The 70354-nt window shown below is 48.7% G+C and overlaps 2 protein-coding genes across 2 annotated transcripts; both read right to left on the bottom strand.

Moving 5' to 3' along the window:
- Positions 1–20362: 20362 nt before the first annotated feature.
- Positions 20363–45741, bottom strand: LOC148222320 (axonemal central pair apparatus protein HYDIN-like). Its single transcript, XM_088172235.1, has 16 exons — positions 45653–45741; positions 42617–42809; positions 41423–41522; positions 40081–40199; positions 38702–38925; positions 35077–35150; positions 30107–30339; positions 29199–29299; positions 27823–27958; positions 27215–27379; positions 26195–26347; positions 23520–23758; positions 22733–23031; positions 22275–22333; positions 21377–21586; positions 20363–20512 (listed from the first exon to the last, which is right to left on the bottom strand). The coding sequence occupies exons 1-16, from the start codon at positions 45739–45741 to the stop codon at positions 20363–20365; spliced, it is 2544 nt and encodes an 847-aa protein (XP_088028361.1).
- Positions 45742–46139: 398 nt separating this feature from the next.
- Positions 46140–54034, bottom strand: LOC148222319 (axonemal central pair apparatus protein HYDIN-like). Its single transcript, XM_088172234.1, has 6 exons — positions 53960–54034; positions 53698–53817; positions 51725–51859; positions 49719–49918; positions 47197–47321; positions 46140–46291 (listed from the first exon to the last, which is right to left on the bottom strand). The coding sequence occupies exons 1-6, from the start codon at positions 54032–54034 to the stop codon at positions 46140–46142; spliced, it is 807 nt and encodes a 268-aa protein (XP_088028360.1).
- Between the last annotated feature and the right edge of the window lie 16320 nt (positions 54035–70354).

Below are 70354 nucleotides of genomic sequence, written 5' to 3'. Positions count from 1 at the left end.
CGCTGAAACTTGAACAGAACTCATTCATCTTTAAGCAGGTAAGTAATCACTAGAGGGAAAAACGTATAGACGAATATATTTAGGAAATGTTGCTTTTCTTCAGTGAAAAAAAAGCCCCATCAGTAGACCATCTATTGTACATCCACTCAGCTGTACATGCCACTGAACTGCTGTACCCGAAGACTGGCATTATTCACATCCTGTATTTCCCTCTGGCATTCTCTTCAGAGCACAGATGTGACAAAACCAAAAAGTACAACGTTAGTCAACCTTTACCTTCAAACCTAATTCGGGATTCGCTTGCAGAGACCAATGCTCTGCGAGATCAGGACCCGCTCACAGAGCCCAATACTCTGCGAGCTCAGGACAAGCCCGCAGAGCCCAATACTCTGCGAGCTCAGGACAAGCCCGCAGAGACCAATACTCTGCGAGCTCAGGACTCACAGAGACCAATGCTCTGAGAACAATTCGCTTGGCGACTGGCGCAGTGTAGCCGTCCGCACACGCTCAGGCTGCCAACAGCGGGCCAGGAGCGCGTTCTGCGGGAGCTGAGGCCGCAAAGCCGTCACAGACGGTGGGGCCGCGTTCGCGGTTACCGGGCAACCACGGCACCCGACAGGCGGGCCGGGGCCGGGCCGGGGCCCGAGGGCGGTGGAGCTGGGCGGGCCTTGGTCTCTCCTTCGGTCCCGCCTCCGTCCGCTCCCGATCCCGCCTCGTTCCCCCCTCGCTCTCGTCTTGTTCTCCCTTCGATCCTGCCTCGTTTCCGCCTCCGTCCGCCCTCGATCCCTCCTCCTTCCCCCTTCAGTGCCCCCTCGATCGTGAAAGTGGGAATCAGCGAACTGCAGATCCTGGACTCCCTTCAAGACCCAATAAACTTTCCCTCAGATTTCCGTACAAAGACGGGTCCTTTGTCTCTTTCGTCAGACAGTTTTTGTTTTTAGCAAGCGTGCTCCGGGCTCCGAAAGCACAGGTCGCTCCCAGAGAGACCCATTGAAGTGCACCGCTTCAAGGGGTGCCCAGACAAGTACAGGAAGAGTCTCTGTGAGCGACTCCTGGGACAAATTGGCTGCACCATTGTCCCAGGAAAGAAGACGCCTTTGGCTCAGCCACAACCCTAAAGCGAGACCGGACTTATATCAGGGCTCGCTGAAGGGAGAGTTGGCACCCTCCAAGCGGCATGAGGACCAGTTTTGGCTGACGACGCCCACGGGACATTTTTCGAGACCTGTACCCGGACCCGCCGGAGAGGGAGTTGGTGGGCAGGCGCCTGGGGTTCAGGATTGTTGGGATTGTTTTGTCCTGTGAGTGGGAATCCCTTTTGATCAGGGACAGTCATGGGAGGTGCTCTTACTAGGGCTGACAAGGATGTATACGTTCGGGTTAGGCAAGTTCTGAGGGGAAATACGTTCGTAAGGGGAGCTTAAAATGTTTTGTTCATTGGTTGTTTAAAGAGCAAAGAGGAAGGGGAAATACAGGTTGTATAAGCTCTGCTGTTGCCTGATACTGCTGCTTAAATTTAGGGATATTGAGCCTTTACGATTTTTATCCTCCCCTCTTTAGTCTTTCCTTTTCTTATATACCACAAGACACTAGGCTGTGTTATGAATGATGTTCTATTTTTCCAATTTATCAAGCAACAAGATTAAATTTAATAGTAAGTTTTTAATAGTAACAAAATGAATGCAATCAAAGTATTGGAGATGACAAAGTACTGGAGATTAAACAATCAAAATGCACATATTTAAGATTATACAAAATTTGGCAGTAAGTAATTTAGTATAATTGAGGTTCGTATAAAGCATAAGCAAAACCGACCGGGGAGGAGCCCCCCTCCGACCGGGGGTACGGGGAGTGGCTCACCATTCCTCACGTACCAAAGCATCCAGGCTAACAATCCCACTTATATACTGTAGGCTACAGAAGTTTCTAGAAAACTCCTCCTAGTTTCTATTCCTAAAATCTACACCACTATGTTGTATGGTGCATGCTCTACTAATAGGTTAGGGGGTCTCTTATCCTTTTGAGGGTCTTATTTCCGATGAAGGCTCATCGTCTTCATCAGTGACCGAGGTGTGACTATGCGCACTATGTGACTGAGCAGATGTTTTCCATAACAAGACTTTAATTGAGTCCCATGCTTGGAATCATCCCATTTTGGCCCATTTCAAGGTCAAAACTTTCTAGATGCTGCTTGTCAGACCTACGTCCTTCTACTATTCTTGTTTGACTTTCTTCCAACATCCTTCTTTGACTTCCGACACTGGAAGATGTCCTTTGCCCTGTCTCACCCATCTCCCCCCTCACTCTGTAATAATTGTCTTCTATTGATCTAAATACAATTTTGCTAATATAGTTACAACTTAATTAGCACGAATCACATTTATCACAATTCCCCCATTTCTCTTTTTGATCATATTGATTCGTGCTCTAAAAAGTTTCTACTTGGTATTGTCTATGTTTCTTCATTCTAGCCTCCAATTTTTCTAACATTTCTTATGTGGCATCCAGCTTTTCATACTCCTTCTCAAATTTGGTTAACATTCCTCATGCCATGGTATTCTCTTTGCATTGTCTTTCTATTGGTCTAAATACAATTTTGTTAATATAGTTACAACTTAATTAGCACGAATCACATTTATCACAGCTGTATAGTTTCCATCCTACATGCATACTATGCTTGTCTTACAGGCTTGCAAACCCCACTGCTATGTTATTGAAGCCAGAGAAGGAGTGATCCCCACTAGGGATGAGGTTCCTGTGACAAGCACAGCAACCCTGGATGACACTGGGCTTCTTGCTGACACTATCCAGCTGTTCACTGGGAATAGCCTTTGGACTACATTTGTGTCGGTGGCTGTTGGGACTGGCACCACAATTGTCATAGACAAACCATTCGTCCCAGAGCTCAGCTTGGGATACCAGTTCAGGCAGGAGATCTCCCCAGCTCTCCTCCTGTCTCAACAAGGAGCAGTTTTGCTGTAGTTCTTCAAGAAAAAAATCTTCTTCAGTGTTCAAAGCCCTGACTCCTTCCCTGAAGGCAGAGATTCCTTTAGAAACCTGTGATGGCCACTTGAGAGTTGTTAGATACCCTCAAAAGCCACTGAAAGGGAAACCAGTTGCTAAATGGCCACTGAATTGTCTTGATTCCTAACACATTTATGTCCTGACTTGATCAAGGAATGCTCTCGCAGGCTTCCTCAGAACATGAGGTTCCCAAAATGGCGCCCGGATGAGGCGGTCCCTCGGTGTGGCTGAGGGACCGAGGGAAGATGGCATCACACCCTTCCCTTCCAAAATGGTGCCTCCCAGGCAAGCAGGGGCCCCGGGAGCAAAGAGACAGGAGGGTGACAACCCCCACCAGGAAGGCAGGAGCCCACAGAGCACTTCCAGAGGCAGATGGAAACTTGCTGGTTTGTGTGGGCTCAGCAGCGCCGCTGCCGCCACTTGCTCCTGCTGTTCGTGGGCTCTGCTGCTGCCCTGCTCTGCCCAGCACCTCGCTCGGCACAGTTTGCAAAGTTCACTTTGAAACAGTTTCTAATTGCAAATGGCTACAAGTGCAAAAGTTTCTACAAATGGCTACAAGTGCAAAAGTTTCTACAAATGGCTACCAGTCAAAACCAAAGGTGCTGCGAACAGGAGAGGCCCTGCTCCCCTGCTTTCCTGTCCTGGAGCTGGCAGACGATTTTTACCAGCTTGCTGGGATCATCCAGAAAGTGCCTCCGAGCTGGCTTTTAGAAATGCCTGCAATCATACCCCCACACACAAGGTCCCAAAGTGCAGGATCTCAAAGATTGAGCAAAACTTTTGGGCACAGATAGATACAAAATACTGGAACAGTATGAATCACCCCAGAACAAACAGTTTGCAGGAAAACACCAAGTCCCGTTAGCCTGGGCTGGAAAATGCTGCATTACCATTATAAGCATGTTTCTCTTTGCAATAATGACATCAGAAGGGCAGCTTATCAAACGCTGTTTCTGATCCACATTAAAAGTTGGAAATGAAGACAGTGTCCAAACTATTACCACCTCAGATTGCTCATGGGGAGCAAGCTGATGTGATAATTGATAAAAGATTCGTATTAGTCACAAAATCATTGGGTTTTGCATAAACCAGAATACTGAGTTCTGAAGTGAAGCATGGACACTAGATAAAGGAAATTATATGATAAAATAATTCTTTTAAAAATCACCTTGTTATGTTATATTGTGTTGTATTATGTTACATTATATTATGTTATATTATATTTTCCAAATAAGTTATATCAGCTACCAGGTTGCAAAATCAGACTTCCCAATAGCCCTTCCTGCCTTTGTCTGATCAATACAGCCTATCCCAAAAACCAGACTCCCAGAATTTCTGTAGTAATTATCTCAAGGACCAGATGGCTATCTGTGACTGATTATCAGCCAAAAGCTTTGTGAATTTGTGTATGGATATTTATTCAACAACCACTGCTTATGACAACAAAAACCCAAAAATTATTGATTACAACAAGAAACCACAGTATAAGAAGAGGCTGCAAACCAAGGTTTGGTGGAGTGTGGAGTGGGAGGTTACCCAGCGCTGCTTGCTCTTTCTATATCAAATAAAACAATCTAAATTTTGCTGAATATCGAGACTTTTGTCTCTCATTTATAACACTGATGACCAGGGAAATAGCTACTCCCATACTATTCTCCATCGTCTATTCTAGGCTCCTTCCCTGTATTCGTTGGTTCAAAGTAACAAACAGGGGCCACCATTTCCAATGGCTCTCCTGGAATGTGGAACGTCACAGCCCATCTGAGGAAGAGGGCCAGAGAGTCTCAGCCCTCAGTAGCCCCAAGGCCGAAGATGATTGCCAGAGCCCCAAAAGTACCAACACCGTGTTTGGGCTGGAGCCACCGTCGATGGAGCTGCAGCCAGGCGAGTCTGTGGACATGGTGCTGCGAGGCTTCTCCCGCATCACACAGGTGAGGTTCCCACCTGGGCCTGGGGAACCATCAGATCCCCTCCCCTGCGCTTGTTCCACAGTGCCTTGATATTTGCCTGGGAAAATGACATGGGGCCTTCCAGAAACTGGTTTAAGGTCACACGTTTCTGTGGCAGCACCAATTGCTTTCCTCGCTGGCCACCATCAGACCAGCTAAGGCTTTATTGTGATTCCACAGCTACCAAAACCCAGTGCAGTTCCCAAAGTAGGGGCGGAAGGAAATACTGCTCTTTAGGGGCAAACAGTGTTCCATGCTTAGGCAGCAAAGAAGGGCAGAGAAATGAGTTACACTTAGACTAGGAGCCCAAAAAGAAAGTGAATCAAACAAGTGCCAAGTGATTTATCTGGGGTAAGCACGGAGTAAAACACAAGCCATGTGAAGGGAGGGAGTTTCTCACAAGTGCCTTTTGTGGTTATTGGGGTGCTGTGTTACAGACAACTGAGTGTAGAATAAATAAGCTGCATCACAGGAAGAAAAGGGGGCAGTGACTGTAACTCTGAGGCAAGAATAGGGCTTGTGGTGGGAGGTGGGTGCTGAGCCAATGCAGGGCATTTGCTGGATGCCCTGCCACCACCCACCGGTGACAAGTGGCTCTTGCATGCAGGAGATGCAGGATTATGTGATGTGTGCAGCTGCCATTGGATCAGCCAGCAGGAGAGAGAAGATAATAGAAACAACCATTGCCTGCAAGTTTGTTGATCCTTCTATAGAATTATCAGCCAGACAATTCTGTTTCCGGGTGGAGAAGGTAAGTCTCTGGATTTCATCCTGATATTTCACAGCATGGCTGAGGGTGGTGTGTGCTTGTGTTAAAGCCCCTCTTTAGCCTTCCTGAGGCACTTTGTGAAGTGAGTGAAGGTGCTTGTAGAGATGAGACTGGTATTTAACATTCCCAACATAAAATTGCAGTTACAGCTGCACTGCCAAGGGGAGAGAGAGAAAGGCCAGTTTCTCTGCTCACTGTAAAGGGAGGTTTATGAGGGTCCTCCAGGGCACGATGATGTCTGTACACCGATGCTGTAGGGAAGCTGGAAAAAATGGAGATTCCTGTGAATTCCTCAGGCTGACAAGGAAAAAAAACCATCATCTCCTGTGTCTCTTTGCCTTTCTTTGCTGTTGGCATAGGTGCTTTATGATATAGCTATATGGTATAGATCTGTGCATTTCCTGAAGCCTCACCTGCTTCAAAGGACCCCCAGACATCCTGCAGCTGCAGTGATGATAACACTGAGGCAGAGCAGGTGCCCTTTGGCTGCCTCCTCTCAGGGGCCTGTTCCCTCATGTGTACATGGGAGTGTTTCTCTGTCCCCCTGAGCATCCTGTGGGTTTCTAAACATGAAAAGCATCTGGTATAAAGAAAAATATCCTGGAAGGGTAGAAACAAATAGAAAGGGTAAATAGTGATGTATGCACTTCTGGGGCTGAAAAATGTGAGATTCAGCAGAAGCAGAAGGAGGTCTGTGGCTAGTTGAGGTTGTTTTTCCTTGTCTCCTGTTCCCATAGAAACCCAGTGATGTCCTGGCTCTGCAGTACAAGCCTTTGGCTTTAAAAAACACCTGCTCCCTGCCACTTGACCTTACACTGGACTTGAAGCAGCCCTTTCTGGTCTGTGATGTGGACCAGCAGCCCCTCCCAGATGGCCAGGTGAGCAGCCCTGGACTCCTCCAGTGGGGTCTGAAGAGGAGCAATGTGGTGGAGCCTTTCTGTGGGAAGGTTCTTGAGTCAAGAAATTTATTCTGTAGCATCAGTAGTGGCCTGGCCTGAGCTGCAGCAGCAAAGCTGCTGAAGGAATCAAAATCTTATCTGAATTGAGAAGATCCATCCTGGCTTTAAGGCACAAGGAAAAGGAGCAGGCAACTAGGTCTGGGCCAGCCGTGCAGTAAAGGTGTCTCCCGGAAAGCATCCCAGCTCTCCAGCAGCCACCCCCTTGTATTGCTGCTGAGCACAGGAACAAGGGCCTGAGGGAATCCTGGACTAGACTGTGGTGCCTGCAGTCAGACCCTTGCTGTGGAGAAATGATTGATGAACCGAGGAGCCCATGCTGGGGTCACACTTCAAGCATTTACTGTTTCAAGCTGTCAGACCTTGGGACATCATCCCACAGGTGATTAATTACTGTTCATCTCCTTGCAGCCTGTGACACTCGATGTAGGGCAGACCTGTCATCTCTACATCACATTTGACCCAGCTAATGAACTGGATTTTAATAGCTGGAGGGACAAGAAGGTTCTGAAGATAAACATGGCCAACGGCCATCCTTATGTGGAGCATATCAGCCTTCAGGGAGAAGTCCACTTCCCCAATCTCCAAATCCATCCCAGCAGCCTGGAGTTTGGCTGCATCCTGGCTGGCACTGAAGAAGTGCGTTCTCTGCAGATGACCAACTGCAGCTCACTGCCTGTCCAGTACCACTGGTCATTCCCTTTGCACAGCCAGGTGAACAGGTTGAGGTATGTGCACCTTTGCCCTCTCCTTGAAACTCTCCTTCCTGTTGTCCTGTTTGTACTTTGCAAAGAACAAAGCTGATTGTGCACTGTACTGTAACAGTGGATAACAACTGGACATAGCCAGTAGGATAACTGGCTTTTCAAACTTATTCTTAGTATTCATTGAATTCTCATCCTTCTCTACAATGCAGCTCTGCTATAAACTTCTGATACATGTTTTCACAAGCTTCTAACAAGTTAGTCTGAATCTATAATTACTGAGACCAGATTGAGTCAAAATGCCAAGTGGGATGACTCTTTCTCAAAGCCTGCAGTCACACAGAATTGAGCAGTACATAAATCATCATGTGCATCCCCATACACATAACAGTCCAGTTACTGACAATACTACTTACAAAGGGAGATTCAACATGTGCAATAATTTTTTTTACTTTTGCTACAATTTGCCTAAAAATAAGCTTCAAATAACATCTTGAACGTTTTTAAATTTAGGGATGGCATTACTACACCCTAAAAACTTCTAAGGGTACCCGGTTGTTTTAGTTTGAAAGACAGGTGTCTGCCAAGAAAGGTAGGAGCCTCTTTCTAAAATGGAGAATGTAAATCCCCTCCCTCCAAATCATTATAATTTTGAAATTGAGGGGCTATCAGGCAAAGATATGGGAATAACAGTTCTGTACTAGGAAACTTAAAATAGAAATACAGTATTACAAAGAACAAACCCAAAACCACTGACACAGGCAGAATACAACCTGACACCCCATCAGTCAGGTGTTGGTAGCAGTGCCATTAAATGGTGGCTGCAGTCCTCCTGCAGTGACAGATGTGGTTCAGTTGAAGCAGTGCTCCTGTAGAAGGGTGCAGTTTTCCTCCAAAGGTCCAGTGATGATGTGGAAAGGTCCGATTTTCCTCTGGAATCCAGTGGAAAAAGGCTGCCTTGGTGTTTCAGATCTCAGTTTTTATCTAGGTAGGAAAGGCTTGGCTCCTCCCCCTGGCTGGAGCATCTCCCAATGAGATGATGTAATTTTATCAGTCATTAAGTGGGAGTCAATAGGATGATGTAATTTTATCAGTCATTCAGTGGGACTCAATGGCCCATTAACAGACGATATCGTCCTGGAGGAAGGATGGGTTGTGGAGAAGATAAGGATGACTGCCCCACCTGGTTTTAACAGATGGCCCATTAGCAGAGAATATCTCCCACAGAGCTAAGAATCACTGCCCCACCTGCTTTCAACAGATGGTGATAGAATACATACTTTTGGTCACTTCCTGTATTGCAACCCTAGACACTGGTGCTGGTGCAGTAGTACAAGAGAGCTGTAAGTGTGTATTACTAGTTGGTATTCATATTAGGTAAAAATGGCTCAACTCAGCTCTACAAAGCAGGAAACAAGTCCTGGAGAGTTGAAATGAAGGAGTTGGGACATTGTAACCAGTCTGCTTTTTTGTGAGAGATGCTCTTAAGTAGTAGTGGTAGTAATGTACTCATATCATGTAACTTTGCTCCTTGTGATCTATTATCCACCTCTGACCTTTTCTTTTCTTCATTTCTTCAGTTGAGTGCCAAAAGGATACACAGAAGTTCAATGCTACTACCAAAATAATATGTATTTTTTTCAAAGTAAAAAATACTCAGAGCTTTTATAAAACACAACAGAAGTGTTGGAATGGTGAAACAATAGAAGATATTGACCAATATTTTTACATTATACTACATCAGCCAAACAAATGGATAGTAGGGCTTGAGGAAAAAGGATGTAAATGACCTTTTGTTAAAAAGGCTTGTTTTGGTCTCTAAGTGATAACTGTCGTCATCATGATGTAAATACTTCACAATCCATTTCAATTTTCCTAAGTTGTAGTATTTCGTGACCAGCTACGATTTATTTCATTTCTGTTGTACCCATCACTGAATTATCTGAGCACAATCTCCGGACAAGACAAGTGGTAAAGTAGCAAAGGGTTGTATAACTGAGCAGCCAACAGGATAAGTCATATTGGCATATATTGGTTTTGCAAAATCCTCTGTGAGCGCTTTCGTTTCTTCTCCTCTTTGGTGTAAAATGCAACACATTTTCATTTCTTCTGATGACTCACCTCTGGAAGAAAAAGGCAGTAGCTGTTTTCGGCAGGGTAAGTTGCATTTACAAGTTGGCTGACGTCGTTGGCAGCAGAACTGCATTTTTTCTTATAAAAGCTGCTCATCAGCTTGAGTGGGGAGAAGGTGCAAAAAGGTGAGAGAGGCTGATGGAGCTCTGATGGTCTGAGGATCCAATGGTGCAAAGAGCTGGAAGGTGAAATACCATCTCTTGAGTTCAGGGTCATTAGGGAAAAGGAATGTGTGCCTGAGAGCTGGGGTCTGTCAGCCACATTCACCTAGTAAAAGGGTTTTCTCCTGCACCCGTGTGTGTGGCCAATGCCACGGGATGGCAGCTCTTCCTGCTGTGGGGACATTGCAGCCTCCAGCTGCAGAGTATGCAATCTGAGCTGTGTTGAAATGTGTTCCCCAGGGCTCCGTTTTGGGGCTGCTCCTGGTTAACGCCTTAATCGATGATGTGGATGTGGAGTTTGAGAGCAGCCTCAGTAAATTTGCAGACTCTCCAGTTGGGGGGAGTGTGGATCTGCTGGAGGACGGGAAGGTTCTGCAGTGGGACTTGGACAGACTCGATCCATGGGCCAAGGACAGCGGTGTGAGGTTCCACAAGGCCAAGTGCCACAGCCTGCAGGTGAGCAGTCACCTCAGCGTGAGCCCAGGTGTGCCCAGGTGGGCAAGAGGCCAATGGCACCTGGGCTGTATCAGCAGCAGTGTGGGCAGCAGGAGCAGGGCAGTGCCTGCCCCTCTGTGCTGGGCACTGCTGAGGCCACACCTCGAGTGCTGTGTCCAGCTCTGGGCCCCTCATTTGAAAAAGGACATGGAGGGGCTGGAGTGTGTCCAGAGAAGGGCAACAAGGCTCATGAGGGTTGGGAAAATGTCCCGTGAGGAGTAGCTGAGGGAGCTGGGTTTGTTCATTCTGGAGCAGAGGCTCAGGAGGGGCCTCAGGGCTCTCTCCAGCTCCCTGACAGGAGTGTGCAGTGAGGTGGGGTCGGTCTCTTCTGCTGGGCCTGCCGTGAGAACCAGAGGAACTGGCCTCACGCTGAGAGAGGAAAGTCAGGTTAGATTTTAGAAAAAAATTGTCCCAGTTCAGGCCTAGGAACAGGTTGGCCAGGGAGGTGGTGGAGTTGCCATCCCTGGAAGTGTTAAAGAGGCCTCTGGATCTGACACTGGGAAATGGTTTCTTGGTTTAGGGTTTGCAGTGGCAGTGCTGGGCTGACGTTGAACTGGATGGTTAAAGATCGTTTCCAGCCCTGATGGTTCTACAGTTGCAAGCGCTTCCCGTCGGGCTGAGGGGAAGGCTCAGCGCTGTCCCGAGTCCGAGGGCGGCCGCGCCCTGAGGGGCCGGGCCGGGCGCCGCCCTCAGCTCCGCGGGGCCGCCGCTGCCCCTCATCGCGGCGTTCCCGTCCCTGTCAGCCCGGCCATCCCATGGCTGTTGTGATAAATGTGATTCGTGCTAATTAAGTTGTAACTATATTAACAAAATTGTATTTAGATCAATAGAAGACAATTGTTACAGAGTGAGGGGGGGGAGATAGGTGAGACAGGACAAAAGACATCTTCCAGATGTTGGGAGTCGAAGAAGAAGGTTGGAAGAAAGTCAGATAAGAATAGTAGAAGGACGTAGGTCTGATAAGCAGCATCTAGAAATACAGCTTCAACCTTGAAATGGGCAAAAATGGAATGATTCCAAGCATGGGACTTAATTAAAGTCTTGTTATGGGAAACATCTGCTCAGTCACACAGGACGCCTGCGCTACCTGCGGGTCACACCTCGGTCACTGATGAAGACGATGAGCCTTCATCGGAAATAAGACCCTCAAAAGGATGAGAGACCCCCTAACCTATTAGTAGAGCATGCGCCATGCAGTATAGTTACGTAAATTTTAGGAATAGAAACTAGGAGGAGTTTTCTAGAAACTTCTGTAGCCTACAGTATATAAGTGGGATTGTTAGCCTGGATGCTTTGATACGTGAGGAATGGCGAGCCACTCCCCGTACCCCCGGTCGGAGGGGGGCTCCTCCCCGGTCGGTTTTGCTTATGCTTTATATGAACCTCAATTATACTAAATTACTTACTGCCAAATTTTGTATATTCTTAAATATATGCACTTTGATTGTTTCATCTCCAATACTTTAATTGTCATCTCCAATACTTTGATTGTATTCATTTTGTTACTATTAAAAACTTACTATTAAATTTAATCTTGTTGCTTGATAAATTGGAAAAAATAGAACATCATTCATAACACTGTCAAACCGGCCATCCCGTCCCTCAGCGGTGCGGACCCACCTCGCTTCGGGGTCTGCCCGGAGCCACCCGCACCGCCGGGTCAGCGGTACCTGAGCCGTGACCCATTTTCTCCCTCGGGAGTCGCCAGCCCTCCCACCGAAGAACGCAGCTGCTGTTTCATCTTTAGACGGTTGCCTTCCTCACATCCCTCCACCCCACCTTTGCATTTTAAAATTTTGATATGTTCTTTCCTTTTTATATTTGGACTGATGTGGAGTGCTTGCTAAGGCTTCAAAGCGGAGCTCTGATAATGAGCTGTAAATCACACACGGCTGATCTGAGGGAGGAGGGTGGGGAGGAGCTGAAATAGGCCAGGACACCCCCAAGTCCTCACGGCCTCAGCTGCTGCTGTGGGCTTTGGTTTCCACAGGACACCAACAATCCGCACTTGTCCCCTGTGGCCTTTGGTCCCTGCGTTCCAAAGGATAAGTGCCGCCGAGGCTGCCTGGTCTACTGACCGTGCCAGCCATGTGCTCCGGTGCTGCTGAACACACACATTGACAGTCTGCACTTCTCCGGGAGTGGCTTTTGAGGTTTGAGGGCATGTGACTGGGTTCTTTTCCATAGCTGATGGAGAAGAAGTAATCTGTTTTATGCGCAACCTTTGCCAGGTGCTTGTTGAAGCAAATCTAGTTGCTTGTCTTTCCACCTTACCTTGTGATGCAACAACAGAGGTGAGCTATTTGCATCTAAGAAATGTAGGCTGGCTTATAAATACTATTTCATGTGCCTTCTGTAGGTTGCAAAAGTAAAAGACCCAGGTAAGGTCAAGATGTATCCTTGTATACATACAGTTTTAAACCCCTTGTGCTTCCTATATTGTATAATTGTCTAAAGATGTATTAAATGAAACTCTTCTGAAATGCAATTAGGTCCAGAGTGAAGCCATTTTTACAGCCTTCCTTTTTTGGGGGTGGTTTTTGTTGTTCCTTAGGCTGGTGGGGTGGTAGCAGTAGGACAAAGGGCTGAGGAAGGCTCGCAAGCTTCTGCCTGTTGTGGCAGGGTTGGATTGCAGGAAAATGAAATGCATGTCTGTTATCACTTCTGAAAGGCTAAAGGGAGATGAACTCTCTAAATTCTCCCTGTCTGATGGAAGCAGCAAAGGAAAGGGGACGATCAGTAACACTAAACAGAAAGTAGGGCTGGCTGTGTTTATTAAGATGACAATGATACTGCTTTGAGCCTTTGCTCCACTTTGAGAAGGAAAACGAATCCATTATTAAGCTGGATTCACCACCGACTCAAAGTTTCTACCTGGAGCCAAGTAATTTTTTGAGAAAATGTAATAGGTTGCTGTGATGCAGGACTCAGCACTTGGACTTGTTAAACTTTGTTGTTGGACTCAGTCTCTCCATCCAGCCTGTCCAGGTCCTCTGCAGAGCCCTCCTACCCTGCAACAGATTGATACATGCTCCCAGTTTGATGTCATCTGCAAATTTACAGTCCCCTCCCCTCTCATCCCACTTCTTTTTTAGTTACTTCTTCAACCCCACCCCTCTCCCAGCTCACGGCAACACTCAACAAACCAACCAGAACAAATCCAACCCATCTCAACAACACCACATAGAATCCACAATTTTCATTCTTTAACCTAATAGCCTTTTGGCTTCAGCAAAATACCACCTCATCTCTCACAATCCTTTCCAGTCACAGCCGGGCAGGGAAGGGAGGCAAATAATGAATAAAGGCAAATAATGAGTTGGAGGAGGACTATGGACAGCAACGTGAGCTGACAAATCAGGAACTTTTAAATAGAATGAATTTAACACTGACCAGACAGGATAATTAAATCAAGGGCTTCAGCAAAAAAGGAGAATAAAAGGAACTACACCCAAGGGAAAGTGCCTGCAGCCGAGAGAAGGCTGTGGTTAGGTAGCCGGTTCTGTTTGTTGTTGCTGCTGTTGTTGTATGTTTGCCTTGTTATACATACTAGTAAAGAACTGTTCCTCCTTTTCCCCTCTCTTTGCCTGAAAGCCCCTTAATTTCAAAGTTATAATAATTTGGAGGGAAGGGGGTCATATTCTCCATTCCAGAGAGGTCCCGCAGGCACCTGCCTTTCCAAACAAGACAAGCTGACAATTAACGATTTCTTGCCAATGGTTTAATTAACAATTAGTTAATTAACGTAGGTAATTAAGAGCAAGGTGTTCAGCGGAGCTTGCAAGGGTAGCTGCAGGGGTCATCAAAATCCAGTGAGTAAAGCTCAGCAGGGAAATTGCGTGGGTTCTTCATCGCCACTGTGGCGTCCACCCCATCTTCAGTGCTGGGGGGCTGAACTCCAACCGTGCCTCCAGACCTTGCCCTGAGCGGTGCAGCGACAGTTCCAACACAGTGGCACGGAGGCGGATGTTATACGTGGGGCCTTTTGCCACCTGCAGAAGGACAGAGAAGTCAGTGGAGGGTGCAGGTGACATCTGCTGCTGTGCCCAGCCTGCTGCCTGCCCCAAGAGCTGTGGTACCTCTATGGGCAGCAGCACATCCACATCACCCCGTGGCCGGTGGGCACTTTCAAAGCACACTTCAAACATTATGGTGTGTCTGTGAGGCAGGCTCTGTATCTGGTCCAGATTCACTCTGAAACCTTGAACAGATGAAAACAAAGCAGCTGAGATACACAAGAAACATGAAATGCATCATAAGCACGTTAAGGCCTTACAGGTGTACCGGCTGAAAGGAAAAACCCTATGCCATGCTGTGACCTGGACAAAAACTTAAAGAGTGCACCTGAACACGCCTCAAACACAGTGAGCCACTGTGTGATGGAAGCACAGCCTTGCCTCAAGGCCTCTTTTGGAAACCTCTTTTGATCCACCAGAGGATGTCACAGGCTGTTTCCTCAATAAGGGCTGACTACAAGTGCTGTGACAGTGTCAACTCCAACCAAAGCACTTCCAAAACACAGCAGACCCCGCTGCTTTGCAAAACAAGCCCACAGAGCGCCCAGAGAGACTTGATGCTCGTGGGAGCCAAGGGCAGAAGATGCTGAGAGGTGACATGGGTGATGAGCCCATCTGGCCCCTGCACTGAAGCGTTAGGGCAGTCACAGACAGCCCAGGTGCCCTGGGCATGGCTGCCCAGGAGAATTCTGCCTCGAAAGCTCCCAGCAGGGGCGCTGAGAAGAAAAAGCTCAAAAACCTCCCCAAGTTCAGTGGCTTAAGCTAATCTGTCTGAGACACTTCTCTCAAGCCCACAGCAAGTGTCTCCAGCACTGCTTACCTGTGCCCCGCAGGGCAGATACATCGACCTGGAAGGACACCGGCATCCGCCCAGGGTTGGTGATCATCAGAGTGCGCCTCTCAGTGTAACCCTTTCTTACAGTGCCCATGTCCAGGACGTACTCGGGCAGCTCAACTCTGCAAGGAGGAGTAAGGACAGTCCTTAAACCACAGCCTGGCTACATGTCCAGGTGGATGGAGGATACAAATCAAGTGGCTAGTTCTTGATTCGCTGCTGTAAAAACTCAGCTCAAGCCCATGAAAACCATGGCCTGACCACCTGGCAATGACTTTGGGAAGTCAGGAGTATAGGTCCTAGGTTTTATCAGCTACTAATGGTACCTGAAAATGAAATTAGTTTTAAATGGACACTGGCCACAGCTCCTCTGCCGTGAAAAGCCAGTATAGGTGAGGACACTGGACCTCCACTGGTCTCAATGAAACTGCTTAGCCTGGTGTATGGCCTGAGCCTGAAATTGCTTTGGGGCCTAGGAATAAGATTTGCCTGCACAGGAAATCTTCATTGCTCTGCAACCCAGATCACACGATCTGTTCTGCAGAGCATCTTCTTCCTGAATTGAAGCACCCTGTACTTGTGTTGCATCACGATGGTGTAAAGGGACAGACCAAATGACCTAGATAAGCCCTGCCAACCCACCAGGATTCACGCCATCTGATTTTGGGTTTTAAAGGGTTTGCTGGCATGTGCAGTTCCCTTCTCCTTTTATTTAGCGTGCTCTGTTAGTTGGAACCAGGACATCAGCTGGGAATTGTCTCTTTCAGAGCTAGCCAGCAGGGACAGAATTTATGCTGTCTGGAAGGACTTGAAGGTCTGCACTGTCCTCAGCTCTAGGAACAGAACCCCACACCTCTGGGGAGCTGAGCAGCCCAAAGCTCAGCGTGGTGCTGGGGAAGGGAGGACACTCCACTGCTCACATGAGTGTCACAGCCACCAGGACCACACCCTTTCTGAAGTCCAGGTTATTCCCAGCTCAGCAGACACAAGGAGCTCTCAGGGTGTACCCCACGGGGCACCTGGAGATGGGGATGGGAGTTCCTACTCACTTGACAAGACTCTGGCACAGCTCTTTGTCAGGGAAACTGTTTGGGAGATGGGATATGAGCATTTCCTGCAGCTCCAGAGCAGCCTCCTCTATTAGCATTGTCACCATCTTTATCTGCAGCTGAGTGTTTGGCTGAAGAAAGGGAAGAGAGTGCCTGGTTAGCAAAGGTCTTTCCCAAGGTTTGCATGTGAGAAAGGATCCCACTCTGCTCTTGTTGAGAGGGGATGTGGGGTCCTCCTGTCTGCCTGCTCAGTGTCTGTGACACCTCCTGCTTTCTCAGCCAGGACCTCATCTCCATGCAAGTAACTCCAGCATCTTTGCCTGCCCAGCCACTGTTAGCCAAGTCTGCCTGATCTGGCCAGGCAGACAGACAAGCCAGGAACCTTCCAGAGCTCCTGATACTTGCCTGCCCCCAGCCACTACCAAGGCACCTTGGACAAAAGCTGTCTTGAAAGGGAACTGGGACCAAGCTGGTGCCTCTTGGAGATGAGCACCACCAGCACAGTCCCAGGGCACAATCAAGCAGCTGCTGCTCAGCTCTGCAAATCTAGCAGGGCTTGGACTGGGACCAACCAACTCCCCAGCAATGACCTGAATCTCCTTCAACGCACCATCAGCTCCATCCCTTGAGCATGGCCTTCAGAATCTCTCCCTGGGGTAGCCAGGAAGCTGGTGCAACCCCAGAGGAGAGCATGACCAGAGTGGAAGTCCTAGGAGCAATGCTGAGGTGACACATGGTTGCAAGTGGGCAGGGAGATCCCCGATGCCATCAGGGCACCAGGACGCTGCTGTGGGCTGCAAGGGGCTCAGGTGCCATAGAGAGGGTGGCATGTGCCAAACGGGGCTGCAGCTGCTCTTACTACAATGCCAGAGTCAGGCACGCGGGGCTTCACGTTCTCCATCTTCAAGATCTGCTTCCTTGGGGTCTGAGTCTTCTTTTGCTCAACTGATTTATTCCCCTGACTGTACTGTTGCAGGTGTTTTATGAGCTGCTCATATTTTTCATTTCCTGAAGGAAGAAAACGTCCACAAAGAGAAGTGTGAGGAAAGTGCCAATCTCATTGAAGCTGGGAAGTCCCTGCCTCCCAACACTGGATTCTTCCAGAAAGAAATCCCTCAAGACATCGATGCAAAGTGGATGCTGCTGCTCCTCTCTGAATCCTCACTGCTTTTGCTCCCACCCATCACGTTTGTCCCTCCCCACAGAGGAGCATCTCATTGCCTGCAATGTCACACAAATCCAACCCTGTCAGAAGCCCTGCCAGCCTCTCTTACAGCTTTCCCAAGCCTTTCAGTCTAGCCATCATCCTTCAGGAGCCTGCCAAATGTGCTGGCAAGCTCTGCAGGACAGTTCCTGGGGCAAAGCCCACATGGGATCCTCTGCTCAAGACCCATGAAGCAACCAGAGGGCTTGAGTTGGTCTGGGAGTCCTGCAAACCTCAGGCTTGGTGGAGGTGGGCATAAGCTACCCTATGGCATATGGCAGGGAACAAAACCAGAGGGGCCCTTCCTAGGGGCAGACAGGCAGTGCCCACCTTCGATGTTCCAGGGCAGACTGACACTGATCATGGGAAAGAATGTTTCTCCTTTCAGGCAGATATTTTCCGGGTCCAGGTCACCCACTTTAAGCTGGAAAGTCCTGCTGAAGGCTCCTGGTACTCCTGGCATGTAAAAGAATTTCAGCACTTGCTTCCCACCAGGTGCAATGGAACCCTGCAGGGATGGGAGAAGAGGGAGGGAATGCGTCAGAGAGTCTGATGGGGGATGGCTCAGGGGACAGACAGGCTGAAAGGACAGGTTCTCATCTAGAAGAAACCATCAGACCACATCACTTTGTGATAAATCTATTACAGTGTTGGCTTTGGCAATTATTAGAGTAAATACTATGTGTTTTATAAATGTTGGCTTTCGTAAAAGAAGCTTTGCTAAAGTTTAGAGTTCTTCTAATGCAAAGGTTGCGTTGGGATAGCAATGTTGGTGTAGAGTTAATGCAATATTAACATTTAACCAATGAAGGAATGGAAACGTGTTGAATGTGCTGAAAAGTGACAAATGACCAGGACTAGGACAACTGCACATGCTCCAAAAAGGCGGGATGGAGGAAGAACTCCGTTAAAATATTTCAATACTAATAACCATTTGTAAATACCTATGAGGCTGATGCAATACCCAGGGTTTATCAGGGGTGTTGATGTGTTGACTGGTGTGCCTCTGGCTGCAGCTAAGCACCCAAGCCAAGCACCCAGTGCTGTTAATTTTGCTTTATTGACTCTGTCCTCTGCTGTCTCTTACTAAATTTTCTTTAAATTTGAACTGAGGAGTGGGCTTTGCTTCTCACATCTTCTACATTCCTTGTGCCCAAAAGGTCGAGACTCTGACCCCAGGGTGCAGTGCTGAGCCCCTCCAAGGGCTCCTAAGGCTGCAGCCCCAGCACAGCCTGATGTGAGCACAGCTGTGCTGCTAACGGGGTTTGTCCTCTGCCAGCAAGAGCCTCAACAAAAAATTTTCTTTTGCTACTGGCGTGGAAGAGAAGTCCCTGCACTCAGCAGGGCCAGCAGCTCCTCGCATCCCTTATAGGAGACAGGCATGAAGAAATGGGAAAGCCAATCGGCTTCCTCTTCCCACTGCAAGGAGGGACAAAGGCAGGATTGCTGCTTTGGCTCAAAGACATCCAGGCAGGACTGAGCAGCTTGGTCAGTGGTGGGATGCTGTTAATTTTTCTCCTTGCTCTCCCAGGCCTGCTGCTCCCTGGCCCCCTCACTGCCCCACAAAGCTGCAGTACAGCATGAAAGCTGGAGGAGGCAGGGAGCAGCAAGCCTAGTAAGGGATATGGAAGTGGTGCTTAGCACTGGCAGGGAGGAGGCAGGGCCAAGGACTATGTCCTGTGTGATCACACAGCCTGGCTAAGGTGACCCTCAGAAACACTCCGGTGCCAGCACAACCTGAGATCCAAGCTGTCAGGGTCCCCAGAGGAACTGTGAGGAACCAAGTAAATTTTTATTTATGCCACAACATATGTTATAGATCCACTTCCTGATATGGGGTGAAAAATTACTACAGGGGCTGTACACATGCTGGGACCCTTAACACACCCCATGCGTAAAGGAGGTTGTGAGGAGAAAATGCAGGCAGGCTCCGTCTCTGGGGGGCTGCAAGAGACTTCCCCCTTGGAGGTGGGCAGATCTCAAAGCCCAGGAAAATGTTACCCATCTGACCAATAGTCTTCCTAAAAGGGCTGGGTTATGGGAGGAATCTTAGCATACAAAAGCAGTCAAGCACTGCCAATTTTTCCCTGCCGTTTTTGGTTTGATTGGGACCACCCCCTTTCTTTCTTTCTTAAGAAAGACTTTTCAGATACAATACTTGCTCTGTTTGCAATTTACTTTCATCTGAGAAATCTAGCAATTAGAATTCTCCTCTGTTCCCCTTACAGCAGCACAAGACACTAACTGTGAAGGACAACCACTCTGCTACTGGGACTGTAACACTTCAGACCAGGAGAAGCAGAAGCAGGCAAGGAGAAACGCCCCTCAAGGTTGGGCTGGAAAGTGCCTCCCTCCCATTGGCCTTTGCAGGCACATGTTAATGTCTTCAGTTCTATTGGTTGGTACAGTTGTTCCATCCCTGTTCTGCCCTTGTTCACCTTGTATGTACCCTTTCTGGAATGTTCTTCATTTCCTTGATGCCCATTGGCTATGTTTTGCCATATTGCTCCACCCCTCTTATCCTATTGTTTCCCCTGGTTGGCTGCCCCTCCTCTGCACCACTTCTGCCTGTCCCCATTGGACCTTGACCCTCAGACCCACCTCTTTCATCCCATATTTAACCCTGTGCCCTCAACCCAGTTTTGTCTTTGTCCTTGGACTGCCTTCAAGACCCAAGAAACCTTCCCTCAGATTTCCATGCCAAGACCCATCCTTTGCCTGTTTTCTCAGCTACTTTTTGTTTTTAGCAAGCGTGCTCTGGGCTCCAAAAGCACAGGCCGTTCTCAGAGGAACCCAGTGAAGCGCACTGCTTCAAGTGACCAGCACACTTGTGCCTCCCACTGGTGTCTGCCCTGTGACAGCAGAGCCACCCACCCACCAGCCAAGGCCACGAGGGAGTCTATCAGGAGAACACTTGCTTCTCTGCCCCCAGCAGAAATTACTTACAGCCCTCTCTCTCTAATGGCTGGGTTTGGGGTTTTCCCCTCTGACTTTTCCCCCCGCTTCCCTCCCTCCTTTTTTTTTTTCCCTTTAAAATTCTCCTGGGCCACCTGACACAGGGCTGGGGTCAGTCGCTTGTGCTACTTACAATGGTGGGGTTGACCACAAACACGCCAGGCAGATGTTGCTCTGCAATGCTAAGGTTTAGCACCCAGTTGAATTCAATCTTGCCAGTGTTCGCCAGGGTGACTGTGCTGTGATGAAGGTTATTAAACATCTGGAGAGAAGGCATAGGAGTGGGAAGTTACAGACCCAGGCCTGCTGCTGGGAGTCTCCTTCCTCTCTCCCGGGGTTGAAAGCACACCCATCATGGGAGCAGAGACCAGGGAGCAGATACGGGCACCTGGGAACCTAAGGAACCCCCAGGCACAGGGCACCTGCACAGGACCAAGGAGCTCTGGCAGCACACAGAGGTGTGCTAACAACCATGTGAGGGCCAGTAATAAACGAACCAGGGGACACACACCCTCTGCACTCTGAGGGGTCACCAACAGCCAGGAGAAGTAGAGACAACACTGAGGCGCCTCAGAAGAAAAGGCACCTGCATTTAAGTATTGGCAAGCAACATACACACAACAAGGGCGTCACAGGGCAACACAGACAGAGCCAGCAGCTGGAAATATCTGGGGGTTTTCAACTGAAAAAGAGTGAAGTGAGGATTATTCTGAGACAGTCTCTCCAACTATAGTGACTGAAAGCATAACTTCTTCCCTTAATTAATGTGTGGATCAAGCAAGAGCTTTAGACAAGAGCATTTCCTTGGAGGTCAGGCTTTAGGAGTGGATCAGTAAAGGGATGTCGCAGGGACATGCCCCTCAGAGGATCCCCACTGGGACCCTGCTTGCTGCAAGAGGCAGTGTTAGGTACCCTGAAAAAGAGGCATTCCCAACATCTTAGAGAGGCTTGGAGATGGCCATATTAAACCAGCTTGGGTGCCGGATGTGTCCCTCAAAGGTTGTACTTCCAAGCCCCAGAGCCAACAAAGGGGCTGGAAGGGAAGAAAGCCCTGGACTGAGGTGGGCAGGAACCCGCTGGCCGTGGTTCCAAGGCAGGGAGCTGTGCCAGGGCACATGTGTGGTACCTGAAAGCCGCAGTTGATCTCCCGCTGGCTCAGGGAGTAGCTGAGGTGTGAGGCCTCCCCAGTCAGCCCCACCTCGTAGGTGGGGCCTCCCTCCACGTGGCACAGTGCTGTGACACTAGCAGTGGTGTTGGGGTGGCCAGAGAAGGTGAAGGAGACTTGCTGTCTCTCTCCTGGCTGCAGCACGCCCGACTGTGGCAGGATACTGAAAGCCTGGAGGACAGGAGAGATTGAGATGTTGAGTGTGGAAATGGATGCAGAAGAGCATCTTGGAGCAAACTGCAGCTATAGCCAGAGGGGCCTATTCCTCAAACACAGCCAGAATCACCCTGATGTCATCCTGCATCCATGCCACTGACCAATGGAGGGACCATGGGGAAAATCTTCTTCCACACTCACAGATCAATGCATTCATTAATCCAGTACATTCAAGTGAACTTGGATGTCTCCTGGCAGTAGAAACTCTCTCGGATGCCCAGCTTGCCTTTAGAAAGCATTTCTTACTGCTTTTAGAAAAGGAAGAGAGCTCTTGGAGCTCAGGGATGTCAGCGAAGGACTCCAGCCCAGATCATCTGACTCCTGAGGCTTTTCCCCTCGCTCTCTGACATATATGCTGCATTCTCAAGGTGCTACAGCAAAAGCTCCTGCAAAAATTTCCTATGGACCACCTGATGAGGTCCAGGGGGAGCAATGCCCTCCATAGGTGCTGCACAGCATCCTTGGGCAGCCCTACATGTCCTGCACAGCCTTTCCAACAACCAGTTGTTTCAGCAGCGCTTTGTGATGGGTCTGGAGGGATGTGAGGCCCCTCTGTGTGCAATGCTGAGGGCCACCAATGGGACTGGGAGCTACAGCCCTGCTTGCCACACTGAAAATGTGGAAGAGAGAGATTCCCTCTTACTCTCTCCACTTCGAGGGCACTCTGTGGTACATCCGCGGATAACCTGAATCCCCCCAAACCTAGTGGGACGTAATACTTTTCACAAGTATGTGGCGGCACCTGAAAAACAAGCCATTTTCTATGCTAGGAGGAAGAGGCAGCCACTTTGCAAAGTCTCCGTTTGTAAGACAGCTTCAGGGCCACCACTGCAATACCAGCTGTCAGGTGAAAGCAGACACCTGGAAACAGGTGGTCTGGCTGGGTTGGGAAGAGGCTACATGGAGATCAGGACTCATCACAGCTTGCTCTGGGAAGGAAGCTGGAGGTCTTGTCATCATGATGCAGATAAAAGCCTCATCTTACATTGTGAAGAAAACATGGCAAAAAAATCTCACACTCAACACAGGTCTGCAGGATCTCAGCAGTCTTCTCCAAGGAAAACTCTCCTATTTCTCCCTCCCACACACCTCATGTCCAACCACTGGCTCTGCTGCCCAGCCCATTCTCAAGGCACAGGACAGCAGGGCAGCAAAAAGGGAGGTCAGCAAGAGCATTACTTGTTGGTGGTAAGGTGGGGAGGCAACACAAGCAGTAGTGTACAAGAAAATCTACCTCTGCTCCTAAAGACTGGGCAGGATCCCACGATTCTCTCAGGGCTGTGGCTGGGTCCTCCCCATTTCTAATCTTGAAGCGTCTCATTTGAAACGCCGAGTAATCCAAACTCGTTCTCTTCTCCTTTGGTGGCTGGGGTTTGAACTTAGGTGGGTAATGCTCATACCTGGAAAATAACATAGCTATGAACAGGGACCTGCTGTGGGAGGAAGGGACACCTGCACGAGTAGCTCCTGGTCAGGATGCAGCTGCTGGGTGGGTGCTGGTGCCTTGAACTGAGAAATGGTTTGATCCAGCCCTTCTTAATCCAGGCTGGAGCAGGTCTGTTCTAAAGGCAGCCCAGCGATGATGGCACTGAAGTAGCACTGGTGCAGGCAGCTGCAACTGCTTGCATCGAGGGACTACAGAGGACAGGGATTAAAACCTTGTGGGGATGCAAAAAGCACAGTGGGAGAGGAAAAGACAGAGAAGGCAAGCAAAAAGGTGAGATTTGAGTCACCAAGGGGCACACCCGGACAGTGATGAGCCCTCCCAGTGCCCAACGCTAGAAACTCTGCAGCTCTACCAGGTATTTATCAGGAATGTTTCCTTGAGAGCAGTGGAACTGCTCCTTGTTGAGACAGGAGGAGAGGTGGGAGTGGAGAGATCTCCTACCTGAATTGGCATCCCAAGCTGAGCTCTGGGACGAATGGTTTGTCTGTGACAATTTTGGTGCCAGTGCCCACAGCCACCAACATAAATGTGGTCCAAAGGCTGTTCCCAATGAACAGCTGGACAGTGTCAGCAACAAGCCCAGCGTCATCCAGGGTTGCTGTGATAGTCACAGGAATCTTGCCCCTAGTGGGGATCACTCCTTGTCTGGGTTCAATAATGTAGCAGTGGGGTTTGCAAACCTGTAAGACAAGCATAATATGCATGTAGGATGGAAACCATACAGCCTGCTGTCTTGTGCTATATAAGAAAAGGAAAGACTAAAGAGGGGAGGATAAAAATCGTAAAGGCTCAATTTCCCTAAATTTAAGCAGCAGTATCAGGCAACAGCAGAGCTTATACCACCTGTATTTTCCTCTCCTTTAATGGACTCACCTAATTAAGCCAGTTTTACCCGACCCAAAGGACACCTATCCTCAGGAGAGTGTTCCTTTCCCAGTCTTTCTCTGGAGTATGTGTCAAGGAAAGCTGCTTTCTCTCTCCTGGCTTCTTACAAAGGCTTAAGGCCCGAGGAAGCCAGGACTGCTCAAATGCCATTCCAGAAACCACACAGCTGGAGGACACTGCTGAGAGCCTGAAGAATAAGCCTGCAAAGCCAGCTGAGCAATACCCCAACACCAGACTATTCTTTCCCGAGGGGCCATCAGTGCTTCTCAACATCCCCTAAAGGACTGAAGCCCTCACTTCCCACTGATCATCAGCTGTAGAGAGGTGCCCCAGTGCCCTCTGCTTTGGAAAAGTCACCTCTGAATGGTTACAGCCGAGCAGGAAAGCAGGAAGCAGAAGAAAACTGAATGACATGTCATGGGTGGGCATGGCCCACTCTTCCCAAGAACTCTTGTCATCTGCTTTCTCATGGACTTCATGGATTGGGCAAGAGAGCCCCGGGGAGGGGGAAAGGCCTTGCAGCAGCACAGCTGCACAAACACAGTTCTGCAGGTCCAGCCCTGGTACGAGCATGTGAAACCCATCCTTTACATGCCAGGCCCAGCCAGCCAAGGTGCATTGCTCCCTGCAGAGGCTGAAAGCAGAATTTCATTGTGGAGTTAGAGAAAGCTGTCCTGGAAAAATCCCTCACTTTAAGGTTGCATTTATCCCCCAAACAGCTGGAAAAGCAGCAAGAGGAAAAGTTCACGCCCCTCTTCCTTGGCTCAGGAGGCTGAGCCTGGACTCTCCCACACCTCTGATGCTTTATCCACGGACTGAAGTCCACAGTATCAGGTTGTATCCAGCTCCACAAGTTCAACGCACCCAGCATGAAGAAGAACAAACCTCCAGCTCCTCAAAGGTCTCCCCCTCCAAGCAGACATCCCAACCCAGCCCCAGCCCCAGTCTACAAGCCCTTCCTGGCTGCACCAGCCCTGCTCCCCATGCCAGGGGAGCAACACCAGCTCCTTCTGCCCTATGCAGCCTCCACATATTAAGCAGCCTTTCTCAGCAGCTGCTCCCCAAAGGTGTGTTTTTTCTTAAATGGTTTGCTCCTATTTCCCCTATGTTGTAGGCTCCTACCCAGGTGTCAATCTTCCCTAAGACCTACCCTTTCTTATAGAATGTTCTCTGTGCCTCCTGCTCCTGAATTGTCAATCCCACATTGTACCTGCCTCTTGTGGAATATTCTTTGCCCCTTCCCCCTGCCAAGCTGTCAATCTCTGCTTGTGCCAACCCCCTGCTTGGAAATCCCCTGCAGAAATCCCCTAATCTTGGAAGCCCCATTGGTTTGTTTAAATTGCTCCCTCCCGCTATGTTTCCTCACTGCTTAAAGTACTGGAAACCCTGCCTCGTGCTCCTCCCCAGTCTTCCCCCTCTTGGTTGAGAGTTTGTACCCTCCCCTAGAACCTCCCCTGTAGAAAAGTCCCCCGCACAGGCAGTGTGTGTCTTTTGTCCCTGAGCCCTGCTTGGAATGGATCGCCTGGGATTCCACGCAAAAGTTCCCTCTCTGGTCTTTGCCTCTGTCCTCGGTGCTTCAATGTATCTGTGTGCTGTAGAGAGCAAGCCCTGCTCTACTGCTGTGCAGACCATTGTTGGTCAGGGAGCAGCCACTCTCGGCGTGGGCTCAGGAGCTAGCTGGGGAACTCGGGCACCACGTCAGGCACAGAGGTCACAGGCTGTGGGGTGTCTACCCCCACACGGGGCTTTGTGTGGACAGCCCAACTGGCATGACCCACAGGAGATGTGAAAATTGCCTCCTCACGAGCAGCCTGAGGACACACCTCGCACTCGGCTCTCTAGTATTAACAGCAGTTTGGCACAAAGCAAACGTAGATGGAACAGGGAAACCACAGGGAAATCCATGCTCTCTGGGGAGCACAGGACCACAGGTTTCTCCTGATCTCAGAGCTCCAAAAATGTGACACGCACAGCTAAAGACCTTCCCTAAAATTAAGGGAGAACTTGTCAACACAATCCAGACTAATTTCTGCTCCAACATCTCTGCACCTGATTTCACTGAGGGGTGCCCCAGATAAAACCTCCAGAGCCAGGCTCTTCTTGCCTCGCTCAGATGGAATATTGGAGTATCTTGCCTCCTCTCACGCAGGGTGATACGGAAATATAAAAACCAAGTCATGGCTGCTTCTGACCAGTCCATTTCCCTGGAAAACAGCCCCCCAGATACTTACTGTCTCTATCCTGAAGTCTCTAGGGACAAGACCTTCATTGAAGAGGCTAAAAGTTTGAGATTTAGGCTGTAGCGCTGGGATCCTGCCAAACTCTATCAGCCTTGGAACTGGGTAGATGTCTGCCAGCCGTCCAGTGCTCTGTAATACTACACTCTGTTCCAGGAAGCAGGTGAGAAAGATTTTTTTAACAACCAAAACAAACCACAACACGGAAACCTAAAAAAAGCTTAAACAGCTCAACCCCTCTCAAGTTATTTCTTTAGGGACAGCTACCACTCTCCAGCTGAAATGCTGGGCTTTTGGGGAAAAAAAATGACATACTCATCTCTAAATTAAAAAGGATTAAGGTAAGAGAAACTTTCAAGCTACAAATTATTGATCCCAAGGTAAAAGCTTTGCAAGAAATCTCTGGTTAAGAGCAGGCTACAGTTAAACAACTGGTTATTCTGATGGGGAGAAACCCTCCTCTTTAAGGTAAGCAGCCTGAAAGCAACTGTTTTGTCAAACTTCAGATTCCCTGGCACAGCCGGCACTGCCTGTCCTTCCTGTTGACTGATTTACATGCAGTGCCACAATGGCCCAGGTTCAGATGTTTGGTGTCATCCAGGGAATTTGGCATCATCATTTCCATATGTTGTAATACACGTTTAAATCCTTGCAACTACTCTTCAACTGCCAGCTTTCCCTTCTTTTACAGGAAGCTCAAGGTTCCCAGAAGTCTTTCACATCCTCTTTTGTGCTCAGAGAGAGGAGAAGACATTTTAAAACAGATGTTTCCAAAGTTAATAGCATTTTAAAGGTTAGTCAATTAAAATGACCCTCAATTCCAGCTTAGATGAACTACATTCTGTGTCAGACACTGAGATTACCAGCTGTAATGTAAGGCATGAGCTATTTACACCACCAATCCCTTCTGGCCTCCACAGCAGCCTGTGCCTGTTTTCCCCAGAAGAATCCCTGTACACTTTGCACCCTGGCAGGACGAGTTGCACAAAGGCACACATCTCCCCTCGCACTCACCCGTGGGTTTCTCTCATCCCCGAACACGCCGATAACAACACTGGTGCGATGCTCGCCCAATGTTTGGACTTCGAGTACAACTGGAATCTCTGCAATGCTGTGAGGCTGGACAATCCCACAGGGCTGGGGGCTGGAGTAGAACACAGGAGTGTCCTCCATGCGTTTCTAGAAGGGACAGAATCAAATGCAATTTCAGAGAGACCTCTGAAGAAACTTTATAAACTCCTTAACATCCACCATAACAGCAACTGACACACATTTTTAAAAATCCCCAGGACAAAGGTAAAAGGCACAAAGAAGATGCAAGAATTGTAGGCTTAGCATTCTCAGGGCTCCTGCAAGGAGGCTGCCAGCACAGGCATTGGTGTCTGGGCTGGCAGCAGCTTTTCACAACCCTCTAACATCTCCCACAAGAAAACTCCCTGCAGACTAGAACATAAACTGTTTCTTCAGGAGGTTAAACTTCATCCTAAAGTTTGCATTCATGTAGGATCCTGTTCTCAGCAGATCTTTAAGACTGAAACCAGCAAGGTCTTATCCAAACCCTTTTTCCCCCTAATAATCTCCTCAGTCATCTTTGCGACGAGGAGGTGGATGCGATGCCAAACCTGGGGAACAAGCCCGTAGCAGCCAGGAAGGTCGGTGTCATTCACAACGAGGAACTTCCTCTCATATGGCACCTTCGGGCGGCACTCATCGTACAGCAGCATGTGGGGGTACACTCGCAGCTCAGGAACGAGACATCTGGGCAGAGATGACCCCAAGAGAATCAGAGATACTGAGGGAACGGAGAACGTTTACCCCCGAAGATTGTGAAATGGAGCATAATACATTTGTCACTGTCAAACAGACATTTAACAGCCCTACAGTGATCAATTGCCTTCAAAGTCTTCCCACTCAAACATGTCTTGTCAAGGAGGGGCAAACCCTGAGAGGCAGCAGCCAGAGGCTGCCAAGTGCCCTAGGCAGAGCACTTTGTCCCACAGCTGCCTCAGCCCCTCCTTTACCCAAGAAGGCTTGCAAGGACTCCTGTAACAGTCCCAGTGATCCATGAGCTCTGAGGGAGCCTTCCCAAAAAGGATCAGTGCTCACTAAGGCTCAAGGAACACACAACTAGTGTGTCAGTAGAAATGACTCCCTTCTCTCCCATGGCACTGTTGCCCTGCCTGAGAACTCAGCTGTTTGCCCCAGCCTTGGAGGGCTCGGCACACCACCTGCCCTACAGAGTGGGTGATCACCCCCTCCCAGTTCCTACAGCTCTCTCAGTCCTTCACAGGTCCATGCACTGCCTGTCCCCAATTTTACACCTGCTTAACGAAACTGCAGCCCAGGCACTGACTGGATGGCTCTGCCTGGGAGAGGGAAGAGCACCAGGGAACTGCATCCCTCTTGTCATAAACTGATGCTCACAGTGGCATAGCAAGATAGAATTTGGCTGCAGCAAGAACAAGTTTTGGTTTAAGTCTGAGAACATTAAAGCTTCAACATGGGAAGCAGAGGGAAGGAGAAAAACGAGAGCTGGCCTGCCACATCAAGGGCTGTTTATCCCTCGTAAGATCTTGCCCTCACCACTCTTGCTGTGAGCCACTTCCCCGCTGTCACGTGCCCTCATGAACAGAAGCAGACCCTGACTCTCAGCAGCTGCTTGGTGTGTCCCAAAGCAATGCAGGGTGGTTGCAAGCCAGCACAACTCCACCTCTTGCAGGAAGAAGGAGAGGAGGCCCTCGGGAAATTTGTTGCACCTCAAGCACCAAAAACCAGGCCAAGAAATTATATCATTCCTGGTCCCTTTAGAAAAAGGCCCAGGACCGTGCTGGGCTGTGAGCAGCGGTGCTTTTCACCACAGGCTGCTTTCCAAGCACTGCTGTTCTCACATGCAGCTGGGCAGAACATGAGGCCATTAAACAACACTTCTCCATGGGAGCTGAGCCAGCAAACCCTGGTCAAGGCAGTGTGCTGGGGGAGGCCAGGGAAGTGCTGGTACCTGGCCGTGATGCTCAGTGATGCCACTCCACTGCCAAAACCCTCCAGGTCCACCAGCATTCTCCGGTAGAATTCCATCACGGTGTTGGAACACAGGGTCACCTGGTGGAAGAGAAGAGCAGTGAATTCTTCCTTTAAAAAGCTCATTACCCACATGTGATATTCTCCAGTTCTTGTTGCATGATAAGGAAAGGGAGGATTTGGCCTTAATTCTTCTGCTGGTCCATGTGTAGAGCACAGTCTGTGAGAGTAACAAAAGCTTTCTGGCAATACCAGATTTGATCAACACACCTTGCTATCAGGGTCAGCTAAATGAAAACATTAGACTAAAGCTTTCCACACCACTGTATTCAAATTAAGGCGCCAATTTTTCATCTGACTACAATGACGTAAATGCAGAGGAAATCTGCTGACTTGCACAGAATGAGCTTTACAGCAGGAAGCTGAGGGCAAAGGGTGGCCCAGCAAGTGCTGGGCAGTTCGTAGCTGCAGAATGTTTTGTCTCTTCTGGAGATCCCTGCAGGGAACACAAATCATTCTGCTCCCCAGGACAGCAGAAGCCAAACCAAGAACAAAAGGAAACTGCTTTATACAATGGCATCTCTCTAGCTGCCACCCTCTGTCCTCATCCTTCCTCTGCCCATTTGCAATCAAAGAAATTACTCTCAAAACCCCAAGAATGGCTTCAGTACTTGACTATATGGTATGTGATCTCGGCATATGGTTTTGGAAACCAAACAGTGCTCCTTGAGGAATATCCCGAGTAAGGCAGCTAACAGAGGCCTCAGGCCAGTGCAGATCTCTTCCTCACACAATGCTCAAAGCTGGCAGCAGAGCTAAAGCCCTCCCACACTGCAGTGAAGCTTCAGCCCTGGTGCTGAAGCACGTATTGCTGGACTCTTCCCATACCTCGATATCCTGGTGTCCCTGGGGAGGGATGGTCCCTTGTTTGGGATTCATTGTAAACTCCCTTGGCTCCACATAAAAATGAATTCCTTCTGTCCAGGATGGGTCGCTGTCGTTGCGTATTTGGTCAAAGCTACTAACAGCAGGCTGCGTGCCGTCGTCAGACATGCGGAGCTTGAAGCTCAGGGGCACTGGGGAGGGGTTAGTGAGGCGGCAGGTCTTGGTGGAGGGAAAGCCTAGGAAAAGGACACAAATATCCATTTAGGCACCAGTTATGTCACGACTCTTGGTGGGAATATCCTGCTAGGATAAAAGTGTGATTGGGGTTTAGCTCCTTATTATCTGAACCACAGCTCACCAAAGAAGCTGCATGAGAAATTAATTGTCACTTAGCTCTCTTTGACACTGATTGCAGACTGCAGTCTTGAAAATGCCCAGTCTTAGCCCTGCTGAACACTGCAAGCTTCTCTCTTTCTGATGGAGAGGAGCTCCCTCACCTACCTGCCCCAAACCAGCATGAGTTATTTGTCACTGATGAGTATGCACCCAGACCGAGCATTTACTCTGAAAATTCAAGCTGTAAAATTCCCTGTTAAGTCTGCCAACACTCCCACCATTTTCAAGAGATATAAACAGCGAGTTGTCATTGAGAGAAGCTACAGCAAAAGAACGAGGATGGAATCAGGAACTAGAACGTGATGCAAAGCACCCTACTGCAGTTTCTCTCTGCAGGATCCTTAAGGTATCTCTTGGTTTGGGCCAAACAGACAAAGCACGTGACGGCTCAGAGCCCACTCAGCTGGAGGCAAACGTGAGCCTTGCTTTGAGATTAGCAATCAGGAGCCATGTCCCATCTCACCCAACAAACAGGGACATCATACCCATGCTGTTCACTGTGATTGCTGCCTGCAAGGTTTTATTCTGCTTTAGCTCTGAGATTTGCTTTCCATACTGGAAAGCCAGAGATAGAGCCACGTATGGTGCGGTGTGGAGGCCCAGGGGCCTGCCAGGGAGATACCAATCTCCATGCCCTGGAAGGACAGGCATGCCTAAAGGGCATTTAACTCAGGACGACAAAAAGGGTTTCTCCCCACAGTTCTTTGCTCCTCTATGTTAATGTACATATACATATATACATATGTACATATGTACACATGTACATATACAGTTATGTCATCCCTAACGCCCTCCCCAGTTCTGGGAAATTCTCCTTTCCCTGTTTAGCCATTGCCTCAAATTTTCCACAGTGTTCCACCCCCGTTTCCTTATTGGTTGTTGCCCTTTGCCCCAGCTTTGTACCGTCCCTGTGTTCTCAGCCCATTGGACCCTCGTGTTCTAGTCTGTCCCTTCTTGCCTTAAGCGTTGAATCTCCTTTGTTCTGGCTCTACTGCTCCTGGACCCCTTTAGTGTGTGGCCACAATAAACCTCCATCAGAACTCCATGCAGAAGACCCCTCTTGTCTTTTCTCCATCAGCTCCTTTCTGCTAGTTGTGGCTGTGTGGACTTAGTGCATGTTCGTGTGCCTGCCTGATTGCGTTCTACTAAAGGCACTTTTCAGGAAGGTAGCGGCACTTTAGCATCCAGTGCACGCCCCGACAGTGGGGATGTCCTGCAGAGCCTGGACACCAGCCACAACCTGCTCTGCAGTGGACATCTGTCTTGGCTGGCCAACTCTGTGTGGAGGAGACTTCTCCCTGGGCCTGCTCACCAAGTGTCATTTGAACACAGATGGGGGGAAAAAACAACTGCAGGCACAGTCTAGGCCTTCTCCATGCCTATCAAAAATGATCACTGCCAGCTCCAGCAGGGAGGCAAGAAAGGCACAAGAAGGACAAACACAGATGTCAAAACCTCAAATGAGACTGAGGTCACCACATGCAGACAACAATCTACAGTTAAAAAAAAAAGCAAAAACACAACAGTTGCCTTCAGCTGAAGAGACCTTAGGAATGAAATGGGATTAAGCCAAATGAATCTCCTAATATAGAATCATATGTCTAACTGTTGCCTTTCTTGTTTCATTTATTTAAAAGGCAACTTAACAAGTGCCTCATTGGTGATGCAGGGTGGGGATGAAGCAGCTCAGGAAAGGCAATTACTTTTCTTAAAAAGTTCATGAACATCATTGTTACGGGTTTAGGCTTTGTAGTGAATTCTCCTCTTAGTCTGGGAAGGGTGATACGGGTTTTGGGGGGTTTGGGCTGTGGGGGTGGGCTTTTCCATTCGGGGTTTTTTAGGAGTTGTGGCGTGATGTCGTGAGTGGTTGTGAAGTCCGGACCTGAGGTTTTGCAGGGAGCGGACCCTTCCTTCCTTCTGCTCGGGAATGGGGAAGCTTAGCTGTGTGGTGCTGCGGGAGATTGTGTGCTTGGCCCCGGCACTTCACTAGGCTGCAGCTCAGCACCATGATCAAACCAACCTTCCTTCCTTCCTTCCTTCCTTCCTTCCTTCCTTCCTTCCTTCCTTCCTTCCTTCCTTCCTTCCTTCCTTCCTTCCTTCCTTCCTTCCTTCCTTCCTTCCTTCCTTCCTTCCTTCCTTCCTTCCTTCCTTCCTTCCTTCCTTCCTTCCTTCCTTCCTTCCTTCCTTCCTTCCTTCCTGCCTTCCTTCCTGCCTTCCTTCCTGCCTTCCTTCCTGCCTTCCTTCCTTCCTGCCTTCCTTCCTGCCTTCCTGCCTGCCTTCTTGCCTGCCTTCCTTCCTGCCTTCCTTCCTGCCTTCCTGCCTTCCTTCCTGCCTGCCTTCCTTCCTGCCTTCCTGCCTTCCTTCCTTCCTTCCTTCCTTCCTTCCTTCCTTCCTTCCTTCCTTCCTTCCTTCCTTCCTTCCTTCCTGCCTGCCTTCCTTCCTGCCTTCCTGCCTTCCTTCCTTCCTTCCTTCCTTCCTTCCTTCCTTCCTTCCTTCCTTCCTTCCTTCCTTCCTTCCTTCCTGCCTTCCTTCCTGCCTTCCTGCCTTCCTTCCTGCCTTCCTTCCTTCCTTCCTGCCTTCCTTCCTGCCTTCCTGCCTTCCTTCCTGCCTTCCTGCCTGCCTTCCTGCCTGCCTTCCTGCCTGCCTTCCTTCCTGCCTTCCTTCCTGCCTTCCTGCCTTCCTTCCTGCCTTCCTTCCTGCCTTCCTTCCTTCCTGCCTGCCTTCCTTCCTGCCTTCCTGCCTGCCTTCCTGCCTTCCTTCCTGCCTTCCTTCCTTCCTTCCTGCCTTCCTTCCTGCCTGCCTTCCTTCCTGCCTTCCTTCCTGCCTTCCTTCCTTCCTTCCTGCCTTCCTTCCTTCCTGCCTTCCTTCCTTCCTGCCTTCCTGCCTTCCTTCCTGCCTTCCTTCCTGCCTTCCTGCCTTCCTGCCTTCCTTCCTGCCTTCCTGCCTTCCTTCCTGCCTTCCTTCCTGCCTTCCTTCCTGCCTTCCTGCCTTCCTTCCTTCCTTCCTGCCTTCCTTCCTGCCTTCCTGCCCGCCTTCCTTCCTGCCTTCCTTCCTTCCTTCCTGCCTTCCTTCCTGCCTGCCTTCCTTCCTGCCTTCCTTCCTGCCTTCCTTCCTGCCTTCCTTCCTTCCTTCCTGCCTTCCTTCCTGCCTGCCTTCCTGCCTGCCTGCCTTCCTTCCTGCCTTCCTTCCTGCCTTCCTTCCTGCCTGCCTGCCTTCCTTCCTGCCTGCCTGCCTTCCTTCTTTATCCCTCCCCTCTTTCCCTCCCTCCCTCTCAGTGCCAGCTGGGAGGAAATCACTGCCCTGCCAGAGCCCACGGATCCTCCTGCCTGTGATCATAACTACTCCAAAGGGCAAAAACAGTACTTGGGTTGGAAACTTCTCTTATTGCCTTGTTGTCTGTGCTGTCCTGATATATTCTAGTAAAGAACTGTTATTCATTTTCCAATATTTTTGCCTGGAAGTCCTGTAATTTCAAAGGTATGTGATAAATGTGATTCGTGCTAATTAAATTGTAACTATATTAGCAAAATTGTATTTAGATCAATAGAAGACTATTGTTACCGAGTGAAAGGGGGGGGAGATGGGTGAGACAGGATAAAAGACATCTTCCAAATGTTGGGAGTCAAAGAAGAAGGTTAGAAGAAAGTCAGATAAGAATAGTAGAAGGACGGAGGTCTGATAAGCAGCATCTAGAAATACAGCTTCAACCTTGAAGCTGGCAAAAATGGAATGATTCCAAGCATGGGACTTAATTAGAGTCATGTTATGGAAAACATCTGCTCAGTCACACAGGGCGCCTGCGCTACCTGCAGGTCACACCTAGGTCACCGATGAAGATGATGAGCCTTCATCGGAAATAAGACCCTCAAAAGGATAAGAGACCCCCTAACCCATTAGTAGAGCATGCGCCGTGCAGTATAGTTACGTAGATTTTAGGAATAGAAACTAGGAGGAGCTTCCTAGAAACTTTTGTAGCCTATAGTATATAAGTGGGATTGTTAGCCCAAATGATTTGGTACGACAGGAAGGGCAGGCCCCTCCCCATACCCCCGGTGGGTTTTGCTTATGCTTTATACGAACCTCAATTATACTAAAACACTTACTCTCAAATTTTATCCATCCCAAATTATACAACTATAATACTTTACTTGGATAGTATTTAGTTTCAATAATTTTTGTAATCATCTTTAATACTTCTGATTGTATTCATTTATAATTGTTACTATTAAACATTTGTTGTTACTTTTAATCTTTGTTGTTTGTTTAATTGGAAAAATAGAAAACCATTCATAACAGGTACAATAATTGGGAGGGAGGGGGTCATCTTTCTATTCCAGGAAGATTCCCGCCTTCCTTGGCAGACAGCTGTCTTTTAAACCAGGACAGAGACACCAGAAAATACTCCCTTTCTATTCCTTGGTACTCTTTGATCTCACAATGGCACCAGCAGCCCTGGAGTTCACACCCTGAAGAGGCTGCTGTGGCAGAACATGAGTGATGGATGCTTTCATGTTCAAATGGTCCATTTTGGAATGCACAGATCCCTCACGCTGTGTCCAAGCCCAGGGAACACTCACCAAAGGAAATGTCACCGAAGTCGAGCTCATTGACATTGAAGTGTACAGTTGGTTCAGGTTCAGAGACACATCCCCTGCGATGAGTAGGACAGAGGAGGAAATGAATTGGTTAAAGGGAATTGCAAAGTGTCTGGCTATCGTGGCTTGGGGCATAAAACCTGGTCAGGGGCACTGTGGGTTTCAAATCAACACAACGCCACGTGCTCAGCACAGTGTCCACGTGGACAGGAGGCAGATAAAGCCCAGTGGCATGCAACCAACAGCCACTGATGGGGCTTTGGCCACAGGGCAGGCAGGAAAAGTCCCCGAGTTGTTGGTAGTCCCATGAAGGACCCTGAAAACACACTCAGACATGGCTCCATGCCTTAGTTTCCCCATCTGTAATGTGATGCACATAAAGGTGTGTAAGAGTTGGTCTGGAATTTTTCCCTCATACGCCTCACGACTGTCGCAAGGGCAGAGGCTAAGGCCCCGAGGACTCCCACCCGCTTCTGGACAGGAGTTCTGGCCTGGTCGAGGTGGATGCTTGCCAAGTGATTGTTTGTGTGTGTGCTGTCCACGGTACAATGCTTTTGAGCAGGCACTAACTGAAAACTGCATGTTCTGTATGCCTGCACCTGCTTCTCAGAGCACCTCACAATGGCCCACAAATCTCCCCACCTCTTGGCCGGACACCACTCCCTTTGGAAAAGGACTATAAAAAGTGACTGTCTGAAGAAGATTTTTGAGAAGTCCCTGCAGAAGACACGTCTATTGGCCGGACCACGAGGATGCGTCTCATCTGTTGGTAGCTGTTCCCCCATTCCCCTCTTTCTCTCTCTCTCCCTTTACTTTGTTTCCTTTTATATTTCTCCCCTCTATTGCAAACACTGAGTAGCTGGCACTCAATAAAAGTGCACTGTTTTGAGTAAACTGATTGTTGTCCCCTGTTGTGTCTTCTGCACCCCTGAGATCACATGAAGCAGCAGGACTCCCGCCTGTATTAACAGTGGATTGTGACAAAGTGTCCCTACAAACTTCTGTAACCAGCCTTTCCTGCTTTGCTACTTCTTAGCTGCAACTGCTGTTCCATGGAGGAGCTTTCTCAGGAGATTTTGACCCACACAATCATTACAGAGTTTTGAGACATGAAAACCCAAGCATTCTCTGAAAACAGCAGCAACAGTTCTACACAGTCAACAGGTGAATTCTAGAGGAAAGTATGGAGGCTCAAGAGTCTGCCCCTGGGGCTGGAACACCAGCTCTGGAGGGGCAGAAGAAGGCAAGGAGAAACAGCACTCTAAGCTTACGGTGAGAAGTTCCTCCCTCCCATAGGCCTTTGCAGGCACATGTTAATGTCTTAAGTTCTATCGGTTTGTACAGTTGTTCCACCCCTATTCAGCCCCTGTTCACCTTATTTGTATTCCTCCTAGAATGTTCTCCCCTTTCCTGATCTCTGTTGGTTCTGATTTGCTGCAGTGCTCCACCCCTGTTATTCTGTTGGTTCCCCTGCTTGGCTGTCGCTCCTCTGCACCACTTTTCCCTGTCCCCATTGGACCTTGACCCTCAGACCTGCCTCTTTCATCCCATATTTAACCCTGTGCCCTCAACCCAGTTTTGTCTTTGTCCTTGGACTGCCTTCAAGACCCAAGAAACCTTCCCTCAGATTTCCATGCCAAGACCCATCCTTTGCCTGTTTTCTCAGCCAGTTTTTGTTTTTAGCAAGCGTGCTCTGGGCTCCAAAAGCACAGGCCGTTCTCAGAGGAACCCAGTGAGGTGCACCAGTTCAGGACAGGACCAGTGTGGAGGGAGCAGAAAACATTCATTGAGCAGGAAACCTCTCTGTGTCCCTAGAACAGGCCCCATGGAAAACCATAGCTTAAAGATAAGAAACTGCTTGTTAAATGACAAATTAAAAAAGGAATTCAAACCCCCATTAGTGGACCCTCTGTTATCTTTCTGGTTCGTTTAGTGGTTCGTTTTCCTTTAGTATCTATAGGCTAGATTTGAATGTCAAATCCTTCGTGGATTGGTCAGAATGCAGAATTCCCTTGGTAACTGGTGCAAAATGTAAAACCCTCAAAAGATACCAAACCACCTTAGAAAGCCCAGCCGTTGAATATGCTAGACTGGATACCTTCATCGAATAAACTATGGAATTGCCCCTCTCTTCATGTTCCGATCTCTTCACTCTACTGGTTTGAGGGGGAGCTCCGAGCCAGATTCTATCCAGGCAAGGCTTGGAAGCGTGCCCTGTCTCTGAGGATGGCTTTGGCAGTCTTGGGGATCACAAGGGGACCCCAAAACCCACCGGCAACTGACCAGCTTGTCACCAGTGCACCAGCTGGCACAGCCAAGAGCAATAGGACATGCATGTCCTGAATCTACCACACCACCTCACTGTCCTTGATCTCAGCAGACTCCAAAAGTCACCAACATCCGCTGAAATGAGCACTTGAAGCTGCACAACACTCACGAGTTTATTTCATGCTTGATGCCAGTCAATGCCTACTCTGCCTTTTGGTTAAAAATCAAGGACCAGTGAACTGTGCCTTCTGTTGTGTTTACAGGACTGCCACTGGCTCTGCTCTACACATCTCAACAAGAGACACCTGCCCTTGCTCAAGGACAAAGCTGCTTATGCAATAACATCCCATGACCAGTTTGGGGGAGGGACAGAAGAGAATCAATTATTTGATGGTGAAAGGTTCCCTCTCGATTCCCAAAATAGAAAAGCAGTACTTCTCCTCCAAAAACAAAGCCAGCATAATTGTTTCTCTACTATGGACAGACCTACTCACTGCTTTTCTCTTGCTAAGCAATAACTTTCTTGTTCTTTTTTATCCATCTCCCTTATATTATTGGTATAATCGACTGAAGATTGCTTTCATTTCTTTACTGCCTTGAGTCAGGGCCTCCCAACTGCAGCAGGTAGCTCCAAAGCTCCAGAGCAGCCAGCATCAGCTTTCCTGCTTACACTACATCATGCTACCAGCACATGGCTCAGGCTAGCAGGGACAAGCCCCTCATGCTGCTGTGGTCCTGAGACTGAGCTCTGCCTCCCCTGTTATCACCCCTTCTCCCTTTTGCTGGGCCAGGATTATCTCTTGCAATGGTACCAGCCTACAGGATAATGCCCATGGGATCAGCCCTTTCCCGGCTGTAGAAAGGAGGCACCAGAGCACTCTCTGCACAGGAGTTGGGAGCACAGCCTGTCCCCCACAGCATGGCCATGACAGGTGAGGTGAGGCTGCTGCTGCCCGTTTGGGATGGATTCTTAAGGGAAGCTTTAAAAATCACTGCTGCTGGTGCCGAATCACCCAGGCTGGCCCATCTCCAACGCCCTCGGGGCCTTGCTGGGTGTTCAGGTGGGACATCCCAGAGCAGCTACTGCCCAAAGCTGATCCATCCCACTGCCTGCCACGGCCCAAGGCAGAGGGAGATTCCTGCAGGGAGGAGTCATTCCAGCTCCCAGGTACGACACATGGCAGCAGGCACCCCCACATGAAGGCAATGCCAGGATCAGAGCAGAGATTAAGGCCTCAGGCAAGACCTTTTTTTTTTCTGCTCAACCCCAAAATGAGGCAGGCGGGGGATGTCGCAGAGACAGCTGCAGATGTGCCCACCAAGTTCCCAGAGCCCTTACTTGATTGTCAGGATTGCAGACGTAGGAGATCCAGCCACGGAGAACTGGAATTCTTCCTCAAACCTCCCTGCTACGGTGGCATTGAAGGAGATCTGGATGGTCTGGATCCCACCTGGTGCAATGATGCCCTCCTCAGGTGCAAATTTGAAGCAGTAGCCCACGTTTGCGGTTGTCTGGATATAGGTGAAGGGAGCATCAATAGCTCCATGGTTCATCAGTGTCACCTGCAGCAGCAAGAAAATAAAATGGAAATACATGTGGAATCTTCCCTTGGTGTGAGTTACTGTCTAATGATGCAACTAACACCCAGGAAAGGCAGAAGATGCTTTGTGCTGCTGAATGGCAGAAGTCAAAAAAATACAACAGGACAAGTTCTGCCTTTGGGTTTTCATGCAAAGCAGTGGTAACTCCACATAACTGGAATCACCCTGGGGTTATCCCATGGACACAGAGCAGTCCACCTCTGGTCAGCATCACCAAGCTCATTCAGACCTGGCCCTGAGAGCAATGTGGGGTGATTGCAGCTGCACAGTGAATCACCACAGAGCTGCTGCTGCCCCAGCTAGCACAGCTCCAGCAGTACCATCAACTTATTCACCTTTTCTCATATCATGAAAACAATACATTGATAATGAGGCATGAGCATCCATATGCATAGACAGCACCATCTTTTGGTAAGAAAACTCAGCATGTCTTTCCACATCCAAGCTCTTGAAAGTGTCTGGCATGATGTAGTGCCTCATTTTTAAGCTCTTTCAATTGCTCTTTTTATTTCTTTTGTAAACTTGACACTATTGAGGGGGAGGCAAATAGGTAGAAAAATCCTTTGCTTTATTCCCAGGGACAGTCTTCTCTTTCTACAGTCAGAGATGCACCAAGGCTGAAGTGAGGGATTGGTCAGCAAGGGGAAGAACTCCCAAGGCCTTTGTAAGGGCCAGCACTGAGCCAGGAGGCTGGATGGCTTTCCTGTGACTTCCAGGAATAAGCAGGAGACACTTGACTGAAAATTGTTTGCCATGGACTGAAGGTCAAACGTGGCCAGTTTGTTCCAGCTGCTTCTGAAGAGCTCAGTACAAAGGTGTCTTGTGTCTGGAGCTGCCACAAAAGCCTCTGAACAAGCAGCTTTTTGACCCAGTGTTGCTTTCATGTGTCAAGCGCTTTTGCAGGAAGCCTCCCAGCTGATCCCCAAGGAAGGCTGCCCAAAAGCAGGGATTGGCATTTCATGAACAACAGACACACCTTTGTGACCCCCCAGATTTGACCAGAACGTCAAATATCCCCTGCTCACAACTGCCCAGGTTGGCAGGAATTCCACAGGTCCACCAGGCTTGCTGCTGCCTCAGGAGCCATCAGGATCCATCCCAAGCCCTGCTGCTCACCTCACAGACGTAGGTGGTGTTGACAAAAATGTTCCCAAGGTTCAGTGCACGACAGCTGAGTTCAACCAAGGGTCCTTGGCCTTGCCCTCTGAGGCGCAGGGGCAGCCTGCTCTCACGGCCTGCGGAGAGATGTCCATTTCAGTACAAAAATTCCCTCTGTTATACTGTATTTTCAAGGCTGCCTCAATGCCAGTCCCTGACTCTGAGATGGATGCAACCAACTCCTGATGCTGCAGGAGAAGATATGGACCCTTCTCGTCTCTCAGGAGATATCCCCTGGGGCTGACTTCCAATTTCTAACCCATTCCTTGGGCTGCTTTCCAATTTTAGCCACCAGTTTGCTGAGTTTGAAACATCTCTGATGTCTTGTAGTGACAGGCCAAGAAGTCATGGGTAAAATGGAAAGAAAGAAAATTTAGGTTAGATAATAGAACACATTTTTTTACTGTGTGGTTGGTGAGACACTGGAGCAGGTTCCCAGGGGAGTTGTGGAGGTTCCAGCCCTGAAGTGTTCAAAGCCAGGCTGGATGGGGCTTGGAGCTACCTGGTCTAGTGGGAGGTGTCCCTGCCCATGGCAGGCCTTGGCACTAGACGATCTTTAAGGTCCATTCCACCTTTAACATACTATGATTCTATGGTTTCCTTCCCATGCACTTAGAGGAGATTTGAAATCCATTCGCCGAAGGCACAAAGCTCATAAAGAGTTTGGCAATTGCCAAACTACCTGGCCCAGTAGCACAGGATTTTGTTGCCAAAGTCCTCAACTTCTGACACTCAGCACTGTGTTCTATTTCCACAGCCAGAGCTGCCAGGGGACAATTCCCACACAGGGACAGAAGGAGCTGCTGGCCAAGGGTGGTCCTTCTACAAACACCCTGGGCTCAGTGGGGCTCAGCCACCTCTGGTCTGGTGGTGTCTGGGCAGTGGGATGTGATCCAGGGTCAGGGAGCACATTTCTAACTCAGCTCCTTCCCTCTGATGATGGATCCATGTCACATGGAGCCATCCTGGAGGTCAGTGGTCTAGAGGGACTTAGTGCTGGTTCACTAAAGCTGTTCTGCTCTCTAGCTCTTTGGCCTTTGTGGAAATGCTGGCAAAGTCACAGCATGAAAACTTTTCCCTGCACTGCCTGCGTTGTTGTGGGATCAGTAACCCAGACACAGGTGTTCTGAGCCCTGGCCTTGCACGAGAGACTCCATGGAAGCTGCAGGGACAGTGGGGATGTGCCAGCACTGCCCTGCTGACCAGGGACTCTTCCCAGCAGCTACAGGGGAGCCCAGCGGGCTCGGCCTTGCACCATGGCTTCACTGTGGGTGAGAGAAGCAGGGGAAAGGAGCTGTACCTGAGATGCTGCAGTAAGCCACACTTAGATACCCTAGTGCTTCTAGGGGTTTAAAGGTCACCTTGATTTCGGCCGAACAATTCGGCTTGATCTCTCCCTCCTAAATCAGAAAGAGACAGCAAAGCATTAATCTTCAAACTTCGCATTTCTTGTTTTCAACCACAGTCCCGTAAGCCTTTATTTAGAGCATTAGTATGAGTGAACAACACAAGGAGCCCTAGGAAACACTTCAAACCCCAGTTCAACACACTGCTGGAAGCTCTTAATGCTCAGCTGATCAGCTCCCACTCTCCACAACATTCCTACTGCTCTGACACAGGCTCTTGGTCACATCATGCTGCTGTCAGCTACAGTGGTATGCAACTGCCATTGTGCACTGGTGGCTCTTCTCAAGAAGAGAACCCTTCCTTGGAAATAAAAATATTAGTTTAACCTGTTTTGAAAGAAAGCAGACGTTAGGATTATTCTAGGTTTTACTCCAAGATGAGAAGGGATTTTGCACCGTGCAGCCACCAGGCATTCCTCATCTCTCACAATACCAATACTCAGAATCAAGGCTCTGGTTGATGGGAGGACTTGGGGGGTTTGCTTGCATAAACAGAAAAGAAAAAGTTTTCTGTCCCTGTGTGCAAGAGAATTCAAGAGGCCCATTTCAACCTTCCACCTTTGTGTCCAGGCTTACAGATGACACTGGAAGGGAGACTCAGAAATAGTGCAAGTCATGGTTACAGGAAGGGATTGGCATTTCTGTGATGAACCTTGGGCTGAATTTGGCCTCCTTTTCCCAGTGACCCAACGCATGCTTCAGGTCAATATGTCAACTGGCAGTGCTCCAACAGCCTGTGCTAAACCCCACGCACCACGTGCCGGGGAAGCCCCTGCCTACAATAACTGCTCCCTGTGGACACTGCAAGGACACGCACCGAGTGCCCTTGAGCTCGAGCCCTGGCAGCAGAGCTCGGCTTTGTCAGGCTCCCAGTCTTGCCTTGAGCCTGCAGGGCAGAAATGCTTTTAGCAGCGAGCTCTGCAGCCGCACACAGAAACTCCATGACTTCCCTCTCAGCACATGGAGCCAGCTGAGGATCTGCCGAGTGACCGCAGCCGGCAGGATGGGGGCGGGGGAGGATGGGTGGGAGGAGGAAGAGGAGGAGAAGGAGGAAGAGGAGGAAGATTCGGTTCTCAGCGATCACTTACCATTGGCTCAATGGAAAAAATGTCATCAGAGAAGAGCATGGGGTCTTCTTGCACCTTTTCCATCTCCTCCTGGACCATGTAGCTCAGGAGGGCAGTGTGATCTTCACTAGAGCCTTCCTCCTGCTCTGTATCTTCCTGCTCGATGAAGTTGTCCGGTGGCACCTCTTTCAGTGGCTGCAGCAAATAGCACTGCCTGCAGCCACAGGGAGAGACAAAGCCAGCAGGTTGTTTAATAAGCCACATACTTGCAGAGAGAAGTGTGAGTGCAGGAGAGCAAAGCACCTGGGGAGGAGGAGCAGCAGCAGCTCCCCAGCAAGGGCTGACCCCAAGCCATGGGGATCCCAAATGGATCAGAGGATAACTTGTCCACTGGCACAGCAGGTAGATTTACTCCACACCTGCTAGCTCAGGAGAGTTTTGGAAAGCCAGCATCCCTCAGGAGAACCTCCTGGCTCAAAGCCTCTGCCAAAACTGAGGGAGAATCCACCAGTCACCTCAACTGGCTTTTCCCACCACTGAGCTGCTCGGGGGAGGCAGATAAAGATCACGGAGCACCCACTGCAGGACTTTCCTGGGAAGGGGAGACGATGCTGGGTTGCAGCTATGTGTTACCAGCATCATCACTCTTTGTTTCTTCCATTTTGGACCTGCCCCGTTCCCTGCTCTGTCTTTCACAAGAGCACTTCCAAAGGAAATGGATGGATTCAGGCACCGCATCCCTTCAGTGACATTCAGGGTTTTATATGCATGAAAAGAGAGGCTCTGAGAGGGGGTGAGACTTGGTTGTGCAGGAGGGAGACAGCAAACTCCTGGAGAGACCTTTTCATGATCCAGAGCTTTTTGAGTCCCATCCCAGTACATGGTAGTAGAATGTCCTGAGAGGGAAAGGATCCTGCACTATCTCCTCTCATAAACAAGTCCTCTCTGCTCTGCGATCCCAAAAGCTTCTGTGACAGCAGGACAGTGGCTTTGGAGCTAAAACCATCCCTAAGACTGGAAGTCAGGAAGAACAAAATGTCCTCGTGACAGTCTAACTGGCATGAAGACAGATGTAATTGGGAAAAAACCCACAAAACCAAAACCAGCTGGAAGTTGACCTTGAGGAAACCTAGTTGCTTCTGAGGGGAAAATAGATCACCTGGGCTCCAGGCTAGTGGGAAAAATGGAAATAAGCAGCCCAGGGAAGTAGCCAGAGAAGGTAATGGGATTTTCTTTTAACACAGAGAGCTTGTATGGAAGTCAGACACTGTGTAAGTAGATAGAGAACAGTGCAGAACCAAGAAACCCAGGGCACTAAAGGACCCTCTCTCCAGCCATTCGATCTCCCGGTCCTTTGCAGGCAATTTAAAATGGCTCTGGGGAGTGCGAGAGACCTGGCCCGAAGGAAACAGAGGCTTGCCACGGCAATTTGGGCACGGTAGTTTTGCACAGAAGTTTTCACACGGGAGTTTTGGCACAGCAGTTTTGGCACAGCAGTTTGGCACAGCAGTTTGCTCGGTGTTGTTTCAGTTTCTGCACAGCAGCTCACACAAACAGGCTGAGCAGAAAGGGAGCAGCCACCCACCCTCCTTGTGTAGTGAGTTGTGTCTTTTGGCTTGTTGTGAGGTGATTGCATGGTTTTTTTTCTTTCTTTCCTCTTTCTGCTTTTTTTTTTCCCCAGCAAATGATTAAAAGCCATTGCTGCTGCCAGCAAGAGTGTACTAACTCAAACAGAACCCCCCAGGAAGGACACAGCTGTCCAGGGCCCTGGCTGCAGGGAGGGTCTGAGCCTGGTATTAGTATCAGAGGATAGTGCAAGAGACACCTGAGTGCAGTGTGAGCAGGTGAATGATCTGCTCTGTCTGGTGGCAGAGCTCAAGGAAGAAGTGCAAAGGCTGAGGAGCATTAGGGAGAGTGAAACAGAAATTAACTGGTGGAGTTACACCCTTCCAACCCTGAGAGAAGCTCACTGGAGTCTGAGGAGCTCTGCCCTTCTTGCGATCAGGCAGAAAGAGGACACCTAGGAGACGGTGGGGAATGGAAATGTGTCTCTGCTAGGGAGATAATAAAATTCCATCCTGACCCCCATCACCTCCCCAGGTGCCCTGACAGGATTGGTATGAGGCCCTGGATCCAGAGGGTCAGGCAGATGGCACTAAGGAAAAAATTCTGTCTGGAAAGTCTCCCAGTTGCTCTTCATCTGCCAGACAGATCACAGCCTCAAGTATTAAGAAGAAAAGAAGGGTAGTGGTAGTAGGTGACTCCCCTGTAAGGGGAACTGAGAGCCCTGTGTATCAACTGGATTCATTCCACAGGGGAGTCTGCTGCCTCCCTGGGGTCTAGGAACTAGATAGCACCAGGAAATTCCCTAATAACTAATGAACTTCATCTGCTCACCACTGTCTCTGGGGCGCAGTGACCATGAAATAATAGAGTTCTCAATATTTGGTGAAACAAGGAAGGGGCATCAACAAAACTTCCACTCTGGACTTCTGGAGGGCAGACTTCAGCCTGTTCAAGAGACTGGTTTGGAGAGTGTCTTGGGAAACAGCCCTTAAAAACAAAGGGGTCCAGGAAGGATGGACATACTTCAAGAAAGAAGTCTTGAAGGCACAGGAGCAGACTGTCCCTGTGTGCTGAAAGACGAGCTGACAGGCAAGACAGCCAGCCTGGATGAGCAAGCAGCTTTTGAAGGAACTAAGGGGGAAAAAAACAAAAAAAAAAGAAAGAGGAAAGAGGGGCTGGCAAGTCATGAAATGTTTAAGGATGTTGCCAGGTCATGTAGGAAGAAGATTAGAGAGGCAAAAGCCCAATTAGAACTTGCAGAAATCCAGTCATTGCAATCAACCTTTCCTTCCCAAAATGCCATCCTTGGTTGGAATAGACATGGAACTGCAATGCTAAGTGCTGAGCTCCTGAAGCCTAGGACACACACCCTAGTGCCAGAGATGGTTTACTTGGCCTAAACCATTCAAAAGCACCAACACCCCCCTGAGGCCATATGTTAGTTTTAGTCTTGGGCCATGTATCTGACTGAAATGCATTTTTCAAACCAACCTCCTCTTCTCTTCATTCTCATCTTCCTCAGTAGGAAAAGTCTTCCACTGGAAGTGGGCTGTGATGTTACTCCTGTTCTCAATGAACATGGTTGTATAGTTTGACGTGGTGATGAAAGTCTTCCCAATCTTCACGGAATATGTGCTCAACCCAATGTTGGCATCTACAGCTTCTCCGTGAAGGTTTGTCTGGATGCTTTTTTCACCTGGAACAAAGCAATGAGGAGTCTTTGCTCAGCTCACTTGCTGATGGAAGCACAAGGAGCAGAGCAAACAACAGGTTGCACTAGAAAGTGTCACAGCTTTTAGCTGTATTAGCAGTTCCATGGATCAGTACATTTGTCACATCCTGACAGCTCTGTGTGTACGGCGTGAGGATGTCCTGGGCACCTCCCTAAACACCTTATTTCTGAGTGTGTTTGTAGAGATTTGGCCCCAAGCTGACAGTAGGTACAGTGAGATTGGTCAGATGTGCTCAGGTGACCCACTCAGATCACTGGGATTTCTGCATCAAAGTCCTTCAGGTGACGCTGAGGAGCCCTGTTCAGTCCTGCCTTGCCCAGGGTGTCCCTTGGGTACCCCACGAGACTCCTGTCTCTCCAGATCCCTTGGATCCTTTGTTGCTGACAAGCAAATATGCCTGGGGGCATGTGGGCAGAAAAAAGAGGCCCAGAGGAACAAGTGAAGTGACAGCCCACCGAAGGAGGGGACACAGGCAAGGAAACACAACCAGCCCGGCTCTGCAATGTGACAAACCAATACAAAATGAACACCATGAAAATCATCATCATCTCCCTGTCCAAACCCACAGCCACATCAGTCTTGAAATACTTTATATTGTTCTGATCTCAAAACCCAACTGGAGCATTTAAAATGAAATAAAAAAGAGACAAAGGAAATATTAATAAGAACCGAGCAGCTTCTATATGAAGATTGAATGGGATTCCTCAGTCTAGAAATCAAATGGGAGATAGATATGAGAGGTCTGCAACAGCATGAATGGCCTGGGAAATGGGGACGAGGAAAGATTTGTCCTGATTTGTCACCAAACAGGAACTTGAGGGCCTGAAAATGTTATTAGACAGAAACTAAATATATGTGTAGAGGGCAACATAGAAAAAGGGTCTGTGACAAGCCAATGGAGAAGCAGCATACGGGACAGAGGTGTGCAAGAAATACATTGCATTGGAGAGGGTCTGCTGGAGACCTCACACCTCACATACAGCACTGCTCAGCAATAAAATCAAACTTCTCCCAGGCACAGCCACACGATAGTGGAGAATCAGGGTTCCTCCTTCCTCCACTCAGCAACTGCCAGCAAAACAGGATTCCAAAAATCTTAGCCCTGTTAGAGGGGATCCACTTTATCAACCCCCTAAACACCAGTGAGTTCTTAGTTTTCTTTAGGGTAAAGCTGGAACAGGGGAGGGGATTGCTGGAAACATTGCTGGAAAGCTGGAACATCTAGAGGGAATTGAGGAAGATGTGACAACAGGGAGTGATGTGGAGAACTGTCCTGTGCCCTGTGCAGGGCCCAGCACTCACCTGTGTTGCAGCACACTGCCAGGGACGCGGAATGGTCACCAATAGTCAGCGGGTGAAATTCCACTGTCACCTGCATGGTGTCACCGGCGCCCAGAGTTCCCCTGGCTGGAACCACGGAGAAAGGACTGCAACACAAAGACAGGGATCAGGACTCAGGGGGACATCTGGGGATTGTACTCCTTCTGCAGTGCAGGTCACTTCAGCTCACTTGGGAGCTGCTCAGCGGGGAGCAAACAGATGACAGTCAACAGAAGACAGACAGAACAGACGGGATCAGAAACAGCTACTGACCCACTTGTGAGGAGATCCAGCCCTCAGAAGATCCTGTGGGATAAAACGACCTCATCTCCCCCATACTCTGGCAGGAGCACATCAAAGAAGCAGAACAGGAGGTTTCTGTGTATTTACCAGCAATGCAGTCTGGGACTCTGGGTTGCCATCCAGGCTGGTAACAGTTCGCTTGGCCCACCAGAGAAACTGTGCAATGTGTTGGAAATAATTATGTAAATGTGTTGGTGCACTTTGGATTTAGCAGGAGCAATTAGGATTGGTCACCAGGTAAAGAGCTCTTGAGCCTGACAAACACAAGACTCTGTGCTTTGATGCTCAGGGACAGCTCAGGTGAAATGTGCTTCTGCCTAGCAGCTGCTGGGCTTGGTGCTCTTCTACAGCCCCACTGAGGAAACAGAAGTTCCTGGCCTTGGTGATTTGCTGGTGATCAATCTGTCACTTAAGAGTGTGTTCTGGGAGTTTGGTGATGAATGCATCACATGCAAAAATAAAGAGAACATCTGGCAAGCTGAACTTTACTCATGTCAGTAGTGACAGCTGATGAACTTGCTTCAGGTTCTGCTCATTAAGGACCTATGGCTGCAGTTATGGGCCTGACCTGTTCCCATTACCACTAGTGAGAACATTGCTATTGGCTGATGGAGAGGTCTTGGGCCAGCAATGTTTATGTGCTGGACGAGAGACTTTGGAGAGAGGGCAAGAAAGACAAAGCCCCAGCAGCCCCAGAGCCAGATTGAGCCTGCCCTCAAATGGCAGAATGGGAATAACAATCCTGGAGGTGACTTCAGGGGTTGTCTGAGAAAGAAAGTATCTTCTTACTTTCAAATTATCAGGAGAAGAGGATCCAGCCAAATTCAGGACTCAGTTGTCAGAACTGAAAAACTGAGTGCAAATCAGCCCCTGCAACTTCTACATCCCACCCCGGGCTGTACCCACCAGACTCCTCTATTACTGCTGTAGCAGCCATCTCTCACATAGACCTGGCTCCCCAAGACCCAAGCACACAAGCTCTACAGTTAAACTTCACTCCTCTGATTTTCAGCCAACATCACTAAGCTGTTCCCTGAGCCCAAACATAGAAGGGCTGTGAAGGAGACATCCCTGACACTGTAATAACCAAATGAAAACCATTTGGTTGGGGCTGGCAGGCTAAATTTTGGCCTTTTATCTGTTAGTTGTGAGCTGTTCTTTAAGATTGTTCTCATCCTGTTAGATCTACCCTATGAATGAATCACTACTGCACCTGACAGTCAGAAAAGATAAGGTATGGAGATATGGAGGGGGTTTCAATAGGTTGAATGGGTTTTCTTCTCTTTTTAACTAGGACCATTTGCATGCTTGTTTTCTTGTATGGCATCTAAAGACAGGTCCAGATCTCCCAATGGCACCTTGCAATCCCCAGACACTGGTCTTGCTTTGAGCAGTGTGTCTGCTCAGATGATTTCCAGAGGCTCCCCTCCAGACAAAGTTATTCTATACTTCTATCTTCTAAATCAGCCCAATTGCTTTTCACATATTCACTAAATGTCTCCTATTTCCTATACACCTGTGCATGTACCTATGGGCATGTGGTATATTGACAGGCATTAGAGGAGCTCGCCCTTTATGAAAGTTGCCAATGAAGAATTCAGGATCTCTTGGCAAACATTTAACACAAAACAAAATGAAAAAGCAGCAGAAACACAGGAACTTCGGAGTATTTAAAAAGAAATCTCAAAGAAAGGGGGAAAGACCTTATTCAGAGATTTAAATCATCCCTTTGAAATTTTCAACTGGCTTTCAAAGGTTTGTCATAGAACAGAAGAGGTGACTGATGTCCTCAGCTGACAAGGGAAATCAGATCAGCTTTAAGTACCAGGACCTGCACCGGCTGCCCAAACATAGCTCATCTTGGGACCACTGGAAAGCCACGTGCCTGTGGCCTCCCAGAGAATGGGTCTATTTGGCTGACAGTGGGGAGTAACCATTTCAGAAGCTGCTTGTGCCCAGGAAGGTGCAAGCCAGCTACTAACATGTTCCAGCAGCCTGCAGGAAATCTGGGACAGAGAAAGCTCAAAGGCTGCATCCTGCATAAAACACGGGAAGCAAGAGCAAATTGCCCCACATGTCCTGCCCATTTCCAGCCAGGGCTGCAGGGCAGCAGCTCCGATGCTCCGGTTCCTTTTGTTGCTCTTGACCAGCTCTGTTGTCTCCCAAAGGGGTTTTGCACAAGGACAGATGAGCTGCCTCACCTCTGGGTGCTCAGCTGGTAATCAGCTGCCAGGTTCCCGATGTTGTGAACCAGCAGAGTCTTCTGGGTGCTGTACTTGACTGGGCACTCCGAGAAGTCCAGCTGGTCAGGGAAGTCCAGGATAGCTCGGGCACCAATGGCCCGAATTGGCACAACTATCCGTTCCCTTGCAGTGAGGCAGACGAGCTCATGGCAATAATTCTGCAGGAAAAGAAACTAGCTCAGCACAGGGCATTTAGTGCATCCCCATGGCAGAAAAAAAACCCATTTCCTATAACCCTTCAAGGGCATCAATTCACCTATTCCACCCCAAAATGAAGACTAAGTTCTACTAATATGTCACATTTGAAAGGCACCAGTGCACTTTGCAAAACCTGTCTCGGTGGCATTAAGCTCTTGTGTCACTTGGGTCATACAAAGAACTGCCCTAGGCCACCACAATTTTTGCTCTAAATTTTAATGATGTTAAATAATTCCTAAGTCCCTTCTAAGGAACATGGAGCTAGGGAACACAGGACGTTCCTCTTTGGGCTTCTATTCCTGCTGTTTGAGAATAGGACAAAGTGTTAAACTGACTCTAAGCAGCAAAAGGAAGATGAGAAAACAGCTGCACCCAAAGCACCTCTGACCTGGTGTAAAAACATCACTTGGCTCAGAACTCCACTCTAACTTTGCCTCTCCAACCAAGTCAGGAGAAGAACAGTGCTAAGAGGTAGCGGGATGCTGTTGGAAAGAGCCTCTCTTTGTTTCCCTGCAAGGCTTCCTGCCTTCCATGATGCCAAGTCCTAAACCCTTCTGCATGATAAAGCCTCCAGATCACAGCACTGAGATCTGACTTGCCAGGGCCTCAGCACTGGTATTCAAACCTCCACATAAAAGCTCCTTTGGCACAGAATGGGTGCCAGTTGACAGAGGAACCACAGTGACAGGCATGAACACAGAGCCACAGCAGTGTCACTGCCACAGGCTCTGGGCTCACAGATCTGCCTGCAGGTTGTACCTGCCCTACACGAGCTCTTTCAAGCAGGTGGCCAAGTCCCCTGCAGCTCACCAACCTCCTGCTGGCTAAGGGCCCCTAGAGCTCAGTGTGCCTGTGCCAGGCTGGGCTCACGGGCACAGCACATCCTCTGCCCTGGCCTTGCAGCTGTGTCGTGGTCAGTTGGGCTCTGGGACAGCACAACTGCAAGGCTGGAGAACAGAGGCTGTGCAAAAGCACCGTCTTTGCTCCAGCCCAGGGTGAGGCAGGCAAGCAGTTGCCAGTCAGGAAGGAGGAAAGCTCTCTGACCTCTTTGTTCCTCTAGTGTTTTCCATAATAATTAAACCCTTTCCACTGTACCTAGAGATGGCCGAACATCCATCAACACCCCTTGTGGGACACATATTGAGAAAGTAAGAAAATTACAGCCTGAAAAATACTCCAGGCTGGAGCTTTTCAGCTCTGTTCTCAGCCGATGAGCTGGTCCAGCTCAAGGCTAGGGAGAATTTCTCCCAGGGTGATAATTTGGTCAAAATAAAAAGGAATTAAGAACAAGATAGAACACCTGTTGGGGTACGTGACCAGGCCCTAAGCATGGGGTGTCTTCTCTCTGAACCAATCACCTTTCCTCTACTCTTGGGGTTGCGAGTCATGCTATAAAACCAAGTGTGTTTCTGAATAAACTTGTCTCTTTCTTTCTGTCATGACAGACCACCATGTAGCTTTGCATCTTATTTGCGCCGCACTTAAAGGGTTAAAACCCCTTTCCACGGCTACACACCCCTCTGTCATTTTCATACTGTTCCCCGTCCATCTTCCCTCGGGAATGCTGAGCAATGTGCAAGGAGAGGAGGCAGAGCCTGTCAGGCCTGCGTGCAATGCCTGACACCACATGCCAAGGTGTGAGTGGCTGCAGGCTGCCTGCCCACAGCCTGGAGCTAAAGCCCACAGCATGGAATGGGCCGTTGCCAGAGTGCAGGGAAAACAATGGCTTTGGAGATAATTCTGAGGTTTGGCTCCTCCAGTCTCACCTTCATCTCGTCGGGGGTGAAGCGGATACGCAAAGGGGAAGATGTGCCTGGTGGCACGATGTGGAACACATCATTGGGGCACATCAGCTCAAAATGAGGTGATCTCTCCATGGAGACCTTCACCGGCCGAGGAAACTGCAGGAAAGACATGAAACAATGATCATGCAACTGGTGGAAACAGGACGAGAGGAGAACTGTCCATGCCCTGGTGACCCCTTTTCCAAAGCTGTGGTGGTAAAGGCACATAATTCACAGGGGTCAACTTGAATCCCTTCTGTCTGCACCCAGCATTTTGGCCAGGGGCAGTAGGGCAATGCCTGGTGGGAAGGAAGGGCCAAGCAGGTCAGCACCAGCAGGATGGAGACAGAGCACCTGAACCAAGTCATCTGCATATTCAACAAGGCCAAAAAAACCTGGTGGGAAGGAAGGGCCAAGCAGGTCAGCACCAGCAGGATGGAGACAGAGCACCTGAACCAAGTCATCTGCATATTCAACAAGGCCAAAAAAACCTGCTGGCATGTGCCCACACACAGCCATACAGTCGTGTTCCAAAGGGGGAATGTGCTGCCTGAAAGCAAAACAGCACATTATCCTGGGGGAAGGAAGAAATTCCCTGCTAGCAGATCAGGTTTGGGCAGGGCACTTCTGGGGATACAGTCATGTGGGCAGATCAGCAAGAGAGGAGACCAAACTCTGTGGCCTTACTGGGAATAAAAGCAAACCTGAAAAGCAAAAGAAGGAACACAGCAAGACAACCCCTAAACCAAGGAGATGACAAAGAGAATTTAAATGGGCAGTAAAGCAGCAAGGAAGAATCACAAAACGATGAGAGCAGTCAGCTTGCCAAAGGTGACAGAAACACAGGCTGTGCCTATCGACTATGGGCTTCCAAGGCATTTTCTGCCTGGAGGAACATGACCAGCACTGACTCACAGTGTGGTTCCAGTATCAAAAGCCAGTCTTGGCTCTCCAGGGGTTCTTGCTGCCTATGCAGGCAAGCTGGGCTGCTGGGCATTCCTGACAGGTTCTGCCCTCTGGAATACACAGACACAGCAAACATGCGTTTTCTAGCACGTAGATATCGAGCCTGAGCACCAAAATGCTCTCAAAAAGTCTAAACCAGATGATTTTGAGACCCTCCTGTCTCTTCCCACAAGCCCACTCTTGGCACAAGCCTCATTTGAGAAAATGTTTCCCTGACTGAAATTCAAATGGTCTCAGTTTTCCTCTTTACAGTGGAACACAACTGCTGACATTGTTCAAGTTTTTTGCTCTCAACTCTCTTGGGAAACTGCAAAACAATCACCATTTCTTCAAGTGAAGCTGAAAACCTCCAGGCGCACATGGCTTTGCATGTGCTGTGGTTCTCCAAAGGGAAAGCAGAGCACCACATTGCATTTGGAAAATCTGAGCAGAGCCGGATGAAGCTTAGCAAGAACCTGAAGTGGCACCTAAAGGCCTCCTGCTGCTTCTGCTGCACAAATCTGATTCCAGGGCTGTTTCAGAACACTTTTCCTGCACTGCCAATGCCATTAATGATAAATGATTGCAGCATCAAGTGGAGAAGACTCAGCCTCTGAGCCTTGACGGTGAGCTGCACAAAGGGAGCCAAACAGGCTGAGAGAGACAGAGATTCCTACCAGGAGCCAAGATTAGCCAAGGAGACACAGGATGTGGTATACACTCAAGGCAAAGCATGAGAGCAGGTACGAGCTGTACAGCCCTCAACATTCCTATCAGTCCAGAGCTTTCAAGAGAAGGAAACTCCTTTGGGATAGATACCATCAATGCATTCCCAAAATCAGGCAAGAATTCCCTGCACAGGAAGATTTCCACCATCTTGCAGGACAAAGGCGCTGAGACATTTTCTTCTGGATGTGCTGCAGCAGATAACTTGCTTTGCTGTACACTATGGGAATGACACCACTCTCCTCTCTCAGCACAGTCTTAAAGCTCCATGTCCCAGCACTTACCTTGTCCTTATTTACGAGAGACAATACCATTTCAGAGACCTCCTGAGTGACGAAGTTCTCAAATACCAGCTCTGGTGGGGAAACCTGGAACAAGCTCTGTTTCTGGAGAACTGATGGCAACTGGAGAGGCAAGAGAGAGCAGGGAGAGGTTCAGCTGCTGGGAAGAAGGTTGATGAAGGAGACTTTTACACTGAGCCCCAGTGAAGTACAGATTCTGGGCGAGCACGTCTGCCCAGGCCACACTGGGGAAACAGTAGCTTACCCACCTCAGCTCTGAGCTGATCATGAGCTGCTGGGCCACACAGAGCAGGCTCAAGCCAAGCTGCTCTTTTGGCATGTATTTCTGCAGGTTTCCTCTCCAGAATGGCAGGCAGCACTTACCTTAAGCACATCTCTGTGCCCACGGAGTCACAGAGCTCTGGGGCACTGACTGAGCACTCATGGAGTAAGTAAAACCCATGAATTTACATCAGACTCCATGGGAAACAATTTTGGGATGTCCTTACTCTAAGAAACTGAGGCCCACATAACTACAAATATCTTTTTTGATCTAGAACTTAGACATCAGTAAAAAGAGAACAGTACCAGAGGAGGTGTGGGAGATGAGGTGATATTTTGCTGAAGCCAAATTTTACTAAGTGAAGGAGTGAAAGTTGTTGGTTCTATGTGTTTGGGTTTGTTCTGGTTGTTTTGTTGCATGTTGCTGAGCTGGGAGAGGGATGGGGTTGAAGACCTGACTAAAAAGATGCAGGATGAGAGGGGAGGGGGCAGGAAAGTTGGCGGTCGGGAGAGAATTTGAGTTCCCGAGTACCCATCCAATGGCAAAGGGGACAGGGACCACTCTAGCCAGGTATAAAGGGGTAGAAAGATTGGAGGGTGTGTTTGTTTGTCTGGGGTGGGAGCAAGAGATGCCTGGCTCAGCTGAATCGTTACTAATAAACAGTTTTCTTTTGCTTCGATGATTTTGTCCCCTATACTTGTATTTAAACGTTAGTGCGTTTCTAACAGAGGTAAAGGCAAACATGAAGTAACACAGAAGTTGGGAAAAAGACAAATGAGGTGAATGCTGAATGAGGATAAGGTTCAGTTCTTTTAGCAGCAACTTGGGTAAGAGTAGAGTTGCTATCTCCTTTTTCCATGAGCTTTAAATGGGTGCTTTCTTGTAACCTAGTATTGCTATCTTATTTGATACGATTGTAGAGGCACGTCTGGAAGGACACAACAGCAAATGCTTCTGGAGCAGACATTGCTTTGAGAAAACTCTCCCCTGCTTTGTCTGCTTTCTCCAGCCACACTGCTGTCAGTCCAGAGACACAAGCAGGTCTCCTGTGTGACCTCACAGGAGACTCAGTCTGCTGAAGGGAGTGGCTGCAGCACGCTTGTCCCTTAGTTGTGCCCCTCTCTGAGGTGTTCCTAAGGCCCCTCTCCAGGGCAATCCTTAACCAGTTTGTTACATGTCTCTTACTGCCAATTTCCTGCTCAACAGCCCACCTCGGTCACCTACCCATTTCGTCTGTGCTTTATACTGAGCCAGTCCTGCAAGAAAAGCAGCTTTAGACACACCTCTAAGTAGGCTCTGATCCAGATAAAGCACAGCCATTCCCCTCTGCCCAGGGCAAATCCCCTGTACATCTGGCAGCCTGCAAAATCTAACATCCCATCAGAGTCCCTACACATTGTTCCAACCCAAGGCGTTAATGCAATTAGTTTTGTTAAATCTGAAGGAATTACTGCAGGTCCTCGGCCTTCAAAGGCCAATGCTGCCACTCTGGAGGGAATCCTATGACCCCAAGCTCTTGATGGTGACCACACCAAAGCAAGAGGTGGCTATTTCAGCAGGAGAATGGCAAATGGTAATTTTGTGCCTTTTGTGTCCCCAGCCTTCCCCCTGTTGTTTTAGCAATGGCAGCTACACTCCAACAAATCCCAGCAGCTTCAGCAGAGGTTATTTGTGTTGGCTTAGTGCAGATCAGGACTCCAAGTCCACCACCACCAGCAGTTTGCAATGACAACAGGACCTAGACACTGAGGTATTTTGCTGGAGGCAAGCCTGTCAAAAGCACACGCCCTCTTCAAACTTCACATCAAACAGAAAAGAAAAGAACAGGAAAAGGCTACCTTTTGACTAGTTCCACTCATGGGTAGAAATGGGCCAATTCTGGGCAGAAAACTCGCCCCATTGCTGGCCTTCTTCTTCACATTGAGAAACTTCTCCCTCAGGAATCTGGAGGGAAGCAGCTGAAAGGCAAAAAAAACCCAGCTAGAGCCTCAGAGATGCGCTTGTTCAGAAAAGCTTTACTTGAACAAGTGGCACTGGTGAATAATTTGTGATCACATCGTCTAGGACAGTTCCAGAAGCCCTGGAAGTTACCTGCTGAAATACTTAGCATCAGTAAACTAATAATACAGAGTGCAACACACATACTCCAACCACATGGCTCTGTGCCATTAGCTTCTCCGTGATTTGATGTGACATATTTGGGGATTTCTGCTCTTTGGGCATTTGTTTCCTCTTTAGTTTCATTGGATTGAGGCAGTGACCTTTTCAGAGAGTGGGGAGGAGCTAGCTCTCAGAACTCCCCTAACTCCATCCCTGCACAACACTCAAAACTCACAGCGAGGAGAGAGCACTGCTGAGAGAGTCCAAGAGATGCATGAAAGCAAAGTTGGCCCAAGAGTGAGGTGCACAGGAAGGTGTCCAAGTTTTAGTTCTCTCTGTTAATTAGCATTTGTGTTCTCCTTCTTGGCTCACAGACCCCTCCACAGAAGAAACCAAAGGGATCTCCTTGACAGAGCCTCAGCAGTGGGGCATCTTCAGTCAAGTGAGCTGCAGCCAGCCAGGGAACCTTTGTGGCCCTGACTCCACTGCTGTCTGCAGGGCTGGATCTGTGCCCCACACAGGAGATGAGAGAGAGCAGCTGGTTTGGAACCTCTTCTAGCTGGGACCAGCCTTGTCTCTCAAGTCTTTGGGCAGAGTCTGAGCTTCCCCCTCACGTCACACGCCCAAGGGCAGGTTGGTCAGAGCAGCACAGGTGAGTGTCCAGCCTGACAGGAGGAATTACTGTGACAAAGGGAAAGGGAGAGAAGCACATGCTGAGGGCTTCAGCTGTACATTGGTTTAACTTGGCTCCGGTGGCACAGCCAGGCAAGATGCTGGAGTGTCCCTGAAGCAGCACACGGTGTTCCCTAGTGCACCAGGACAGCCCCCACCCACAGGAGAACGGCACAAAGAGGTGGGGAGGGGTCTGCAGCTTCACAGTGCTGCTGGACAACAGGCAGGGCAGGGAGAGGAGGGACACGAGGGGAGTTTCCAGCCTTAACACGGCCCCAGTGGGTACTTACAGTAATAGACTTCAGTCTTTCCCTGGACAAAAGACGAGGTGTCGATGACTTCTCCGGGAATGCAGAAGCCATTTTGGTGGGAGGATGTCACAGATGAGTGACAATTCCTCAACAAAACTGGAAGGAGCAACAATGGAACTCTGAAAATCCAGAACCCAATTCATGGCAGACTCAAGGGATACACTGGTGCTACAAATTTTAAATTCTTTGAAAGTAGCTAAGTGCTTGTTTGGCGTAAGCAGCCAGTGTCCTAAGGCGTCTAGTTGGACTTTCTTTGAACTATATGGCTACGTTTTGCAATTCCAAGATGGATCATACTGAAACCCGGAGCTAAAAATCTGAACATTAATAATAGTTAGAACAGACAAAGCTGTAGTTTAAATATTACTTTAAAATAGCTTGAGTTGACCTCCTCTTCTTTAGGCTAAACAACCTCTACTCTCTTAGCTGCTCCTCACAAGACTTGAGAGACTGGAATGTTACAGCTAATGGCTTAAATATTGTTAGAAAGGACTTTCTGCCCATTGTGAAAAAACTGTATAATGAAGCTGTGACCACCAAAGCCCACCCCTCCCTGAAAATGCCTCCTGACTGGAAGTTTGGACTGTGAGTTAAGCCACCTAAGGGAACTTGAGACAAGATAAAGGGGACTCTGTTGTCCTATTCTCTCAGGTCTGGGGAGAAGTAAACAAGGCTGAGGGAGAAAAATGTATCCACAACAAAGCCAAACCCAGCAGCTGTCCTGAAAATCAGCCCTGTCTGGGTTCAGGCTGAGCAAATCATAGGCACAGACTCATCTGCTGAGGCCAGCTTTGCACACAAACCTCCCATCAACAGAGGGAGAAGGAGGAAATTTTGGGGGTATGGCATAACCTCTGGTAATAGGCAGTGGACACCCATCCTCCCTCCCACAAACTGGCTCAGCTCTAAAACTGCCCAGCCCAGAAGGCCCCATCCAGGGGATTCCCATGAGGGGCAGCTGAGGAGGTGTCATAACCCATCAAAGTGCCCCCAGACCCATGCCTGAGGCCTTGAACCAGATGACTGCATGGGATGCAAAGTAACACAACAGATCTGAAAATACAGAACCCAATTCATGCCAGACTCAAAGGATGTACTGGTGCTAAAGATTTTCTATTATTTGAAAGTAACAAGAGACAGAGTCAATCTTGTCCCACTGCAGGGAGGTAAGGTGATAATTTCTATTTAATCATCTCTGTCACTCTCTTTCTCCCTCCCCTTCCCAACCCCCCTTCCCCCACTTCTCCTTTTTCTATTTATTTTTCTCTCTCTCTTCCTCACATTTACTGTTACATAAAATCCTGGCTTTTGACTTTGGCAAATGGTCTCGTTTGCACCTTAATTCAGAGGCATCTCCCTAATAATTTTGGTAACCAGATCATAATAACCCGCTGAAACTTGAACAGAACTCATTCATCTTTAAGCAGGTAAGTAATCACTAGAGGGAAAAACGTATAGACGAATATATTTAGGAAATGTTGCTTTTCTTCAGTGAAAAAAAAGCCCCATCAGTAGACCATCTATTGTACATCCACTCAGCTGTACATGCCACTGAACTGCTGTACCCGAAGACTGGCATTATTCACATCCTGTATTTCCCTCTGGCATTCTCTTCAGAGCACAGATGTGACAAAACCAAAAAGTACAACGTTAGTCAACCTTTACCTTCAAACCTAATTCGGGATTCGCTTGCAGAGACCAATGCTCTGCGAGCTCAGGACAAGCCCGCAGAGCCCAATACTCTGCGAGCTCAGGACAAGCCCGCAGAGCCCAATGCTCTGCGAGCTCAGGACTCACAGAGACCAATGCTCTGAGAACAATTCGCTTGGCGACTGGCGCAGTGTAGCCGTCCGCACACGCTCAGGCTGCCAACAGCGGGCCAGGAGCGCGTTCTGCGGGAGCTGAGGCCGCAAAGCCGTCACAGACGGTGGGGCCGCGTTCGCGGTTACCGGGCAACCACGGCACCCGACAGGCGGGCCGGGGCCGGGCCGGGGCCCGAGGGCGGTGGAGCTGGGCGGGCCTTGGTCTCTCCTTCGGTCCCGCCTCCGTCCGCTCCCGATCCCGCCTCGTTCCCCCCTCGCTCTCGCCTTGTTCTCCGTTCGATCCTGCCTCGTTTCCGCCTCAGTCCGCCCTCGATCCCTCCTCCTTCCCCCTTCAGTGCCCCCTCGATCGTGAAAGTGGGAATCAGCGAACTGCAGATCCTGGACTCCCTTCAAGACCCAATAAACTTTCCCTCAGATTTCCGTACAAAGACGGGTCCTTTGTCTCTTTCGTCAGACAGTTTTTGTTTTTAGCAAGCGTGCTCCGGGCTCCGAAAGCACAGGTCGCTCCCAGAGAGACCCATTGAAGTGCACCGCTTCAAGGGGTGCCCAGACAAGTACAGGAAGAGTCTCTGTGAGCGACTCCTGGGACAAATTGGCTGCACCATTGTCCCAGGAAAGAAGACGCCTTTGGCTCAGCCACAACCCTAAAGCGAGACCGGACTTATATCAGGGCTCGCTGAAGGGAGAGTTGGCACCCTCCAAGCGGCATGAGGACCAGTTTTGGCTGACGACGCCCACGGGACATTTTTCGAGACCTGTACCCGGACCCGCCGGAGAGGGAGTTGGTGGGCAGGCGCCTGGGGTTCAGGATTGTTGGGATTGTTTTGTCCTGTGAGTGGGAATCCCTTTTGATCAGGGACAGTCATGGGAGGTGCTCTTACTAGGGCTGACAAGGATGTATACGTTCGGGTTAGGCAAGTTCTGAGGGGAAATACGTTCGTAAGGGGAGCTTAAAATGTTTTGTTCATTGGTTGTTTAAAGAGCAAAGAGGAAGGGGAAATACAGGTTGTATAAGCTCTGCTGTTGCCTGATACTGCTGCTTAAATTTAGGGATATTGAGCCTTTACGATTTTTATCCTCCCCTCTTTAGTCTTTCCTTTTCTTATATACCACAAGACACTAGGCTGTGTTATGAATGATGTTCATTTTTCCAATTTATCAAGCAACAAGATTAAATTTAATAGTAAGTTTTTAATAGTAACAAAATGAATGCAATCAAAGTATTGGAGATGAAAAGTACTGGAGATTAAACAATCAAAATGCACATATTTAAGATTATACTAAATTTGGCAGTAAGTAATTTAGTATAATTGAGGTTCGTATAAAGCATAAGCAAAACCGACCGGGGAGGAGCCCCCCTCCGACCGGGGGTACGGGGAGTGGCTCGCCATTCCTCACGTACCAAAGCATCCAGGCTAACAATCCCACTTATATACTGTAGGCTACAGAAGTTTCTAGAAAACTCCTCCTAGTTTCTATTCCTAAAATCTACGCCACTATGTTGTATGGTGCATGCTCTACTAATAGGTTAGGGGGTCTCTCATCCTTTTGAGGGTCTTATTTCCGATGAAGGCTCATCGTCTTCATCAGTGACCGAGGTGTGACCCACAGGTAGCGCAGGCGCCCTGTGTGACTGAGCAGATGTTTTCCATAACAAGACTTTAATTGAGTCCCATGCTTGGAATCATCCCATTTTGGCCCATTTCAAGGTCAAAACTTTCTAGATGCTGCTTGTCAGACCTACGTCCTTCTACTATTCTTGTTTGACTTTCTTCCAACATCCTTCTTCGACTTCCGACATCTGGAAGATGTCCTTTGCCCTGTCTCACCCATCTCCCCCCTCACTCTTTAATAATTGTCTTTCTATTGGTCTAAATACAATTTTGTTAATATAGTTACAACTTAATTAGCACGAATCACATTTATCACAGCTGTATAGTTTCCATCCTACATGCATACTATGCTTGTCTTACAGGCTTGCAAACCCCACTGCTATGTTATTGAAGCCAGAGAAGGAGTGATCCCCACTAGGGATGAGGTTCCTGTGACAAGCACAGCAACCCTGGATGACACTGGGCTTCTTGCTGACACTATCCAGCTGTTCACTGGGAATAGCCTTTGGACTACATTTGTGTTGGTGGCTGTGGGCACTGGCACCACAATTGTCATAGACAAACCATTCGTCCCAGAGCTAAGCTTGGGATACCAGTTCAGGCAGGAGATCTCCCCAGCTCTCCTCCTGTCTCAACAAGGAGCAGTTTTGCTGTAGTTCTTCAAGAAAAAATCTTCTTCAGTGTTCAAAGCCCTGACTCCTTCCCTGAAGGCAGAGATTCCTTTAGAAACATGTGATGGCCACTTGAGAGTTGTTAGATACCCTCAAAAGCCACTGAAAGGGAAACCAGTTGCTAAATGGCCACTGAATTGTCTTGATTCCTAATACATTTATGTCCTGACTTGATCAAGGAATGCTCTCGCAGGCTTCCTCAGAACATGAGGTTCCCAAAATGGCGCTCGGATGAGGCGGTCCCTCGGTGTGGCTGAGGGACTGAGGGAAGATGGCATCACACCCTTCCCTTCCAAAATGGTGCCTCCCAGGCAAGCAGGGGCCCCGGGAGCAAAGAGACAGGAGGGTGACAACCCCCACCAGGAAGGCAGGAGCCCACAGAGCACTTCCAGAGGCAGATGGAAACTTGCTGGTTTGTGTGGGCTCAGCAGCGCCGCTGCCGCCACTTGCTCCTGCTGTTCGTGGGCTCTGCTGCTGCCCTGCTCTGCCCAGCACCTCGCTCGGCACAGATTGCAAAGTTCACTTTGAAACAGTTTCTAATTGCAAATGGCTACAAGTGCAAAAGTTTCTACAAATGGCTACCAGTCAAAACCAAAGGTGCTGCGAACAGGAGAGGCCCTGCTCCCCTGCTTTCCTGTCCTGGAGCTGGCAGACGATTTTTACCAGCTTGCTGGGATCATCCAGAAAGTGCCTCCGAGCTGGCTTTTAGAAATGCCTGCAATCATACCCCCACACACAAGGTGTGCAGGATCTCAAAGATTCAGTAAAACTTTTGGGCACAGATTAATACAAAATACTGTAACAGTATGAATCACCCCAGAACAAACAGTTTGCAGGAAAACACCAAGTCCCGTTAGCCTGGGCTGGAAAATGCTGCATTACCATTATAAGCATGTTTCTCTTTGCAATAATGACATCAGAAGGGCAGCTTATCAAACGCTGTTTCTGATCCACATTAAAAGTTGGAAATTAAGACAGTGTCCAAACTATTACCACCTCAGATTGCTCATTGGGAGCAAGCTGATGTGATAATTGATAAAAGATTCGTGTTAATCACAAAAGCATTGGGTTTTGCATAAACCAGAATACTGAGTTCTGAAGTGAAGCATGGACACTAGATAAAGGAAATTATATGATAAAATAATTCTTTTTGAAATCACCTTGTTATGTTATATTGTGTTGTATTATGTTACATTATATTATGTTATATTATGTTTTCCAAATAAGTTATATCGGCTACCAGGTTGCAAAATCAGACTTCCCAATAGCCCTTCCTGCCTTTGTCTGATCAATACAGCCTATCTCAAAAACCAGACTTCCAGAACTTCTCTGGTGCTTATCTCAAGGATGGCTATCTGTGACTGATTATCAGCCAAAAGCTTTGTGAATTTGTGTATGGATATTTATTCAACAACCACTGCTTATGACAACAAAAACCCAAAAATTATTGATTACAACGAGAAACCACAGTATAAGAAGAGGCTGCAAACCAAGGTTCGGTGGAGCGTGGAGTGGGCAGTGACCCCTCACGTTACCCAGCGCTGCTTGCTCTTTCTATATCAAATAAAACAATCTAAATTTTGCTGAATATTAAGACTTTTGTCTCTCATTTATAACACTGATGACAGGGAAATAGCTACTCCCATACTATTCTCCATCGTCTATTCTAGGCTCCTTCCCTGTATTTGTCGGTTCAAAGTAACAAACAGGGGCCACCATTTCCAACGGCTCTCCTGGAGTGTGGGACGTCACAGCCCATCTGAGGAGGAGGGCCAGAGAGTCTCAGCCCTCAGTAGCCCCAAGGCCGAAGATGATTGCCAGAGCCCCAAAAGTACCAACACCGTGTTTGGGCTGGAGCCACCGTCGATGGAGCTGCAGCCAGGCGAGTCTGTGGACATGGTGCTGCGAGGCTTCTCCCGCATCACACAGGTGAGGTTCCCACCAAGGGCTGAGCCTGGGGAACCATCAGATCCCCTCCCCTGCGCTTGTTCCACAGTGCCTTGACATTTGCCTGGGAAAATGACATGGGGCCTTCCAGAAACTGGTTTAAGGTCACACGTTTCTGTGGCAGCACCAATTGCTTTCCTCGCTGGCCACCATCAGACCAGCTAAGGCTTTATTGTGATTCCACAGCTACCAAAACCCAGTGCAGTTCCCAAAGTAGGGGTGGAAGAAAATACTGCTCTTTTGGGGCAAACAGTGTTCCATGCTTAGGCAGCAAAGAAGGGCAGAGAAATGAGTTACACTTAGACTAGGAGCCCAAAAAGAAAGTGAATTAAACAAGTGCCAAGTGATTTATCTGGGGTAAGCACGGAGTAAAACACAAGCCATGTGAAGGGAGGGAGTTTCTCACAAGTGCCTTTTGTGGTTATTGGGGTGCTGTGTTACAGACAACTGAGTGTAGAATAAATAAGCTGCATCACAGGAAGAAAAGGGGGCAGTGACTGTAACTCTGAGGCAAGAATAGGGCTTGTGGTGGGAGGTGGGTGCTGAGCCAATGCAGGGCATTTGCTGGATGCCCTGCCACCACCCACCGGTGACAAGTGGCTCTTGCATGCAGGAGGTGCACGATTATGCGATGTGTGAAGCTGCCATTGGATCAGCCAGCAGGAGAGAGAAGATAATAGAAACAACCATTGCCTGCAAGTTTGTTGATCCTTCTATAGAATTATCAGCCAGACAATTCTGTTTCCGGGTGGAGAAGGTAAGTCTCTGGATTTCATCCTGACATTTCACAGCATGGCTGAGGGTGGTGTGTGCTTGTGTTAAAGCCCCTCTTTAGCCTTCCTGAGGCACTTTGTGAAGTGAGTGAAGGTGCTTGTAGAGATGAGACTGGTATTTAACATTCCCAACATAAAATTGCAGTTACAGCTGCACTGCCAAGGGGAAAGAGAGAAAGGCCAGTTTCTCTGCTCACTGTAAAGGGAGGTTTATGAGGGTCCTCCAGGGCACGATGATGTCTGTACACCGATGCTGTAGGGAAGCTGGAAAAAATGGAGATTCCTGTGAATTCCTCAGGCTGACAAGGAAAAAAACCCATCATCTCCTGTGTCTCTTTGCCTTTCTTTGCTGTTGGCATAGGTGCTTTATGGTATAGCTATATGGTATAGATCTGTGCATTTCCTGAAGCCTCACCTGCTTCAAAGGACCCCCAGACATCCTGCAGCTGCAGTGATGATAACACTGAGGCAGAGCAGGTGCCCTTTGGCTGCCTCCTCTCAGGGGCCTGTTCCCTCATGTGTACATGGGAGTGTTTCTCTGTCCCCCTGAGCATCCTGTGGGTTTCTAAACATGAAAAGCATCTGGTATAAAGAAAAATATCCTGGAAGGGTAGAAACAAATAGAAAGGGTAAATAGTGATGTATGCACTTCTGGGGCTGAAAAATGTGAGATTCAGCAGAAGCAGAAGGAGGTCTGTGGCTAGTTGAGGTTGTTTTTCCTTGTCTCCTGTTCCCATAGAAACCCAGTGATGTCCTGGCTCCGCAGTACAAGCCTTTGGCTTTAAAAAACACCTGCTCCCTGCCACTTGACCTTACACTGGACTTAAAGCAACCCTTTCTGGTCTGTGATGTGGACCAGCAGCCCCTCCCAGATGGCCAGATGAGCAGCCCTGGACTCCTCCAGTGGGGTCTGAAGAGGAGCAATGTGGTGGAGCCTTTCTGTGGGAAGGTTCTTGAGTCAAGAAATTTATTCTGTAGCATCAGTAGTGGCCTGGCCTGAGCTGCAGCAGCAAAGCTGCTGAAGGAATCAAAATCTTATCTGAATTGAGAAGATCCATCCTGGCTTTAAGGCACAAGGAAAAGGAGCAGGCAACTAGGTCTGGGCCAGCCGTGCAGTAAAGGTGTCTCCCGGAAAGCATCCCAGCTCTCCAGCAGCCACCCCCTTGTATTGCTGCTGAGCACAGGAACAAGGGCCTGAGGGAATCCTGGACTAGACTGTGGTGCCTGCAGTCAGACCCTTGCTGTGGAGAAATGATTGATGAACCGAGGAGCCCATGCTGGGGTCACACTTCAAGCATTTACTGTTTCAAGCTGTCAGACCTTGGGACATCATCCCACAGGTGATTAATTACTGTTCATCTCCTTGCAGCCTGTGACACTCGATGTAGGGCAGACCTGTCATCTCTACATCACATTTGACCCAGCTAATGAACTGGATTTTAATAGCTGGAGGGACAAGAAGGTTCTGAAGATAAACATGGCCAACGGCCATCCTTATGTGGAGCATATCAGCCTTCAGGGAGAAGTCCACTTCCCCAATCTCCAAATCCATCCCAGCAGCCTGGAGTTTGGCTGCATCCTGGCTGGCACTGAAGAAGTGCGTTCTCTGCAGATGACCAACTGCAGCTCACTGCCTGTCCAGTACCACTGGTCATTCCCTTTGCACAGCCAGGTGAACAGGTTGAGGTATGTGCACCTTTGCCCTCTCCTTGAAACTCTCCTTCCTGTTGTCCTGTTTGTACTTTGCAAAGAACAAAGCTGATTGTGCACTGTACTGTAACAGTGGATAACAACTGGACATAGCCAGTAGGATAACTGGCTTTTCAAACTTATTCTTAGTATTCATTGAATTCTCATCCTTCTCTACAATGCAGCTCTGCTATAAACTTCTGATACATGTTTTCACAAGATTCTAACAAGTTAGTCTGAATCTATAATTACTGAGACCAGATTGAGTCAAAATGCCAAGAGGGATGACTCTTTCTCAAAGCCTGCAGTCACACAGAGTGAAGCAGTACATAAATCATCATGTGCATCCCCATACACATAACAGTCCAGTTACTGACAATACTACTTACAAAGGGAGATTCAACATGTGCAATAATTTTTTTACTTTTGCTACAATTTGCCTAAAAATAAGCTTCAAATAACATCTTGAACGTGTTTAAATTTAGGGATGGCATTACAACATCCTAAAAACTTCTAAGGGTACCCGGTTGTTTTAGTTTGAAAGACAGGTGTCTGCCAAGAAAGGTAGGAGCCTCTTTCTAAAATGGAGAATGTAAATCCCCTCCCTCCAAATCATTATAATTTTGAAATTGAGGGGCTATCAGGCAAAGATATGGGAATAACAGTTCTGTACTAGGAAACTTAAAATAGAAATACAGTATTACAAAGAACAAACCCAAAACCACTGACACAGGCAGAATACAACCTGACACCCCATCAGTCAGGTGTTGGTAGCAGTGCCATTAAATGGTGGCTGCAGTCCTCCTGCAGTGACAGATGTGGTTCAGTTGAAGCAGTGCTCCTGTAGAAGGGTGCAGTTTTCCTCCAAAGGTCCAGTGATGATGTGGAAAGGTCCGATTTTCCTCTGGAATCCAGTGGAAAAAGGCTGCCTTGATGTTTCAGATCTCAGTTTTTATCTAGGTAGGAAAGGCTTGGTTCCTCCCCCTGGCTGGAGCATCTTCCAATGAGATGATGTAATTTTATCAGTCATTAAGTGGGAGTCAATAGGATGATGTAATTTTATCAGTCATTCAGTGGGACTCAATAGGATGATGTAATTTTATCAGTCATTCAGTGGGACTCAATGGCCCATTAACAGACGATATCGTCCTGGAGGAAGGATGGGTTGTGGAGAAGATAAGGATGACTGCCCCACCTGGTTTTAACAGATGGCCCATTAGCAGAGAATATCTCCCACAGAGCTAAGAATCACTGCCCCACCTGCTTTCAACAGATGGTGATAGAATACATACTTTTGGTCACTTCCTGTATTGCAACCCTAGACACTGGTGCTGGTGCAGTAGTACAAGAGAGCTGTAAGTGTGTATTACTAGTTGGTATTCATATTAGGTAAAAATGGCTCAACTCAGCTCTACAAAGCAGGAAACAAGTCCTGGAGAGTTGAAATGAAGGAGTTGGGACATTGTAACCAGTCTGCTTTTTTGTGAGAGATGCTCTTAAGTAGTAGTGGTAGTAATGTACTCATATCATGTAAACTTTGCTCCTTGTGATCTATTATCCACTTCTGCAATTTTTCCTGACCTTTTTTTCTTCTTCATTTCTTCAGTTGAGTGCCAAAAGGATACACGGAAGTTCAATGCTACTACCAAGGTAATATGTATTTTTTTCAAAGTAAAAAATACTCAGAGCTTTTATAAAACACAACAGAAGTGTTGGAATGTAGAAACAATAGAAGATATTGACCAATATTTTTACATTATACTACATCAGCCAAACAAATGGATAGTAGGGCTTGAGGAAAAAGGTGTAAATGACCTTTTGTTAAAAAGGCTTGTTTTGGTCTCTAAGTGATAACTGTCGTCATCATGATGTAAATACTTCACAATCTATTTCAATTTTCCTAAGTTGTAGTATTTCATGACCAGCTACGATTTATTTCATTTCTGTTGTACCCATCACTGAATTATCTGAGCACAATCTCCGGACAAGACAAGTGGTAAAGTAGCAAAGGGCTGTATAACTGAGCAGCCAACAGGATAAGTCATATTGGCATATATTGGCTTTGCAAAATCCTCTGTGAGCGCTTTCGTTTCTTCTCCTCTTTGGTGTAAAATGCAACACATTTTCATTTCTTCTGATGACTCACCTCTGGAAGAAAAAGGCAGTAGCTGTTTTCGGCAGGGTAAGTTGCATTTACAAGTTGGCTGACGTCGTTGGCAGCAGAACTGCATTTTTTCTTATAAAAGCTGCTCATCAGCTTGAGTGGGGAGAAGGTGCAAAAAGGTGAGAGAGGCTGATGGAGCTCTGATGGTCTGAGGATCCAATGGTGCAAAGAGCTGGAAGGTGAAATACCATCTCTTGAGTTCAGGGTCATTAGGGAAAAGGAATGTGTGCCTGAGAGCTGGGGTCTGTCAGCCACATTCACCTAGTAAAAGGGTTTTCTCCTGCACCCGTGTGTGTGGCCAATGCCACGGGATGGCAGCTCTTCCTGCTGTGGGGACATTGCAGCCTCCAGCTGCAGAGTATGCAATCTGAGCTGTGTTGAAATGTGTTCCCCAGGGCTCCGTTTTGGGGCTGCTCCTGGTTAACGCCTTAATCGATGATGTGGATGTGGAGTTTGAGAGAAGCCTCAGTAAATTTGCAGACTCTCCAGCTGGGGGGGAGTGTGGATCTGCTGGAGGACGGGAAGGTTCTGCAGTGGGACTTGGACAGACTCGATCCATGGGCCAAGGACAGCGGTGTGAGGTTCCACAAGGCCAAGTGCCACAGCCTGCAGGTGAGCAGTCACCTCAGCGTGAGCCCAGGTGTGCCCAGGTGGGCAAGAGGCCAATGGCACCTGGGCTGTATCAGCAGCAGTGTGGGCAGCAGGAGCAGGGCAGTGCCTGCCCCTCTGTGCTGGGCACTGCTGAGGCCACACCTCGAGTGCTGTGTCCAGCTCTGGGCCCCTCATTTGAAAAAGGACATGGAGGGGCTGGAGTGTGTCCAGAGAAGGGCAACAAGGCTCATGAGGGTTGGGAAAATGTCCCGTAAGGAGTAGCTGAGGGAGCTGGGTTTGTTCATTCTGGAGCAGAGGCTCAGGAGGGGCCTCAGGGCTCTCTCCAGCTCCCTGACAGGAGTGTGCAGTGAGGTGGGGTCGGTCTCTTCTGCTGGGCCTGCCGTGAGAACCAGAGGAACTGGCCTCACGCTGAGAGAGGAAAGTCAGGTTAGATTTTAGAAAAAAATTGTCCCAGTTCAGGCCTAGGAACAGGTTGGCCAGGGAGGTGGTGGAGTTGCCATCCCTGGAGGTGTTAAAGAGGCCTCTGGATCTGACACTGGGAAATGGTTTCTTGGTTTAGGGTTTGCAGTGGCAGTGCTGGGCTGACGTTGAACTGGATGGTGTTAAAGATCGTTTCCAGCCCTGATGGTTCTACAGTTGCAAGCGCTTCCCGTCGGGCTGAGGGGAAGGCTCAGCGCTGTCCCGAGTCCGAGGGCGGCCGCGCCCTGAGGGGCCGGGCCGGGCGCCGCCCTCAGCTCCGCGGGGCCGCCGCTGCCCCTCATCGCGGCGTTCCCGTCCCTGTCAGCCCGGCCATCCCATCGCTGTCAACCCGGCGATCCCGTCCCCCTCAGCCCGGCCATCAGCAGTGCGGACCCGCCTCGCTTCGGGGTCTGCCCGGAGCCACCCGCACCGCCGGGTCAGCGGTACCTGAGCCGTGACCCATTTTCTCCCTCGGGAGTCGCCAGCCCTCCCACCGAAGAACGCAGCTGCTGTTTCATCTTTAGACTGTTGCCTTCCTCACACCCCTCCACCCCGCCTTTGCATTTTAAAATTTTGATATGTTCTTTCCTTTTTATATTTGGACTGATGTGGAGTGCTTGCTAAGACTTCAAAGCCGAGCTCTGATAATGAGCTGTAAATCACACACGGCTGATCTGGGGGAGGAGCTGAAATAGGCCAGTACACCCCCAAGTCCTCACGGCCTCAGCTGCTGCTGTGGGCTTTGGTTTCCACAGGACACCAACAATCCGCACTTGTCCCCTGTGGCCTTTGGTCCCTGCGTTCCAAAGGATAAGTGCCGCCGAGGCTGCCTGGTCTACTGACCGTGCCAGCCATGTGCTCCGGTGCTGCTGAACACACACATTGACAGTCTGCACTTCTCCGGGAGTGGCTTTTGAGGTTTGAGGGCATGTGACTGGGTTCTTTTCCATAGCTGATGGAGAAGAGGTAATCTGTTTTATGCGCAACCTTTGCCAGGTGCTTGTTGAAGCAAATCTAGTTGCTTGTCTTTCCACCTTACCTTGTGATGCAACAACAGAGGTGAGCTATTTGCATCTAAGAAATGTAGGCTGGCTTATAAATACTATTTCATGTGCCTTCTGTAGGTTGCAAAAGTAAAAGACCCAGGTAAGGTCAAGATGTATCCTTGTATACATACAGTTTTAAACCCCTTGTGCTTCCTATATTGTATAATTGTCTAAAGATGTATTAAATTAAACTCTTCTGAAATGCAATTAGGTCCAGAGTGAAGTCATTTTTACAGCCTTCCTTTTTTGGGGGTGGTTTTTGTTGTTCCTTAGGCTGGTGGGGTGGTAGCAGTAGGACAAAGGGCTGAGGAAGGCTCGCAAGCTTCTGCCTGTTGTGGCAGGGTTGGATTGCAGGAAAATGAAATGCATGTCTGTTATCACTTCTGAAAGGCTAAAGGGAGATGAACTCTCTAAATTCTCCCTGTCTGATGGAAGCAGCAAAGGAAAGGGGACGATCAGTAACACTAAACAGAAAGTAGGGCTGGCTGTCTTCGTTA

Source organism: Sturnus vulgaris, chromosome 12 (assembly GCF_052056855.1).
Source record: "Sturnus vulgaris isolate bStuVul1 chromosome 12, bStuVul1.hap1, whole genome shotgun sequence".
Taxonomy (NCBI): domain Eukaryota; kingdom Metazoa; phylum Chordata; class Aves; order Passeriformes; family Sturnidae; genus Sturnus; species Sturnus vulgaris.
Note: the sequence above shows the minus strand (reverse complement) of the source record. Positions and strands in the feature narration are given on the sequence as shown.

Excerpts from the sequence above, each read along its gene's own strand:
- LOC148222319 (XM_088172234.1), bottom strand. The coding sequence starts at position 54,034 with ATGCCAAAAGAGCAGCTTGGCTTGAGCCTGCTCTGTGTGGCCCAGCAG. Across the intron at positions 51,860-53,697 it reads CTCTCGTAAATAAGGACAAG|TTTCCTCGGCCGGTGAAGGT; the intron begins GTAAGTGCTGGG and ends TCTTTCCTGCAG. Across the intron at positions 47,322-49,718 it reads TACCAGCTGAGCACCCAGAG|TCCTTTCTCCGTGGTTCCAG; the intron begins GTGAGGCAGCTC and ends TTTGTGTTGCAG.
- LOC148222320 (XM_088172235.1), bottom strand. The coding sequence starts at position 45,741 with ATGTTCATTGAGAACAGGAGTAACATCACAGCCCACTTCCAGTGGAAG. Across the intron at positions 27,380-27,822 it reads GCTACGGGCTTGTTCCCCAG|AAACGCATGGAGGACACTCC; the intron begins GTTTGGCATCGC and ends TGTCCCTTCTAG. Across the intron at positions 22,334-22,732 it reads GCTGGGCAGCAGAGCCAGTG|GTTTGGGGGGATTCAGGTTA; the intron begins GTTGGACATGAG and ends ACGTCCCACTAG.